Raw genomic sequence first — 72,089 nt, forward strand, 5'->3', positions numbered from 1 at the left:
CAATCTGTTTCTTTACTTCTGCAGGTTGGTATTGTAGTTGTAAGAAAGCTTGACAGAGATCTTGTAGGTGTTTGTCTCTGTCTGAGGGGTTGGAGCAAATGCGGTTGTATCGCAGAGCTTGGCTGTAGACAATGGATCGTGTGGTGTGGTCAGGGTGAAAGCTGGAGGCATGCAGGTAGGAATAGCGGTCAGTAGGTTTCCGGTATAGGGTGGTGTTTATGTGACCATTGTTTTTTAGCACTGTAGTGTCCAGGAAGTGGATCTCTTGTGTGGACTGGACCAGGCTGAGGTTGGTGGTGGGATGGAAATTGTTGAAATCATGGTGGAATTCCTCAAGGGCTTCTTTTCCATGGGTCCAGATGATGAAGATGTCATCAATATAGCGCAAGTAGAGTAGGGGCTTTAGGGGACGAGAGCTGAGGAAGAGTTGTTCTAAATCAGCCATAAAAATGTTGGCATACTGTGGGGCCATGCGGGTACCCATAGCAGTGCCGCTGATCTGAAGGTATCCATTGTCCCCAAATGTGAAATAGTTATGGGTAAGGACAAAGTCACAAAGTTCAGCCACCAGGTTAGCCATGACATTATCGGGGATTGTGTTCCTGACGACTTGTAGTCCATCTTTGTGTGGAATGTTGGTGTAGAGGGCTTCTACATCCATAGTGGCCAGGATGGTGTTATCAGGAAGATCACCGATGGATTGAAGTTTCCTCAGGAAGTCAGTGGTGTCTCGAAGGTAGCTGGGAGTGCTGGTAGCGTAGGGCCTGAGGAGGGAGTCTACATAGCCAGACAATCCTGCTGTCAGGGTGCCAATGCCTGAAATGATGGGGCACCCAGGATTTGTAGGTTTATGGATCTTGGGTAGTAGATAGAATATCCCAGGTCGGGGTTCCAGGGGTGTGTCTGTGCGGATTTGATCTTGTGCTTTTTCAGGAAGTTTCTTGAGCAAATGCTGTAGTTGCTTTTGGTAACTCTCAGTGGGATCAGAGAGTAATGGCTTGTAGAAAGTGGTGTTGGAGAGCTGCCGAGCAGCCTCTTATTCATATTCCGACCTATTCATGATGACAACAGCACCTCCTTTGTCAGCCTTTTTGATTATGATGTCAGAGTTGTTTCTGAGGCTGTGGATGGCATTGCGTTCCGCATGGCTGAGGTTATGGGGCAAGTGATGCTGCTTTTCCACAATTTCAGCCCGTGCACGTCGGCGGAAGCACTCTATGTAGAAGTCCAGTCTGCTGTTTCGACCTTCAGGAGGAGTCCACCTAGAATCCTTCTTTCTGTGGGATATTCTATCTACTACCCAAGATCCATAAACCTGGAAATCCTGGGCGCCCCATCATTTCAGGCATTGGCACCCTGACAGCAGGATTGTCTGGCTATGTAGACTCCCTCCTCAGGCCCTACGCTACCAGCACTCCCAGCTACCTTCGAGACACCACTGACTTCCTGAGGAAACTACAATCCATCAGTGATCTTCCTGATAACACCATCCTGGCCACTATGGATGTAGAAGCCCTCTACACCAACATTCCACACAAAGATGGACTACAAGCCGTCAGGAATACTATCCCCGATAATGTCACGGCTAACCTGGTGGCTGAACTTTGTGACTTTGTCCTTACCCATAACTATTTCACATTTGGGGACAATGGATACCTTCAGATCAGCGGCACTGCTATGGGTACCCGCATGGCCCCACAGTATGCCAACATTTTTATGGCTGATTTAGAACAACTCTTCCTCAGCTCTCGTCCCCTAAAGCCCCTACTCTACTTGCGCTATATTGATGACATCTTCATCATCTGGACCCATGGAAAAAAAGCCCTTGAGGAATTCCACCATGATTTCAACAATTTCCATCCCACCACCAACCTCAGCCTGGTCCAGTCCACACAAGAGATCCACTTCCTGGACACTACAGTGCTAATAAACAATGGTCACATAAACACCACCCTATACCGGAAACCTACTGACTGCTATTCCTACCTGCATGCCTCCAGCTTTCACCCTGACCACACCACACGATCCATCGTCTACAGCCAAGCTCTGCGATACAACCGCATTTGCTCCAACCCCTCAGACAGAGACAAACACCTACAAGATCTCTGTCAAGCTTTCTTACAACTACAATACCCACCTGCAGAAGTAAAGAAACAGATTGATAGAGCCAGAAGAGTTCCCAGAAGTTACCTACTACAGGACAGGCCTAACAAAGAAAATAACAGAACGCCACTAGCCGTCACCTTCAGCCCCCAACTAAAACCCCTCCAACGCATTATTAAGGATCTACAACCTATCCTAAAGGATGACCCAACACTCTCACAAATCTTGGGAGACAGGCCAGTCCTTGCCTACAGACAGCCCCGCAACCTGAAGCAACTACTCACCAACAACCACATACCACACAACAGAACCACTAACCCAGGAACTTATCCTTGCAACAAAGCCCGTTGCCAATTGTGCCCACATATCTATTCAGGGGACACCATCACAGGGCCTAATAACATCAGCCACACTATCAGAGGCTCGTTCACCTGCACATCCACCAATGTGATATATGCCATCATGTGCCAGCAATGCCCCTCTGCCATGTACATTGGTCAAACTGGACAGTCTCTACGTAAAAGAATAAATGGACACAAATCAGATGTCAAGAATTATAACATTCATAAACCAGTCGGAGAACACTTCAATCTCTCTGGTCACGCAATCACAGACATGAAGGTCGCTATCTTAAAACAAAAAAACTTCAAATCCAGACTCCAGCGAGAAACTGCTGAATTGGAATTCATTTGCAAATTGGATACTATTAATTTAGGCTTAAATAGAGACTGGGAGTGGCTAAGTCATTATGCAAGGTAGCCTATTTCCTCTTGTTTTTTCCTACCCCCCCCCCAGATGTTCTGTTTTAACTTGGATTTAAACTTGGAGAGTGGTCAGTTTGGATGAGCTATTACCAGCAGGAGAGTGAGTTTGTGTGTGTATGGGGGTGGGTTTTTGGAGGGGGGTGAGGGAGTGAGAGAACCTGGATTTGTGCAGGAAATGGCCTAACTTGATTATCATGCACATTGTGTAAAGAGTTGTCACTTTGGATGGGCTATCACCAGCAGGAGAGTGAATTTGTGTGGGGGGGTGGAGGGTGAGAAAACCTGGATTTGTGCTGGAAATGGCCTAACCTGATGATCACTTTAGATAAGCTATTACCAGCAGGACAGTGGGGTGGGAGGAGGTATTGTTTCATATTCTCTGTGTATATATAAAGTCTGCTGCAGTTTCCACGGTATGCATCCGATGAAGTGAGCTGTAGCTCACGAAAGCTCATGCTCAAATAAATTGGTTAGTCTCTAAGGTGCCACAAGTACTCCTTTTCTTTTTGCGAATGCAGACTAACACGGCTGTTACTCTGAAACCTAATTGTTTTGAAGTTTCCTTGACAATACAGGCTGCGATTCTTAGGATGATTCTGAACCAGGCTGCCCAGTCAATCCAGAGAACTCACCAAACATCAGATCCCTTCACGGGTGGAGTGGTATTGCAGCAATTCTGCCTCAGTTTCCCCTCCCAGACAGATGTTTAGTCCAATGGTGATCAGACTCTTCTCCTGATTCCAGCTCTCTGGCCAGGTCCTTCATAATCTGGCCCTTCCTGGGGTAATAAAGGGTCTCACAGGTCAAAAGTTCATCAGCCCCAGCCTGGGCTCTACAGTTTTTTACCTTATTCCTCAGGGAGGCTTTCCTATTCCCCTTTCTGGGGATGGTAGGGGAGTCTAAACCTGCCCTCTACTCTGCATTCCAGCCCAGGGAGCCCTGTGTCTAAGCAGCTAAGGCAGGGTAGGGCAAGCTACGGCTTGCAGGCCGAATCCAGCCCATAAGCTGTTTGAATCCAGCCCTCAATCTGCCTCTGGGATCGGGGTCTGGGGCTTGCCCTGCTCTGACATTACAGCTGGAGAGCAGGATCGGGGGCTGCTCCACGCTGCTCCTGGAAGCAGCGGTATGGTCCCCCACTCCAACTCCTTTGCGTAGGGGCAGCCAGGGGGCTCCGCTCTGCATGCTATATCTGCCCCAAGCACTGCCCCCCACTGCTCCCATTGGCTGAGGTTCCCAGCCAATGGGAGCTACAGCGGTGGTGCCTGTGGACGAGGCAGCGTGTAGGGATGTCTGGCTGCGTCTCCACATAGGAGCTGGAGAAGAACATGCTACTGCTTCTGGGAGCCACTTGAGGTAAGCGCCCCCTGGAGCCTGCACCCTTGAGCCTCCCACCACGCCCCAATCCCCTGCTCCAGCCCTGATCCCCTCCTGCTCTCCAAACCCCTCAATTCCAGCCTGGAGCACCCTCCTGCACCCCAAATCCCTCACCCCCAGCTGAACCACTACTGGGTGACTAAAGGGCGATATGATTATCTATACTGCATGGGCCAGGCACAGAATACAGCCCCAATCTGGAGCAGGGAAGGAATCCTGTTAAGCACTAGAGTTTGTCATAAACTGGGATTTCCATGGCAGGGAAAATGTTGGCATTTATTTATGTATTTTGGTTCTGAATCAGAACCAAGAGTCAACATTACAAAGTTTTTCGCAGAATAAAAGTTTTAAAAAAAATTCAGGACCATTGAACAATTTCGTTTTGATAATGTCATAGCATGAGAATGTAATACTACATATATATATATATATATATATATATATATAGTATATGTTGTTTATACAGTAAAACTTTGTTATCTTGCATATCGGGGAAATGGAGTGTGCCAGTTAGTCAAAAATTCCAATTAACTAAGAGTTATACTTACTAATGGAATACCAATTTTCAAAGAATTGGAATACAATAAAATGAATAAATATTCCTATTCTTTCTCTTTTCAAGATGTGTACAAATCTATTTTCTGTTTTTATGCCAACACAACTCTCTTGAACTTCTTTCCTTTGCTTTTCGCTGGTATTTTGGATGCCATAATAGTCAGTTGGCGTTTGATTTTTACGATAAACACAGGACAATACACTGAATAATAAGCCGACTGATCATAACGGCGGATACAAACAGAAAGAACAGCATTCGGCTCTTCTTGGCTAACTCGAGCATAGTTGGGACCCGAATAGCTTCAGCACTGATTCCAGTTAGCTTCGGCATCGGTCCTGGTTACTAGATTGAAGATTTGAATTGGGAGATATCAGAAATGCCAGTTTCTAGAGCTTTCCGGTTGGTAAAGTGCCGCGTAACAGAGTTTTTACTGTATAAAGCTGTTTGGCAGGACCCATCTTTTTGTTCTGTGTTGTATAATGCCTAGCACACTAGGGTCCTGGTCCATGACTGGGGCTCCTAGGAGCTATGGTAATACAAATATAAAACAAAAAAATAATATTTTAATATAAGAGTCAAATTAAATGAATCGATGTAAGAATGTTGAATCAAAAAAACTGATGTTCTGAAAACAAAATTGAAATCATTTTAAAAAATATCAGAATTGACATATTCCTGCTAAATGTTTAGATTTTGCTAAAACTGCATTGTCTGACAGAAAATTGTTTCATGGAAAAAATTTTGACTGGCTCTCCTATGCACCACCCCGGGTTTGGAGAGATTTTTTTTGACCAGTAGAGCCATCAACTTTCGCTTTGTAGGAAGTGGTAGAAAGAGAAGAGGCAGAAAGGAAATAGGATTTCAACCACACGTCATACCTGAATAGTCAAGGTCAAGTCAAAGACAGTACTAAAAACAGTGAGTGAAAGCTGTGCGCTGTAGCTTTCACTGTTGTAGCTTAGCCTGTGCGTTCTCTGTCAGAGACACGTGTCTTAATCTGTGTTGTATTGTCATGTCAATACAATTATATGAGACACAAGAGGTGGCTTACACACTATGAAAGAAATGTCAACAGACCTTTCCTGGCAGCATTCAAGTTTAAAAGGGGACCAACTCTAGTCTGTATCAGTGAGAATTGGACATAATCCCAGAAATACATAGTTTTGCACCAACAAGTCGTGAGAAGGAGAATGGCAAGTTGTCTACATTCATTGATGCTGTGTTTTGCTTTAGCAAAGATAAATTAGAAGAATTATTGGAAGTACTTTTCTTTTAGTAAGTCACCATGTAACTATGCTACCTCAGGCATTTATCTCTTTAGCACTAGCAAGCTAGGCAAGGTTTTGACTGGTTCAGTACTTCCCAGACCTCCAATGACACCTAGGTGATAGAGGAGGTAGTGGTAATAATACAGGTAGCTGAAGAAATACATAAGCAATAATGCTTTAAATATATAAAAGCACTGTAAAACAATAATCTAAACTCAAGTATAGCATAAACGGTGTTGTAATGCTGGCAGTTCTGGGGGGTTTTGTTTGTTTGTTTGTTTTGATGGGACATAAAAGAGCTACTGAAAATCTGTGGTTATTACAAATACTGTGGCACATTTTTGCAAGTATAGAAGTGTAAATGGGTAATTATATTCATCTTACATTTCCCCTGCAGTTTTGTTTAGATACAAGTATTTTTACTTCTTCCCTTCCCAATAACATTGTTGTGGGCTGTCAAACCATTGCTACAGCTTAGCCGTGAGATGGCTGCATTTCAGTAACGGATAAATAAGCCCTCATGTATGTTATACTTGGAAATTGCTTTGTGATTAAAGATGCTATAAACAGAATTTCCAATCAATATCACTAAGTTTGCCTATTTAGAGCTGTTATTTGGGAAGTGCTAACAGTGCATCATTGAAGTAGCCTTTCATGTCTAAAGACTTTGGGACAAATTCAGTGTGCGGTGTAAGCAAAGGTGAATTTGGGCTGATGGGTTTAAATTCTAGATGGTCATTTCCAAAGGTATTTGGTGTTTTGGTGGGCACAAGTCCACATCACAGACCTATGCCCCAGGCTGACATGATCTCAGTAACCTTGAAGAGGAATAGCATGAATGCTTAGGTCAGAAGTGAGGTGCAAACCTGGAAACGCCTGCTTGAATTATGCTTGGCTCTAGTAAGTAGTATTATTTCTTCATTTTCCTGAGCACTAAATTTACATAAATTGTTTTAATTATTATTTTAACATTTCAAAATGAAGGCATGATGTAAGAGCCCATTTCTAGAATCTGCCAGACTGAAACTATACCCACTTGGCTTTAAAATAAGATTCCAAGAAACCTCAAAATCTACTCCAGTTTAGCCCTAAAAGTGGATGCAATTTATCTTACCCTTTTCCTTTCCCTTACAGCATGAAATATGAATCATGGGTTTCATTGTATTACACTTGGAAAGGAAAAGCTGTTGCAAGATTGACAAAATCATTATGTAAATAACTGTCGGTTTCAAAGAAAGAGTAATAGTGGAAATGCTGCATAACATTAGAAAGTTGATATATTTAATGTTAACCTCTGCAGATTTATGTAATATTTCACATATAACAGAATGGTTGTGGAAAGCATCCTAATAGCAGAACAAATATGGCCAAAAATGTGTGTAGTTGAGTCTTTTTCAAAAAATGGTAACCAACTAGTAGGTGTGTCCACTGCATCAACTTCTCTGGTGCTGTAAATCAGAGCAACCAATGACCTAAAAGGAGTTGTACAAATGTACAGCAGCGGAGTATTTGACCCCATCTTTCTTTGGCAGACTATCTAAATTGTGCGGCAAAGCAGCCACTTTTCAAATTTGCATAGATTTTAAGAGAAGCACAAATGTCTGATCTTGCCCACACCCCCACATTATTTTCTCTTAGTTTCCCCATTCTTCCAGTGGGGCAAATGACCTTTTGTTGTCCTGTGGAACACAACCTTTCTCTTTCCCTTGGCAACCAAGTGGCTCAATGTTCCTAGCTATCTGACTGACAGAATTGGGAATAAGCATTCTGCTACTTCTGCCTGAGTTTACCCAGAGCCGGTGGAAGAAAAGGAGAGTGCGCTAAACAGCTGTCAGTATGTTTTCTCCCAATCTACACAGTGAGAAGAGGAGGGAAATAATATATAGGACTATGATGGAGTGTCTGCCATGCACAAGGCGAGACTAGGTAAAAGGGTCAATTAACCCTGTGACAGGGTGAGTCAGGGCTGATAAGGCCTAATAGCTGATGGAGGCCAGGTGTGGGAGGAGCTGGAATAGGCAGACTGTGAAGAGCTACAAAGGGATCTCACAAAATTGGGTGACTGGGCAACAAAATGGCAGATGAAATTCAATGTCGATAAATGCAAAGTAATTCACATGAGAAAACATAAGCCCAACTATACATATATAAAAAATGATGAGGTCTAAATTAGCTGTTACCGCTCGAGAGAGATCTTGGAGTCACTGTGGATAGTTCTCTGAAAACATCCACTCAATGTGCAGCAGCAGTCAAAAAAGCTAACTTTGTTGGGACTCAGTAGGAAAGGGCTAGATAATAAGACTATCATATTGCCTCTAAATAAATCCTTGGCACACCCATATTTTAAATACTGCATACAGATGTGGTCGCCCCATCTAAAAAAAGATTTTTTGGAATTGGAAAAGGTTCAGAAAAGGGTAACAAAAATTATTAGGGATATGGAGCAGCTTCCATCAGAGGACAGATTAATAAGATTGGGACTTTTCAACTTGGAAAAAGGGGGCATATGATAGAGGTCTATAAAATCATGACTGGTGTGGAGAAAGTAAATAAGGAAGTATAATTTATTCCTTCTCATAACACAAGAACTAGGGGGTCACCAAATGAAATTAATAGGCAGCATGTTTAAAACAAACAAATGGGGGCATCAGACCGTTTGATAGCTAATCCCAGATGAGCCACAATATAAATTTAGGTTGCTAGTATCAGCAGTTAAGGCCTCACAACATAAGAAGGCCTAGAAGAGAAAACCACAGGAATGATGAAGTAGAAGATGTGGACCATTGGACTGGAGCTGATTAAGGTGACAGCCAATAGACCTGGATAACACCAGTGGAGTGGGACCTATTGCACTTATGTATTTCTACCGTGCTGCCAGTGTACCAAGCACTTTTCAGACCGGTACTGTCTGAAGACAGGACTAGAGATCCAGAGAGCTATAAGGGGACACAAACCATGTTAGAGTTTTTAAAATAACCCAGAAAGTACTTCTATTCCTCACCCAGATCACCTTGCTATATTTGTGCTGGCTCAGTCTGTTTCAATATGAATTACTGCTGAGATTTTTGTTCCTTTTCAAAGTGACTCAGAAATTAACATCCACTGCAACATGTTCACCTCCCAGCATAAAAAAGAGAAGTCAGTGTATTTTTTTACATTGCATTTATTCTGTATTAAAGAATGGATTCACAATAAATGGACTGTAACTAGAACAAAGGATCTCCTTCTTCTGTAATTTTATTTACAGTTATCTAGTAATGAAGATGATGTCATGCAAACCAAAAGCCCCAGGACAACTAAAATGATGACTAGCAAAAATATATATTGAGATAGTAGCCCAAATTCTGACCACAGGACACCTGTTGTAATCACACTTTTATAAAATGCTGCCAGTCGAGGAGGATGGAATTGACAATTAACACCTTCAAAGGACAAACACCTCCAAAATAACTCCAATGTTGTGATACCCTAATTATATATTCAGAGGTGTGTCCTATCCTCAGAGTAACTCACTGCTGTTTAGTTTTAGTAGATTACCAAAGCAAGTAACCAGGCATGCATTTTTGTATCCCTTAGCTCCCTGACATCATAGGTGCTGGAACTAGAGCTGCTGGGGATGCTCCCACAATGCCTGCCTTGAAGTGGTTTCCATCATATTAGAAGGTTTACAGTTTGGTTCAATGGTGCTCAGCACCCCCACTATACAAATTGTTCCAGCACCCATGTCTGACATAATAAACAAATGCCAATTGTTATCGTCCTGAATGCACTGGGCAAAGGGAGCCAGGAAACAGTTCTGCTCCCACAGTACCATCTCAGAAGTTGACTATAGAAGAAATGTCTGAGTCCCTAATGTGTCAATGTTAGGGAATCTCCATGATTTTTCCAGTTACCAACACTATAGTGATCAACCCACCCTACTCAGTTACAGGTCAGTGAAGCCAGGACAAGTTGGCATGGAGCAGGTCCTCAAGGAATCAATTCTGAAGCACTTACAGGAGAGGAAAGTGATCAGGAACAGTCAGCATGGATTCACCAAGGCCAAGTCATGCATGACTAATCTAATTGCCTTCTATGATGAAATAACTAGCTCTGTGGATGAGGGGAAAGCAGTGGACATGTTGTTCCTTGACTTTAGCAAAGCTTTTGACATGGTCTCCCAGAGTATTCTTGCCAGCAAGTTAAAGAAGTATGGGCTGGATGAATGAACTATAAGGTGGATAGAAAGTTGGCTAGATTGTCGGGCTCAATGGGTAGTGATCAATGGCTCCATGTCTAGTTGGCCCCCGGTATCAAGTGGAGTGCCGCAAAGGTCAGTCCTCGGGCCGGTTTTGTTCAATATCTTCATAAATGATCTGGAGGATGGTGTGGATTGCACCCTCAGCAAGTTTGCAGATGTCACTAAACTGGGAGGAGAGGTAGATACACTGGAGGGTAGGGATAGGATATAGAGGGCCCTAGACAAATGAGAGGATTGGGCCAAAAGAAATCTGATGAGGTTCAACAAGGACAAGTGCAGAGTCCTGCACTTAGGACGAAAGAATCCCATGCACCGCTACAGACTAAGGACCGAATGGCTAGGCAGCAGTTCTGCAGAAAAGGACCTAGGGGTCACAGTGGACGAGAAGCTGTATATGAGTCAACAGTGTGCCCTTGTTGCCAAGAAGGCCAATGGCATTTTAGGATGTATATGCAGGGGCATTGCAAGCAGATCAGGGACATGATCGTTCCGCTCTATTCGACATTGGTGAAGCCTCATCTGGAGTACTGTGTCCAGTTTTGGGCCCCACACTACAAGAAGGATGTGGAAAAATTGGAAAGAGTCCAGCGGAGGGAAACAAAAATGATTAGGGGGCTGGAACACATGACTTATGAGGAGAGGCTGAGGGAACTGGGATTGTTTAGTCTGTGGAAGAGAAGAATGAGGGGGGATTTGATAGCTGCTTTCAACTACCTGAAAGGGGGCTCCAAAGAGGGTGGATCTAGACTATTCTCAGTGGTAGCCGATGACAGAACAAGGAGTAATGGTCTCAAGTTGCAGTGGGGGAGCTTTAGGTTGGATATTAGGAAAAACTTTTTCACGAGGAGGGTGGTGAAACACTGGTATGTGTTACCTAGGGAGGTGGTGGAATCTCCTTCCTTAGAAGTTTTTAAGGTCAGGCTTGACAAAGCCCTGTCTGGGATGATTTAGTTGGGGATTGGTCCTGCTTTGAGCAGGGGGTTGCACTAGATGACCTCCTGAGGTCCCTTCCAACCCTGATATTCTATGACTCTATGATAAGTTCTGGTGCACTGACTGGGATATGGGTATTTCCTGTCCTGAGAGGAAGTGGCTCTTCTTGATGACCTCTGGAGGACTTGCAGAGGGGAAGGAGAAACAACCATGCCAAAGGTGAGCATCTTGCTTTGAAAAAGATAGAAGTTTCCTGGAGAAAGACCTAGGGTAACATTTTCAAAGATACCTAAGTAATTTAGGAGCTTAAGTATTGTCTGCATGAACAATTAGATCTTGGCAAGCTGGGGTGTGAGTCTACCATACGCTAGCCTGCTACTGTCTAATTGTCTATGTACACCGTGCTGACACTCTTTAACAATTCATTAATGCGCTTTGAACGGTTTCAAAGAGGACTCAATCAAAGTGCTCTATCTAACTGTTAACATGCATCAGCAGGATGTACATGGACAATAGATCTCTGGGATAGATTCAGACCCCGTTTACCATGATCTAATTATTCATGTAGACAAGTCCCGAGTCTCATTGAAAATCAATGGCGCTTAGACTCCAAAGTGCCTAAGTAGTTTTTAAAAATGGGACTTAGACACATGTAAAAAGATTACCCTTATCTGCAAAAATAGCATCAGCCTGTTATTCCTTATTACATTAAAGGAAAAGCCCTCTGATTTATATCTAAACTTTGAACAGGTGAATGTATACTCAGTGTATAACAGACCATGTGAAAACTTTGGTTAAAAAGAAATAAATCAATGGGTTCGATAGTTTATATTTTCCTATTTATAAAGACCTGGATAACTTCCCCAAGGCCAGCTGTCTTTCTCTTGCTGCAAATTTTCTGTTGTTTGGGAGCTCAGCAAGACTGCGATTGGACCCTGATCTAAAACCTAGCAAAGTCAATGGAAAGCCTCCCATTGATTTCAGTGGGCTTTGAATCAAGCAATAGCAGATATTGGGAGTTCCACAGGAGTAGAATTGTATCAGTGCAACCCCAGGTTGAGAAATGACAGCCTTGTGTTTAAAGTGTTGGACTGACACTCAGGAGATCTGCTCAGATTCCCATCTCTTCCATAGACTTCCTATATGTCCCTGAGTGTGTCGCTTTAATCTCTCTGTGCTGCAGTTTCCCCATCTGTAAAATGGGGATAACATTTCTTTTCTCCCACCCTTTGTCTGTCTTGTCTATTTAGACTGTAAATTCTGGGTAAGAGACAGTGCATGTGTTTACATGGTGCCTAGTACCATTTTCACTTCAAGCGTCTAGTTGTTACTATAATATGAATAACTACTAACAGGAGAGAGAACCAACCTTCAGTTGGAGTTTTGGGAGTTTTTGACAATGAGGGAATTTGGAATGCTGGGGTTTCAATGTATTCTAAAATAGATTTTCTTTTGTAGAATACACAAATAGTAAAGATATTTTGAGAAATACCTATAGCAATTTTATTATTTATGTAGTACCCAAGGCTCTGACCTTACTCCATCAAGGCTACTATTTCATGCAAAATATGTCAATGGCTATTTCTGCTAACAAACAAGATATAAATAGAACATGAAAGCTAAGATTAAAGTTCTATCATGTCAGACTAGTTCCCAAAAAACATTTGTTACCATACATACCCTTCCTTAATCCTAAGAAAACACTCTTATTCCTCCTTGGAATAGAATGTACGTGCCTTAAATTATAAATATTTGCCTGACAGACGTGCTTTTTTGTTTTGTCTTATAAACAGTACAAACCTCACAATAGTTTTGTTTTTGACTCTTACATTGATAACATTACACCGAAAGTGCCGCAACAGTTAACATTTAAATAGAATGGAGCAGGTATTTCTTCCAATGGTTTCCATGAAAATAGACGTACCCTGATATATTCTTACCCTGAGTTTATATCAGGTTTTAGGTTTTCTTCATGTTTCTATTTGTGGGCTTTCAAAGAATACAGGATGAATAGCAGAAGAGTACTTTATTGTATTCACAGAATAGATACAGCACAGACAGTAGCAATGGAAGCTTTCCAACACTATTAATATGCCTGAAGCCTGACACTGAAGGAAGCACCTCTCAGGTAGTCCAGAAACTTATTTTGTGGCCCAGACATATGCAGAGTAGCTATTTTATAGGATTTAATTTTATTTTTGTGTACCTCTGAGAGTTCTAATTTTGCTAAAGAGGACAGTAACCATTTAAGTTGTCAGTTGAGATCAGGGCTACAGTGCATGCATGTCAGTGGGGTAATTATGTTGCAAACAGTGAGTTACTCTGTATGAAGTTGCCAGTACAGAATACGCTCACACGTAGCTTAAGCTGCTGCATTGTCAGTCACTAGAATGATTGGAAATATAGACATTTACCATACAAGATACATTTGAGAGACTCCAGTTAAATAAGAGTTGTTCTGTATTCTTGCAGCATATATTAGATAAATTATGGAAAATATCAACAATGTACATTTCTGACATGAGAGCCATACTTACTCTTGGTCTTTTATTGCCAGGCCTGTGACTGTAACAAAGATATTTAAAGTGGTGAAGAGAAATAGGGAGTCTTGAGAAAGAACCGTGGGGGAAGGAAGCAATTCTTGAAAATAAAAGTGAGCAAGAAGGTAGCAAGGTCTCGTTAGATTCCCAGTTCTTCATTTTTTCTGTTGGAATGAGACTATGGTGGGGGGAAAAACAGTTTTTCTCTCAGTATTTCTCCTTTCAATACCATCCAAAAGGATGTGAGAGGGAATAACTTCCCTCTTCACTTGCATCAAACTATTTTTCTCTCCACCTCAAAATCCCTTTTCAGACTCATTACCAAGATTTTCAACAGGGACTAGTGATTTTGGATGACTCACTGACCCCTTAAAGGAGCCTGATTTCTCAAAGGGCAGGTACTCATCTCTTTCTGAAAATCAATCCCTTTTAAAATGCTCATATTGGGCACCCCAAAATCATTTGTCCTTTTGACTTCTACTTCCAGCAGGACTCTTTGTGTGTTATTTGTTTGCACAGCGGGGAGGGTGGTCCAGGAGATGGGCTTCTGGACTCTAACACACATTAATATACAATAAAAATTAGTCACTTATGAAAACATGGCCAATTAATTTAGTTAGCTTTTCATCACTGACCTCAGCTCTAGTGTTGTGTCTCTCTTTCCCTTCAACGCAAACAAAATTAATGAATACTTTTAAATATATAAATAAAAATAAATTATCTGACTTTGTAAAAAAAAGTCTCTTCCAACAGTATTTTCCCATTCCTTTTGTTTACTGTAGCTCTCCTACTTCCCACAATTTTCCGTTATGTTTTCTGTCTTCTTTGGATTTTAAGCTCTTCCTAACAGGGAAATGTGTCTTCCTGGCTCCCAGTGGTGCCATATAAATAATATTACCTAGCTCTTTTCATCAGCAGAATTATCCCTGTTTTACACATGGGGAAGCCGAAGCACGGAGTAGGGAAGTGATTTGTCCAAGATCATCCAGCAGGCCAGCAGCAAAGACAGGATCATAACCCATGTCACCCAATGCCCAGTCTAGTGCTCAACGTACTAGACCATACTGTCTCTCAGCGATGGTGTTCATAGGTAAAATTACCATGTGCATAAGAAACAAGAGGTTGAAAAGGCAATGCAGGTTCACCACTTAACAGTGAGGAAGAGCAAATTACAGATGACACGAAGGCAGTATTATTTAATAACTGTTTTGCATCATTTTAATGCAATAATAGTTAACAAGGAGAGGAGAGGTTACAAGACAATAGCAGGAAAGAAGAAAGTAAACTGAAAATATAGGCATATTCAAGCCCAATGAAATTCACATACGAGTCTTAAAGAAATGAACAGAAGTAGTATCAGAACCACTGGCAACTATTTCTGCATACTTATGGAGTGCAAGTGCTGAGGGCCTCAAAGACTGGAGAGTGACGAACTGTGCCAATTTTTGAGAAGAAGAAACATAAGTGCTTCATATTTACAAGCTAGTCCATTTAATTTCAATATCTAGTACAGGGATCGGCAACCTTTGGCATGCACCCCGTCAGGGAAATCCGCTGGTGGCTGCGAGGGTTTATTTACCTGCAGCATCCACAAGTTCAGCCGATCACAGCTCCCACTGGCTGCAGTTATGCCGTTCCAGGACAATGGAGGCTGCAGGAAGTGGTGGCCAGCACATCCCTTGGCCCGCGCTGCTTCCCACAGCCCCCACTGGTCTGGAAAGGCAAACCGCGGCCAAGGGGAGCTGCGATAGGCCGAACCTGTGGACGCTGCAGGTAAACAAACCTTCCCAGCCCACCAGCAGATTTCCCTGACAGGCCACGTGCCAAAGGTTGCCGATTCCTGATGTGGTACATTGCTATAGCAATTAGTTAAGTAGCCAATTTATAAGCAGCTACACAAGAATACAGTGTTAAAAAAGTTTTAACAAATCCACTTTGCCTTCTAACACAGAGCTAGATTATCATCTACTTACTTTTGTTTGATAACACCTAACTCCACAGATTACTTGTGGAGTAAAGGGCTATTCAAAATGCATTGGTATCAGAATCAGGCTCTTAATATTTTTTCATTCACAGAGGTGAAACAACAAGTTTAGTGCATAAAGAGAATATAACAAGACCTTCATTCTTAAGACTGGTCTACATTACAACTTAAGTCGATGTTACTGTATGTAAGCAGAGTAAGGATGAGCTCCACCCTGATATCTGGTGGTGAGGTGTGGCAAGTTGTGGAAAAGAACTTCAGGGGCTGGTCTCATTTGCATAGGCACACCCACCCCGCCTAGAATGAGGCCATAGCTGCCCAAATGGTCACTTTGTCTGCTGTGGGATCCCCAGTGTCTCTGTTATTGGGGCAGAAAGAATAAATTGGTATTATCCTGATTATGGGAATCAGTGACAGTGGAACTGTACTTGGCCTTTTGTTATGATGGAGGGACTTGCCATCAACTAAGTAGCACTTGTTAGGCAAGGGACATGGGTTCCAAAAGTCTGTGAACTGAGAGAGACTGGGGACAGGTATTAGTACCTGGTGGTGTGGGTCCCTTTGTGAGGACCTGAAACCTCAATTGCACCTCTGTCTCTCTCCACTGTGGAACATCAGAGCTAATTTTGGGTCTATTAGGAGTCTAGCTACAGGTGCTGAGTTGAATTCACTTTGGCCTTATGGTGTACCAGCACTGAGGCTCCCACTGCTACAAGCTGAAATCACTAAAGAGCTAAAATTACTGAGAGCTGAAATCACTGAGCACTGTGTTAAGTAGTGGGGAGCCTGAAGATCTATTGTAGAGTGGAGCGGAGCAGTTTGCGGGACGGCTGGAGCGGCTTGTGGATGGGCTGGTGGAGCAGTTCGTAGGACGGCGGGAGTGGCTTGCGCAGCGGAGTGGTTTATGGGACGGATCGGAGTGAAGATGGCTGTGGGGCAGTCAGCTTCAGATCATGTAAGGTGCCCCTTACCTCTTCCGCCCCACACACAGGCACATTTTTAGCCAGACTGGGGAGTAACACTCTGCAGATGAACTCTTGAACTCTGGGGCTGGACTTTTGGGTTGTTGGACTTTTTGGACTTTGGGTGATTTTTGGGTTGCTGGACTCAAGAGACGTTTGAGTTGTTGGACTCAAGAACCTGAGGGAAAGGACATGGCCCAATTTGCTGGGGTGGGTCTTTGCTCATGGTTTGGTTGATGAACCCTAGTTGTGGAGTTTTCCCAATTTAATGCTGATGTCGTTTACCTCATGTTATTAAAGATTCTCTGCTACACTGAGACTCTGTGCTTGCGAGAGGGGAAGTATTGCCTCTTTGAGGCGCCCAGGGGTGTGTGTAAGATTTTCCCAGGTCACTGGGTGGGGGCTCGAGCCAGTTTTGCATTTGCTTTGATGAGAGGGAACCCTTGTGTACTGAACCTGGCCCTTGCTGCTATCAACTCGGCCTGGCAGAAGGGTTACATGTACATACTAAGGGGGCGCAGGTGGAAGGGACAGAATGGAACAGGGCCACAGGTGGAAGGGGTGGGTCAGGACCATGATTCCAGCCCTGGGGCCCCCCACTTACTCTGGCCCAGGGACTCAGGAGACCTTAATCCGTCTCAGGATAGGGGACAAGTAATTGGAAGCCCCAGGAATCATGCCTTGACTTCCTTTGTTGGGAACCACTGGTCTTCCACTTTCTACAGATCATAGGCAGGATTATTCTTCTCCCTCTGCTCTCCCTGCTCATGGAAGATAATGAGAGTGCAGCATTGCAGCTCAGGTCTGGTTTGGATTATGTGCAAATTTGTGGCTAGATTCTAACCAGTTTTCTCATCTCTGATCCTCACTGGCAAGCCTCAGAACCCAGCCAAATATATATTCCTGAAGATAATTAAAGCATCCGTACAAACAGTGAAGAAAAATCCTCCAAATAAACTAAATCACTTCTACACAAACCTCTAAACCTCCCTTGGTGTTTAACACTTGCAAAACTTCACTGCTGACAAACCAAAAATTAATCCTGCTCCCATTGCTTTTCAGTAAAGAAAATATTTGTAGACCCACAGCATCCTGACTGCAAATTAAAAAAAAAAAAAATCAGCCATGTCAGCAAGTCTGAGCTAGCTGAAGATTCACACTCCCAACTCTCCTCCTCCTCCCACCAGCCAATTGCACAGTAACAAACAAAACCATAAGTGATCAAAAGCCAAGTTTTTTCTCTCCCCCCACCGGCAATCATTTCTAAACACAAACATGAGATCAATGTGTAATACACTAAGAACTGACACTCATCCAAGCTGCTAAAAATTGTGGTATACAGAAAAAATACAGATTATCTTGTTACTTGCCCATTTGTGGGTGAAAAAGGTGGGGAGAGGCCACAAGGCGAATCACTCATTGTCTGCTAACTTTATCACGCTCCTCTCATGTCTTCATGCTCTCCGCTATCTTGAGCCTCCCAATTCCACTGCTGATATATAGGAGGGGGCCCTTGCAATCAGTACGGAAGACCCTGCCATCCCCACGGAGAGCTTGGAATCTTCACAGCTGTGATTTCTATCCTTTGTAATCACTGGCATCTGCAGAACTTGGAGGATATGCCCCATCCAATGCTGCACAGCTGTAAACTTTCTGGATGGGAACTTTTGGAGGAAACCGAAAAAGCTTTGCTGGATCAGAGAAGTGAGTGGTGGAGCAGCAGTCCAAGGTGGCTGTGAAATTATTGTTTTCCTATTAAAAACAAATATTGTCATCAATATTTTTCTTTTTTTTATTTGTGAAAAACTGTTCAGCTTTCAGTTCCCCAAAACTGGGGTAAAATCATTGTTTTCAATTAAAACCCAGCTAACATTCTATGTAAATGCATTTATTGCAGGGAGTGTGGGGGCAGATTCTGTTTCGCTGACAATCCATTTTTCATTGCAAAAAGTGTTCATGGATTTTTTTTTTAAGACTTTTAAATATGAGGCTGGGAGAAGGCACAATCCTGCACAGAATTGTTGGGGACAGTTAATAACAGTAGCTTGGAATGTAGGCCATAAACTTGTGCTGGAAATGGGAAGTTCATAACTTCAGGTGATGAAGTGACTATACTTTGCTTAACACAGGATGACTGGATATAAGTGGGGATACAAGAGGGAGGAGCAGTGAGAGAATTAGGAGCAGCAATGGTGTGGTTAAAGATATGACTGGGAAAGATGAAACATGACTGATCGTAGAACAGAAAGGAGCTCTGATAGATCAAGACCAGAGAGCAGGATAGATCAGGTGTTAACAGGCTGATGATGTTTCAGATTTGGGAGGTCCCCATGTATTTTAACAAACAACCAGTTGCCTAAACCACTGCCAACTATTGGGATGGACTATCAATTATTTTGATTATTGCTAGGAATAGTTAGTAGATCTTTGTAGTAACCTAGCTTAATGAAGGCAGAGCTAGAAGGGAGGAGGGGTGAACCTGACCTCTGTGCCCTTTTTCTTGGAGTGCGGGGGTGAAAGTCTGTGAAAAACAGGCAATCTGGAAATATGTACACATACCAGACTAAGGACCCAAAAACCACAAAACCACATCCTGGTTTTGACATGGCTTGTAACCTTTGCTTTTGCTCCATTTGATCTGCTATGTAATACCTTTGATTAACATGTCTCTGTAACTTTGGGGTTTAAAAGGGGAATTGGGTGTTTGGGTCAAGCGGATCACTTTGCGGACACATCAAGAAGATCTTCAGCTGCAGACGGACAGTTGGCCACTGGAACTCTATGGCTGAAATCACCCGAAGACTGCTCCAAACTCCTGAGGGATATTTTGCAGGTTGGGGTGATCTATAACCTATTGCATTTGTAAAAAGAAATGCATCCATTGAAGTGAGCTGTAGCTCACAAAAGCTTATGCTCAAATAAATTTGTTAGTCCCTAAGGTGCCACAAGTACTCCTTTTCTTTTTGCGGATACAAACTAACACGTCTGCTACTCTGAAACCTATTGCATTTGTGTATGATTGAGACTAAACAAAGCAGTGACTTTGAGTAAAGGTGTTCTAATGGGAATACTGGAGACAAATAAAGTACTGGCTTTAAGAGAAAGCAGGTGGTTTTGATTTGTTTGTGCCAGCCATATAGCAGATAGAGGTGCTGCGTCTTCCTTGGTCTGTCCTGATACCGACTCGCAAAGAGTAAAGTTACCGCGAGCTTGGGGTTTGGAGGAACCTTGGCTAACAAGGGTTACCAAGAGCTTTGGGTTCAAGGGGAACCCCGGGTAACACTCAGGCCAGTGTCAGTCAAGTCATAGAAGATGGACCAAAAAAAAAGTTAGTTTAGTCTGGAATTAAATGGCTTTTGTCCAAGTCATCACTGTCCAGGCAATTTATGGATATCTTAAGTGGATTTGACTGTATATAGTTTCAGCATGTTGAGTAAGAACCATGGTGTTGAGTGTTTTTCTTGGCTTCGATTGCTATGAAGACAATATTGAAGCCAAGAAAGATACTCAACAATACATTGTTTATGTATACACAAACATATACATTACACAGATGTACATGCGTGCGCACACACACACTACACACTTCTCCATGGTAAATAAAGAATTTCTAGTATTTTCCTGAAAACTGTGGTACGAAAGTGTACATTCCATAGCACGAGACACAGACACTTTCGTACTGCTAAAAACTCTCAGTCATTTCAAACACACATCAAAAGCATAACAGAGATAATACTAACTGGCAGCTTGTCTATGTTCCAAGGCTGTCATCTTACTAATACCTGCACAGGTTTCAGTCAGACCACTTTTGCAAACTGCATTCCTGGGAAACCTCATCAAATGAAAGTCCGTTCCCCGCCCCTTCTGCTCACACACTTTCTTATAAAAGAAAGTGCTACCAGAATTTTATAAAAAGAAAAACATACATTAAATTGCACAACCATGCACCTGTTAAATGGACATATAATACTAAACAGATATTATAGTAAATCAAAATATCACCAAAGTGAAACTATTCTGAGAAAAAAGAACAGAAAAGAAAAAAAGCTAGAGAAAGTATAGGAGAAGTAGGAGTTTTAAAATATATTGTTTGTTCGTTTCCTTGTATACCTTTTCTCTGACTCTCTACATAATTCGACTATCGTTGTCTTACAAACTTTCTCCTTCTGTAGTTTTACTTCAAAAAATTTTATAGTGGACGAGAGAGAGAGAATAATTCAGATTAGAATAAAATAGTTTATTGTCAAAATGGGAAGAGAAAAAGAAATTAAATGCAAATTTAAAATATTGAGCAAGGCATAAAATAGGTTTAGTGTAGTACAAACAGAATATTCTTATGCATGGGCAGTGAAAAGGAGTATACCACTGAATTCCACTAATTAGGAATATACTAGCAGAAATCACTCATAATTTTCCCACTCAACTGGTGGGTAATGATGCTGAACTTGTGCAGAAAGGGCATAATCACTGTGCATATGTTAAGTATCTTCTCTTTCCATGGTACATACAGAATTCTTTCCCTTCCCCCCATTCCCCAGATTAGCTGCCTTGCAAATGAGCAGCCAGGCAGAACTAGAGCTCTGATATATAGAGAGTGCTGATACAATATGGCATATGCATTTTCTCTGCAAATAAGAAGAAGTAAAAGCCTCTGAGGAACTTATTTTTTAAATAGCTGTTTAAAATGAATAGTATTGAAATTCCTACACATCTCTGGCCATATCCCTTTCCTACCAATCCAACTACATCACTGCACTGACTTCTCATTTTCTGTATAAAGTTCCAGCTTCTTCTTGCTTTTCAAGCAATATTGTACCTACACCCTCTGTATATCTCTGCTCCCATCTCCTCCTACATTTTCAAATATATTGATTTCAGTTACAACACACAATACAAAGTGTACAGCACTCACTTTATAGTATTATTTTTTATTATAATTTTTACAGTGCAAATATTTGTAAACAAAATAAATAGTATTTTTCAATTCACATCATACAAGTACTGTAGTGCAATCTCTTTATCGTGAAAGTGCAACTTACAAATATAGGGTTTTTTTGTTCCATAGCTGCACTCAAAAACAAAGCAATGTCAAACTTTAGCACTTACAAGTCCACTCAGTCCTACTTCTTGTTCAGCCAATTGCTAAGACAAACAAGTTTGTTTACATTTACGGGAGATAATGCTGCCTTCTTCTTATTTACAATGTCACCTGAAAGTGAGAACAGGCATTCATGTGGCACTTTTGTAGCTGGCATTGCTAGTTATTTACATACCAGAAAGGCACACTAACAGATAATCAAAATCATAATCCACATCATCAACAAAATCAGCAATGGAAGACCAGAGGCACACAAAATAACCAATCATAAACAAAATGAAAAATAAAATAAATCAAATCTAACTTCCCATCCCAGAAATTACAGACATGCTAGATTCTACAGGAAGCCCTAAATTTCAAGATAATCCATTGCTAGTTCTTCCTTCTAGAAGAGAAGATTCTTTCTCTGTCCTGAACCCCTTCCCTGCCAAGCTGTACAAGAGAAAATGAATCAAAAATTTGTTTTGTTCGAACTAATTTCTGTGTGACAGATTTTCCAAAATACTTTTGAAAGACATTATTGTATTTTGAAAGACATTATTGTATTCAGTTTATATATTATTGTGGTCCGGTCTTTTACATAACCTCTCAAGAGGGGAGATTTGACAGATGTGAGACCTGAGAATTCAGAAGACTATATTGATCATGTACCAGAGAAGCATGGACTTTTGGGACAATAAGTGGTTTTCCTGGGGAATCCCTAAGGAGAAGTTAATGCAAATTGCCCAACTCCAGTTGTGCAAAAACCCAGCCTTTTAAAGCTGCTCCCCGAGGAGAGGGTAATTGTTAGCTGATTACCTGTTACAGCAGGCCAAGATCAAAGGCCTGAGCTGTAAAAAGAAATGGCTGATCTTCCCACTCTTTGGTCTATATCTAAAGCAGATTAACACGTAACCCTGGGGAAAACCCAGTTGTGGGTTTTACAGGACAGATACCTACCAGAGCCCTAGCTGGAGGTGGGGGTGACCTCCAGTAAGCTTTTTTTAGTATGTGTGTAGGTTCTTTTTTTTAATATTTTGTCTGTAATGATTCTACCTTAAGAATAAATGTGCTTGCTTGGGAGGAGCTGAGAGGTAACTTATAACTGCAGGCAATACACACATCATAGCCTTTGGAGAGAAGGCAAAATACAGGTGCTGGACTTTTAGGCTGACTGAGTACATGTAAAGGCACACTCACCTCTTGAGCACCTCTGAGCAGCAGGGGGTAGTATCAGACCTCTGCTACCCTCTGCAGGCTGCTGGACAACTTCATCAGGTAGTCAGTGGCTTGACACTCTGACCACATCAAAAAGTCCAAATGAACACTTTCTAGGGTAGCAAAGAGTCCAATAACCAAATAGTCTTTTTGCCATCACTACGGTCTACAGTCCCAACTCTGAGTCTTTGAAATTCAGTGCTTTGTTTGGGCTCCCAAATAAGCTATGTCCCCTTTTGGGGCACCACTTTACCTGTAGCTGGTAGGGGAACCCAGGCCTGCCCACTACTCTGGAATGCAGCCTACAGACTACACACAGCAGCCACCTACTGCTCATTCAAACACTGTGCTGCTATTTCCCTGGGCCTCTTCCTACCAAGACCTTTTATTTCCAGCCCTATCTCAGGGCCAGCATCATCAGGTCCTTCTCTGTTGGCAATCCTAACTATACAAGTTCAGACAGCCATAAACTCTGTCTGAGTGTTGGGCTCCTGTAACCAGAGAGGAGCCCCCTTCTTCACTTTTCTGGTCCCAGTCTTGAACTGATCTGCTAACGCCTTGCAGCTCCTTTTACATGGACCAGCAGGAACCTGACTGGCTGTTGCTATCCCCTCTAGCCCTTGAAGAACCAGGTCTCTGGGGTTTCTAAAATGGTAGCCTCTCCAGGTCGGACCCACCTTTGGTGCTCCTTTATGGCAACATTGCTACTTCCTGGAGTAGGGTGTAGTAGGGACTGTAAGGCTCCCAGGGAGCCGGAAGCATAGTGTGGGTGCCCTTGGTGGACCACAGAGGGGGAACACAGATGCAGTTGCCCTTAAACTGTGGCTGACTGTATTCCATTGTAAGCAAACTTATTTTAAACGTAGTGGAAGTGATTTTTTTCAGATGATGGGGCACATTCTGTCCCCCATGCCAGCTACCATATGCCGCTCCAGGATTCAGAATTTATCCGAAATTGGCTGAAAGAGTATAGGTGCAAGGAAGGATTGCTGTAAGCAGTTACCCTCTGCCCGCCCCACCCCCACCCCGCACAATTTATGGGCTGCTCTGATTCATGCCAGGGGTAGTTCTGGAGCACACAGCAGCTCAGAATCTCAAGGGCACAAGGTTGATGTCCTGCCTCCCTACGTCCACCAGTGGTGTAAGTAAATGAATGTGCAGAATGTCAACCTACATGTTCTGATAGGAAAACAAACCTCAAAAAGTCAGAAGTTCAGAAAGCATCTGAAATCTAGATGAAGAATCCTCCCTCCCATTATGACCCCGGCCACTGCTGCAGACTGCTAGCCAGGTCGGGGTTACTTCTCCCAGCAAAGTCACTATGTAGCACAATTTGGAAGGCTGTCAGTGCAAAATATCACCAACAGAAACTATCCAACATAAGAAAAAATTATGACAATATATTTGTGTGTAACCTTCCTGGGTGTGGTGTTCTGTCCCATCTTGTGGCACCGAGGAGAGAGAGAGAGAGAGAGACACACACACACTGCTCTACAGCCTTAGCTAATAGCCAGTTTGCTCTTAGTTCATGCTGTAGAGCAGGGATCGGCAACCTTTGGTACGCAGCCCATCAGGGAAATCCGCTGGTGGGCTGGGATGGTTTGTTTACCTGCAGCATCCGCAGGTTCGGCCGATCGCAGTTCCCACTGGCCATGGTTCACCATTCCAGGCCAATGGGGGCTGCAGGAAGAGGCGTGGGCCAAGGAATGTGCTGCCCATGTGCCAAAGGTTGCCGATCCCTGCTGTAGAAGCTTATGAGGTCCCAGTTTCAATCCCACCCAATGGCTGGGGTCTGTCGGTGTTACAAGTGGGATTTCAACTGGGAAGTCTTTGAAGCTTGGGACGTTCTTCTCCAGCTAGGATAAGTATGTACCCCACACACCTTCTAGGTGTCGTGTTCTGTCCTGTCTAGTGACACTGAGACCACTTAGAGAGAGAGAAAGAGATTAATGAGTCCGCTCTACAGCCTTAGCTAAGAGCCAGCTGGCTTTTAGCTCATGCAGTAGAAGCTCAGGCACTAAACTCCAGAGGCCGTAGGTTCAATCCCACCCGCTGATGACTGGAGTCTGTCAGTGTTACATATGCACAATACGAAATCAGTTTTTTCCACCAGCACAACACACTAACATAGTAAATGATGCATTTGTAATTCAGTCTGAATATGTTAGTGCATGTTGAATACATCACACAAAAATAGCTAATATAAAAGTACCACAAAAATAGCTAATATAAAAGTACCAACTTGTGTCTACCACTTTTATGTTGTGCTAGCAAAATACAAATAAAATAAAGTCTAGACCTTGATTGTGTAAGTTGCTTCACACAGATTTCCATGGAAGCCATTCATCTACAGGAACATGGCCTTAGGCCAGGTCTACACTATACGCCTTTATCGATACAGTAATGTCAGTTAGGAGAAGTTTGGGATTTTTTGTTAATGACATTTCTATATCAACAAAGCCCTTATATAGATACAGTTATGCCAGCTAAAAAGTGCTTTTGCCAGGATAGCTTATTTTGTTAAGGGAACTAGTATAAATTATACAGGAAAGCACTCTCATCAGAATAAGCTGCATCTCCACTAGGAGGACAGACTAGGCCTATGAGTGTGCTACAGTTTGGACCCCGATCCTGCAAACACTCGTGCATACATATTTGCAAGATTGGGGCTTTAGTGATGTAAAAGAAATTAAACAATTTCACTTCCTCTATACATTTTAAGAGCTTCCCAAATTATGGAAAGAGAAGAGTCCAAGGCACAGCTCTCAATGTGAATTCTAATGGATAAAATAGTTGAATGTGCACATTAGTAAGGCCAAAAGAGATGTGCAGGAAGAAAAATACACAGCATCAAGAAATAACTCCATTTTTCTTTGTTTCTTTTCTTTTTTCTCTTTCTCCATTAGTATGAATAAAAGAGAGAACATAAATTCTCAGAGCAGACTACTCTGCTCTTTACTTCTAGAAGTAACTAATTATATCACAATTTGTCTTCTTGGCAAAATAAGTTCTGAGATCGAGCTCTTCAACAGCGTAATTGCAGGGGTCAGTTCATGTCACCATGGCTGTTCGATGTCTATATATGTAGAGCTGGTAATATAACAAGCTGTTCTGTAACTATTTATTCAAACATAAATTTAATTCCTGTTGCCCTTACCATGTGGTTCACCTCTTTGAAACTGTTCTGACAATTCCAATTAATACATGGATAGACTCTAGATGGTGTCTCCTTACAAGAGCTGGTCAACTTATTTGTTGCTTGTTATATTCATTACAAATGTAGATCCCCTTTTTGCTTAGTTAGTTATTTTCAAACAGGTTTCCATGCTGAATACTCTAGACATATCTTTTTCAGACCGTAGGGTATTTGTGAACTGTTTTCTTTATCTAATTGCTATTTGTTATTTTTGCCAGGTGCTTGGCCATCTAAATCACATGGTATTGTTTCTGCTCCCTGACTGATGACAACCATTCGAAGCAGGGGGATCATGAATAACAATTAGTAAGTAGCCAACTTCCCATATGATGTTTTCAGATGAGCAATTATTCACGCTGAAATTGGCAAATATTTTCTCAAATAACTAGTAGCTGTCCAATTATACTCATAAACAAGTAATTAGATGATAATAGCAAATTAGCCTTGAGGATTGGATTCACAAATCAGGTTATTCACTTTCAACCACTCTTGTCTGTACTTTCAAACTACGTATAGTTGTCCAAGAGATGAAGCAAGGGACAGAAGCTACAGAAGGTCTATTAACCAGCAGAGAAGAAACTGACCATGAAAAGATCTGTGCAGAGAGATCAACTACTGTATATTAATCTGAGTTGCATCAATTATTAAATAGTATTATGGTGCTTAAGGCAGATTTTCTTGAAGTTTGATCTTCTGGTACAGTTGACATATATTATTGGAGGAACTTATCCATGACTCCAGAAGATGCAGGATATCATTTTGTAAAAAAGAATTTGTGCCAAATACATGTGGAGAGTTCTATTTTCCTTGTTTCTTATATATGGTTTCCTTTTTGTGGCAATTTTTCTGCTCTCTTTCTTGTGATTTCCTTGTTGCTGCGACTCGTTTGCTAGCTAGGAAAATACAATTAATTTGCTTTTACCTGAAAGGCCCTGATAATTTCTGATGTGCATTTTTCCCCTTGATCCCACAATATACTGGCATTGCAGCAGTCTATAACTGAAATTAAACGAACTGCTGAGAGAGCTGAGTCAAGAAATTTCAGAAGGGATTCTGAAAGGAATGCCATCGACAACATCTTAAATTCACACAGAGAAACCTCAGCAATAACATGAATATATAGGCAATTTTAATCACTTTATAATAACTACACTGCAACTTTTTTAAAACCATTGATGTACTAGATAATTACCTTATAGAATAATCAGTCCCGTTGTGCTTGGCTAAGTCTGTACAGTGCTTCACATTTATTTTTGCACAGCAGTGTTTTACTCGGTATACATTAAGAAAATACTCACATTCTCTATTTGACGAGGTAAGTTGGTTTTGCCTGAGGTTTTTCATTGCAGTCTGCTCAAAAGTCAAGAATGTTCAGTTTTAGAAAACAAATCAACAGCATTGTTCAAAGCATGCTTGTATGTGACTAACGGGGCTCTAGCTGTTATCAGCCCCCTTTGTAGCCCTACCACTTTTAAAGACTCTATAGCATAGAGCTTTACTAGTCCTCAGTGACTTGGGTTCGCTTTCCACTATGCAAAGTGGATTAACCAGTGTCAAGGTTCCTTCCCCACTCTGAACTCTAGGGTACAGATGTGGGGATCTGTGTGAAAGACCCCCTAAGCTTATTCCTACCAGCTTAGGTTAAAAACTTCCCCAAGGTACAAACTTTGCCTTGTCCTTGAACAGTATGCTGCCACCACCAAGCGTTTTAAACAAAGAACAGGGAAAGAGCCAACTTGGAGATGTCTTCCCCCAAAATATCCCCCCAAGCCCTACACCCCCTTTCCTGGGGAAGGCTTGATAAAAATCCTCACCAGTTGGTACAGGTGAACACAGACCCAAACCCTTGGATTTTAAGAACAATTAAAAACCAATCAGGTTCTTAAAAGAAGAATTTTAATTAAAGAAAAGGTAAAAGAATCACCTCTGTAAAATCAGGATGGTAAATACCTTACAGGGTAATCAGATTCAAAACATAGAGAATCCCTCTAGGCAAAACCTTAAGTTACAAAAAGACACAAAAACAGGAATATACATTCCCTCCAGCACAGCTTATTTTACCAGCCATTAAACAAAAGAATTTCTAGCTAGATTACTTACTAACTTAACAGGAGTTGGAAGGCTTGCATCTCTGATCTGTTCCCGGCAAAAGCATCACACAGACAGACCGAACCCTTTGTTCTCCCCCACCCTCCAGATCTGAAAGTATCTTGTCCCCTCATTGGTCACTTTGGATCAGGTGCCAGCGAGGTTACCTTAGCTTCTTAACCCTTTACAGGTTAAAGGGTTTTGCCTCTGGGCGGGAGGGATTTTATAGCACTGTATACAGAAAGGTGGTTACCCTTCCCTTTATATTTATGACCCAGCAATACAAGACAGACTATGGATCATATGAAATCTGAACCTTGTGCCAGGGCCACCAAATGGCTCTTTATGGTTCACAGTCATTTCAACCAACGTTGGCCAAGTTTCAAGGAATCTGAGGATTAATTTCAAGTAAATTTAACCTGACTCATGGTTTCTGGTGGAACATCTAAAATAAAGCAAAATCTAGTTGAAGTTTAGCTGATTTGGGAAGTACATTTGAACACATTAATTCAAAGCAGAACTCCAGGAAAGCATCTGCTTTAGCTTTTGTAGAACTGTCAAGGTTCCTTCCCCACTCTGAACGCTAGGGTACAGATGTGGGGACCTGCATGAAAACCTCCTAAGCTTACTTTTACCAGCTTAGGTTAAAACTTCCTCAAGGTACAAACTATTTTACCTTTTGCCCTTGGACTTTATCACTGCCACCACCAAATGTCTAACCGGTATATTACTGGGAAAGAGTCCATTTGGAAATGTCTTTCCCCCAAAAAATATCCCCCCATGCCCTACACCCCCTTTCCTGGGGAAGGCTTGATAAGAATCCTCACCAAGCTGCATAGGTGAACACAGACCCAAACCCTTGGATCTTAAGAACAATGAAAAAGCAATCAGGTTCTTAAAAGAAGAATTTTAATAGAAGAAAAAGTAAAAAGAATCACCTCTGTAAAATTAGGATGGTAAATACCTTACAGGGTAATTAGATTCAAAACATAGAGAATCCCTGTAGGCAAAACCTTAAGTTACAAAAAGACACAAAAACAGGAATCTACATTCCATTCAGAACAACTTATTTTCTCAGCCATTTAAAGAAATCAGAATCTAATGCATATCTAGCTAGATTACTTACTAAGTTCTAAGACTCCATTCCTTTTCTCTTCCCGGCAAAAGCATCACACAGACTGAGAGAGAGAAAGGCTTTGTTTCTCCCTCCCCCCAGCTTTTGAAAGTATCTTGTCTCCTCATTGGTCATTTTGGTCAGGTGCCAGCGAGGTTATCCTATCTTCTTAACCCTTTACAAGTGAAAGGGTTTTTCCTCTGGCCAGGAGGGATTTTAAAGGTGTTTACCCTTCCCTTTATATTTATGACAAGAACTTGATGCAAATTAAGAGGTGTGGGATCTCTGGCAGCTTCTCTGTAACTTACATAGTACATCTCAATGTAAGAGAGTTTGGCAAATAAGCAGGTCAGGCTTGCTTGTCATTTATTTAAGTAATGTATAATGCATCTATCAAAGACAGACATGTACCATACACAGATCACAGTACTTTAAATATCTGAAAGAAAAGCCAAGCAAACTAGATACATAAACTGACAACATCAAATATCTAGCAAATGACCTAACCTAACATTAGACAAGCCATCCCACCTCAGCTAGGATACTCAATAAGTATATCAACAACTTCCTTGATCTGCTATCTATCTCTCATCTGAAATAACTTCCTTATAGCAAGGAATCTTCAACTGACTCTTTGGGGGATTAAAAGGTTAGATTAAAGTGGGAAGAAGGGGGCAGGGAAGGAGAAAAGAAAAGTTTCCCAACTTTGGATACCTCCTAACTTTAGATATCCCCATCCATTTTATCTTATGTCTCTCTTCTAAGTTGCAAGATCTCCAGGACAAAGATTATCTTGATATTTGGGTATTATATAGGACCAAGCATATTTTCAGTGCTAACCCAAATGATAACAAATATATAATAAATCCTTTGGATCTGAAATAAATGCTTTTGCCCATCGAGTATAGTTATCTGAGAGTATCTTGGGATTTTACTGCTACATGATCATGTGATGTTTAATATGGCTTCTAGGACTCTACAGAAAAAATATGCTGTGTGATTGTTTTTCCATTGACTTTTTCATTTGTGATTTTAATGCTGTCTGCACAATCATCATAGCAAGAGTGTGACACAGAAGAGTTTAACATTGTAGATAGTTTCTGCAAATTTAGATGTGTTTACACTGGCATTTTATGAAGATCAAATATTTGAATCCGTTATTGTAGGTCTCATTTTATTTTAGACAGAAGTTAAGAAGGATTCTGTGAAAGATATCTAATACAATAACAGAAAGCAGAAGATAAAACAGACGAGTGACTGACTCCTCCCAATGTCAGTTTATGCAGGCTTTTCATAACTCAGAACAATCTACTTTATTGGAACGCACTGACAATCTTTGTTTTCAGCTAAATCTACACACTGCCTTCAAACAACACATTTACTCTTTCCCAGAGGCATCTGGATTCCAAAGCTTTCTTGGGTCAAGGACACCAGAGTCCAAGGTCTAAAATTATCCAAAGACCAGGTATAGTGGAGGCAGACACAATGCAGATTTTCATTAACTGCTCTTGTCTGTGTACCTCAGCCCTCCAGTGGGGTGAAAGTGTATTTTTCTGTTCAGGCTCAGGCTCATTTAGGTTTGTGTTTCTTCTGAGCAAAGCCTGCCAACTCATAACTTGTGCCAAACCTCAGTATAGTTCTAGGAGGTACAGTAGTCTTTAGCCCTCTAAGAAATGGAGCCAACTAACTTTGCATGTATTACATCTCTTTGATTAGAATAATTGTCGTCGACCTCACCAAGCACTGATTTGTAGTCTCAGAGGTGTAAAGTCAGGGACTAAAAGATAATTATACCCAACTCCCGGGTGAATCGTTACATTAAACGAATGTAATGAATTAAATTACTGATGTGTTGAAAGAACATTAATATTATACAGCTATTCAGAGCTAGTTTCAGCTTCCATTCATGCAAAATAATATCTTAAACATTTACTCCATGGAATAACATGTCCATAAAACCAAGTGTCACCAAAAGCTAAAGCAGATTGTCAGCAGAAGTTAAATATGAAACATTCCACAACATTCATTTTTAGACCACTTTTGAAATTTTAAGTTAACCCATAAAAAAGACTCCATAATTTCCTGATGATGCTCCTTTTCAACAGTGAAAATGCCTTACCTATCACTTCACCTGTTCTGATCCTCTAGGTGGCCTTTAGGGGGAATCCTGCCCACCTTGCTGAGAGTCACTGCAGGTTTTTATGTTTTTATTGCTACATTGCACAGCCTAAAGCTTAGTTCAAGGAATATGATGACAGATTCCTTAATCAGTTTATGATGAATCAATGTGTATTGGAATGGGACCACCAGAATACTTATTTTACCAGCATGGTGAAAGAAGTTTTTTACTTTTTTAACCTAGGGCAAGATAGTAGTCAGTCTTCTGCTGGCAGATAGGTCACTAAAAAAGTCACTTAAAAGTTCCTCCCCATATGTATAGGTGGGCAATTTGCAGGAGGAGATAGGAATGGGCAGAGCCTTTGCAGCTCTACCAGTTATGCCCAGTATTGGTCAGACACAGATTGTCATTCATAAATCAGTGAGGTGGAACCAGGAGGCAGACTCTGATTCTGCTTCCTACTCTGCTCCTCGGGCAGTATAATAACTCACTGCCCCATAGGGCAGGGCTTTTGGCAAAGCCACAATTCAGCCAATATGCACTTATTTTGACAGCATTTTCTGTTCTACTTTGGTCTCCTACACTTTTATTTGCCATTAACTTCCTCACGGTCTTTCCGCCATCTACCTCTCTTTTTTCCATTTGATTCTGCCTAGCTCTTGCTCCTCTCTCTCTTTTTTTTTTAATCCTGATGCCAGTAGCTCTACTTATTGACATTCGTTTCACTTCAGAATTAGTGAATGGCCGGTCACCTTTAAAAACATTTCTGTAATATAACACATCATTATGTGTCCCTGATTCACTGTCTCCTTTTGTCTTCCTGTTCACAATGGGAAGTCCTGGGTCCTCACACTTCCCAGGTGGAGTCTTTCTTGTATCATCTGATTCACTCAAAAGGGAATAGCAATAGCTGCCTGAAGAGGCTGCAGCATCTAAGGACCAAAAAAAATCTGGTGCAGTTTCAGAGGAATTAAAGAGGAGATAACAGATGGTCTGGGTAAGAGCTTCAGCCTTTAGGAATGAAGAAAAGGGAAAGGGTCAGTTGAGGAGGGGGAGCTACAAATATTTATTTTAACTTTTTTTTTTAAAAGATTCAGTTTTAACACCTTTGTAAATCATAGCTGTTTACTAGCACTAGCCATCTCCTTTAGGGAAAGCAATCAGGTGTTTTAGAAAGAGGCAAGAGCCACTGAAAAGGGAACCCAGCTGTTGTCCTTCCAAGCCCCTCAAAATATATTCTCAAGTGTTTACTCTTTGCTGGTAAAGCCTTGCAAAGCGTGTAAATCTGTGCATGTCAGCCAGCTCATACCCAGCACCAGGCCTATTTTTATAATAACTTTAGCTCACTCTGGAAAACAGTTGAGTGCATTTTCATAAAGTCTTCTAGTTTCCATGGCAAATGGGTCAATTATTTCTGCTGAAACTGACGGCTTTTACTTACACTTTCAAAATGCTTTTCATATTATGCTGATATTATGGTCCAGAAACAAATGCACTAAAGGTCTATTGTTCACAGCAATTCTCAAACTGAAAGGTATAGTAGGTCAATATGACCTTGCATTTAGGTCCATGGAAAATAGTGCATGACGTATTGAAGTCAAATGACAGACATTCTTCTTAGTTTGAAACAATGGCAAAGAGCTGGATTATTAATCACTAAGAAAAGGAAAACCTGAAACAGGAAAGCTGGGGATTTAACTTTGATTTTTTTGAGACCCAGTCCAGTGCCTTAACCACAAGGCCATGTTCTCTAATATAATGAAACCATAATTATAACATTCAAAAAAAATACATAAGGACCTATGAGTGCACAGGTGCTGACTTTCCAAAGTGCTGGAGGGTGCTTGACCCATGGCTCTGCCCCAAACCCTACCCCCACTCCACCACTTCCCCCAAGGCCCACCCTGCCCCACTTCTTCCCACCCCTGCCCCACCTCTTTCTGCCCCTGCTCCACCCCCCCTTCCCTCCCAGTTCTGCCCCCTCCCCTGAGCATGCCACATCCCCAAGTGCCCCATCTTCCCCGCCGCTTCCTGCCCCTGCTCCACCCCACCCCCTCTTCCCTCCCAGTTCTGCTCCCTCCCCTAAGCATGCCACGTCCCCAAATGCCCACCCTGCCCCACCTCTTCCCACCCCTGCTCCACTCCCGCCCTGCCTCTTCCTGCCCCTGCTCCACCCACACCCCACTTCTTCCCACGCAGTTCCACCCCCTCCTCCGAGTGCACCACATCCCTCCATTTAAAGCCATGAATAGTCCTTGACTAGAATAAAATTCTCCCACCAACTTTGAGGGGCACTGGGATCACCTGATCATTGCAAATGGACCTGTAGCCCCTTCTCTTGGTTTGGCTGACCCTACTGTGGCCTTTTGCACCAGCTTATTTAAGGTCAGTTTTGGGATCCTTTCCCTGGCCTAAAGGGGCAGGCAACACCCCCATAGTGGTCACTCCACCAGCAGACACCCCCATGCAGCCCAAAGTAGAGCTTAACCATGTGGAAGAGCCACAGGTGAATTTCTCCCATGAAAGAACTCAAAACTGCATTTGTGACTTATGATTTCTTTTTTTGTGTAGTGGATTTATTATCCCATGGAACAATTAAGGAAGCTTCATCTCCTGAATGTGTCAAGAGACCTGGCAGTGGCTCGGTGCTTCCACCCTACTTCCTGGGTGATTCTAGCACCCTTGCTAGCATGTTGGAAAGTTATTGGAAGTTATATGGAATGTAAGGGAAAATAAATGGATTTCTAAAAGGAATTGCTCAAAAAACATTTAGAATTCAATAGACAATGAAATCTCTGCTGTACAATTTTGTAGGTTTGTTTAAAAATTCTACAGAACATTTATCATTCTTCACTAAATTATATAGGACTTTGCCATGAGCCACATGAGCAAATCGGTTTTATGGCTGCGGTCTCCAAAACCCCATGCATGGGAGTGGGTGGTTATACTCTGCGGTGAGGGAATCAGCATAAGTTAGCATTAACCATTACAATCTCTGTCCATCTGACCCTAGTAAAAGAGCCTGTTATTCACCCAGGGTGACTTTTGAAATGGGCAGCAGGTCCCAATGAAACAAAACAGAAAATAGATGTAGCAAACCATTTGTCCAAAGTGGGAAAATAACTTTTCTAGATTTCCAAATGTGGGTCATCAAACTTGTCTTCCTTCCTGTCCCCAGTCTGTTTCTGCTAAACAGTGTGGGGTGGAACACTACCGGGAGCCAAAAAAATATTATGTATCGCTATGAAGAAGAGAAGAATGTGTGTCAGGAGCATTCCTTGTGTCTCAACCATCCAAAACACAAATATGGGACTTGGTGTGAGCAAAGATCCACCATGAGCAGAAAGTGGCAGCAAACTTATGATGACCGGGGTCAGTTTCTATAACATAAATACAAATATTATCTAAGGCCTCCATTTCACCATTCATCATTCATGATTTAAATAATCTACATTAATCACAATGAAGAAACAGGTGTAGGATGGAAGTATATTTTGGTCTAAAATGGCAGGTGACCTTCCTAATTAATGCCAGTTGAAAAGTATATTCAAGAATATAGGTATTTTGTCTTTCAGACTCTTTGTATTTTTATCTCTCTGTCTCTTTCATTGTTGACAGGCAATAGAGGCAGAAAAGACATTTTAAACAAATATGGTTTTATCTGAGCTTCTGATATACATACATACATATACATACATACATGATATAAATTACTACTTTAATTGTTTTAGATTTTTTTTACCTTATTTTATGTTACATGGAAAGGACTTAATCTTGCTACTATATAAAGTCCCTTTTTCAGGCAAATTCTCTTTAAAGACTAGTGTGGAATTTTGCCTGAGTAAGGACTGAAATCCATATTCCACCCTCTAGTGCAAGTCTATGTTTGATTTCATTGGAAGCACTGCACACTGAACAACGGTAAAATGCGACCTGAGCAAAGACTGTAGGAATTGACCCAAACCATGTAAAGACAAAACGGAATATTATCATTCCATCTACTGAATAGCAACATGCCCCTCACACTCTCTGTAGAAGACAAATGCAATTCAATCTCAGTGTTGTTATAATAAGACTATATTCTTGCCTCAGTCATCGTGTTGAACATTTATTGTTGTGGATGGAAGTACGCTGTAGAGCTGAAGAAAAAATATTGCCATATAAGCCAAATTCTCCTTTCAGTAGCACTAGATGCAATATCACTGACATCAATGGCATTACACAAGGGTAACTGGAGAAGAGAATTTAGTCAGATAGATAGATAGATCTTTTCTTAAATAGGTATTATCAAGCATGACAGAACTATAGTTCTAAAATGTCTCTCTTATGAGAAAATCTAATGTATAATGTCATTCATTAGAATGTAATAGGGCGTAAACCAAAAGGTTCTATAGAAATTTAATTACTATACAAACTCAAAGCATTTAATAGAGAATGATGTCCTTTCCATAGTTTTTATTTTGTTGTTAAACCGTTATATATCAGGGATATAATTTCCTATTCACTTCTATACGATGGCTCCACAAGCCAATAGAAAATGTTCAACTTCACTGAAATTCTTCAGCCTTTTCCGTAAGGGACTCCAGACTGGCATCTGTTAGGAACCAAGATCACCAAACCTGCCTCTCTTCCGATTCCTCGTTCAAACTTAAAACATGGGAAAAAAGCCAAAAACTGGAGTATGCACTGAGATTCACTTATTGTTACCTCCTGATCTCTTACTTTATATATGTTTGAGGAGACCAATATGTTCTGTAATGTAACTAGTATAGACCTGACCCTAAAGAAGTCCTTATGCAGCCAAAACTCCCACTTCATTTTTAGCTTTCCCTGAGTGTGAAACAAGTGAAAACTGCAGGAGTTGGCTCCAAAAAGTTGAGGAGATTTTCTTCTTCATTTTGATTAAGACTCTTGCACCATATGTTCCAAACCCTGCAAAGTACAGCACAGCTCATAAAGTCAATTTATTTAATGACAGGTTTCAGAGTAGAGAGCCGTGTTAGTCTGTATCCGCAAAAAGAAAAGGATTACTTGTGGCACCTTGGAGACTGCTGGAAATGGCCCACCTTGATTATCACAGCAAAAGGTTCCCCCCTCCCCCGCTCTCCTGCTGGTATTAGCTCACCTTACCTGATCACTCTCCTTACAGTGTGTATGGTAAGACCTATTGTTTCATGTTCTCTGTGCATATAAAATCTCCCCACTGTATTTTCCACTGAATGCATCCGATGAAGTGAGCTGTAGCTCACGAAAGCTTATGCTCAAATAAATTGGTTAGTCTCTAAGGTGCCACAAGTACTCCTTTTCTTTTTTTAATTTATTTAATGATTCTACTTTAGATAAAAGGACCAAATTAACATCAATTGAGCAATTTGCAATAATTTTAAATAGGACCCTAAAAAGCAAACTGAAAACTTACTCAGGATACCTAAACTGACGCCACTTACTAATTTGGTCACGTTATTGAGTTACACATTATAATCTAAAAAGCCAATTAATACAGCTGTCATGCAAAAATAAAATATTGAAGTTTCACACATACTTTACTTTCAGCTTAATAATAAATTGTATTAATATTTCCTCTCAATAAATCTAATAGAAATAAAAAAATACTTAAGTTTAAGAAAATTTTATTTCTCTGTTATCAGCTAAAGCAGTCTTACTTCAGGTTTCCGCTTTCCAGTTTTACTAACAGTGGGAGGGAATTTCCTCCAACTCCTTATCAGCTTGAACCACAACCCCTGCACTGATTTCTGGTTCTCTGACAAATTACACTCCCTTAATCCCCATGCAGGAAAGTTTTAATGAGTGCACTTTTTTATTTTGTACTCAGGACTTTGAAATGATACTGCATATGACAATGTTTACATTTATCCAGAAAGTGAAGCACAAACTTGCAGCCACAGACTGAACTTCTTGCTAAAACTCAGGGGACACCTGCAGCTTAATATCTGTCAGTAGCATCTGAACTTCTTTTCCTTTCACATATCCAGTCTGGCTTTACTATTATTATTTATGTAATAGCACAAAAATATTATCTCAGTAAATTATTCTGTAGTTCTCAGCGGCGTTTAACTAACTCCTAAGAAGGCTAGACAGGTATTCAGCTTAAGAAGCAAAATTAAAGAAACTATGTATTAAATATACCTGAGGGAACATTACAATCTGGTAATTTTACTGAGGGGTTCAAAATTGCAAGGCCAAAGGAGAAGTGGTTTGATTCTATAATAGGAGTCTATGACATGAAAGCCTTCGTTAAGTTGCACTTTGATATCCTGTCCCTATATATAGTTCTTTCTCACTGCTGTCAGAGGCAAGAAATGCTGTAAACCATATTTTTAATGATTTGTTATTTTACGCAGCTGACCTGCATATCTGGTCATTTAATAATGTTGATTTGCAGGATTTAAATGTCCATCAAGTATATTTCAATTAACTGTCAGCATACCACGACTCAACAACCTTCCTTACCAGACTCAAAAATAAAAATAATTTAATGGCCTACACTGTTAAGTAAAAGCTACTACTAATATGCTAATATTATGTTGTATATTTCATGAATTAACATCATTCCCTCCCCATATTCATAAAAAATATATCATTTGGTTTCCATGCCCAGCACAGGCAGTATTCATGTAAGTCCCAACTTCAAATGGCACTGTTTGTCCAGCTGTGTATGACTTCCTACAAGGCCTACAGCCTCTTCAATTCACAGTGTATTAGACACTTTACCATGTCTTACACAAAGATACAATATTCACCACTCTTGACTGTACCATGGTTCCATTCCTTTAAGCCGTCCAAGTGCACACTCCTACTACCATCACAAACCTGCTGAATTTGTCTGCATTTGCATTGTCAGGGTATGGCTTCATAAAATGGAGGAAGAGTGAGTAAAACTCACCAAAAACTATGGGAGGAATGCAGAATCCATTAATCTCAATATTGTGGGCTGGGAAGAATTTGTTTTTCTGTCCCCTCCATTTTTGAAAAATTCTTGCATTATGCCTTTGCCTGGACAGCCAGGGACAACATCTCAGAATTGTCCATGATGAGACACAGAGTCTTGCATCACTGTGGAATGATAGTGTTTTCTGTTAATAAACAAGTAGAGTCCTGGGCTTTTATGATGTGAGAACAGAATGGCCATAGAAGTTTTTGGAAAGTGTAGGGGACAATTTCCTGGTGCAAGTGCTGGAGGAACCAACTAGGGGCAGAGCTCTTCTTGACCTGCTGCTCACAAACCGGGAAGAATTAGTAGGGGAAGCTAAAGTGGATGGGAACCTGGGAGGCAGTGACCATGAGATGGTCGAGTTCAGGATCCTGACACAGGAAAGAAAGGAGAGCAGCAGAATACGGACCCTGGACTTCAGAAAAGCAGACTTTAACAACCTCAGGGAACTGATGGGCAGGATCCCCTGGGAGAATAACATGAGGGGGAAAGGAGTCCAGGAGAGCTGGCTGTATTTTAAAGAATCCTTATTGAGGTTACAGGAACAAACCATCCCAATGTGTAGAAAGAATAGTAAATATGGCAGGCGACCAGCTTGGCTTAACAGTGAAACCCTTGCTGATCTTAAACACAAAAAAGAAGCTTACAAGAAGTGGAAGATGGGACAAATGCCCAGGGAGGAGTATAAAAATATTGCTCAGGCATGCAGGAGTGAAATCAGGAAGGCCAAATCACATCTGGAGTTGCAGCTAGCAAGAGATGTTAAGAGTAACAAGAAGGGTTTCTTCAGGTATGTTAGCAACAAGAAGAAAGTCAAGGAAAGTGTGGGCCCTTACTGAATGAGGGAGGCAACCTAGTGACAGAGGATGTGGAAAAAGCTAATGTACTCAATGTTTTTTTGCCTCTGTCTTCACGAACAAGGTCAGCTCCCGGACTACTGCACTGGACAGCACAGCATGGGGAGGAGGTGACCAGCCCTCTGTGGAGAAAGAAGTGGTTCGGGACTATTTAGAAAAGCTGGATGAGCACAAGTCCATGGGGCCGGATGCGCTGCATCCGAGAGTGCTAAAGGAGTTGGCAGATGTGATTGCAGAGCCATTGGCCATTATCTTTGAAAACTCATGGTGATCGGGGGGAGTCCCGGACAACTGGAAAAAGGCTAATGTAGTGCCAATCTTTAAAAAAGGGAAGAGGGAGGTTCCTGAGAACTACAGGCCAGTCAGCCTCACCTCAGTCCCTGGAAAAATCATGGAGTAGGTCCTCAAGGAATCAATTCTGAAGCACTTAGAGGAGACGAAAGTGATCAGGAACAGTCATCATGGATTCACCAAGGCCAAGTCATGCCTGACTAATCTAACTGCCTTCTTTGATGAGATAACTGGCTCTGTGGATGAGGGGAAAGTGGTGGACATGTTGTTCCTTGACTTTAGCAAAGCTTTTGACACGGTCTCCCACAGTACTCTTGCCAGCAAGTTAAAGAAGTATGGGCTGGATGAATGGACTATAAGGTGGATAGAAAGCTGACTAGATTGTCGGGCTCAACGGGTAGTGATCAATGGCTCCATGTCTAGTTGGCAGCCGGTATCAAGTGGAGTGCCCCCAGGGTCAGTCCTCGGGCCAGTTTTGTTCAATATCGTCATTAATGATCTGGAGGATGGTGTGGATTGCACCCTCAGCAAGTTTGGAGATGACACTAAACTGGGAGGAGAGGTAGATACGCTGGAGGGTAGGGATAGGATAAAGAGGGACTTAGACAAATTAGAGGATTGGGCCAAAAGAAATCTGATGAGGTTCAACAAGGACAAGTGCAGAGTCCTGCACATAGGATGGAAGAATCCCATGCACCGCTACAGACTAGGGACCGAATGGCTAGGCAGAAGTTCTGCAGAAAAGGACCTAGGGGTTACAGTGGATGAGAAGCTGTATATGAGTCAACAGTGTGCCCTTGTTGCCAAGAAGGCCAATGGCATTTTGGGATGTATAAGTAGGGGCAATGCCAGCAGATTGAGGGACGTGATCATTCCCCCTCTATTTGACATTGGTGAGGCCTCATCTGGCGTACTGTGTCCAGTTTCTGGCCCCACGCTACAAGAAAGATGTGGAAAAATTGGAAAGCGTCCAGCGGAGGACAACAAAAATGATTAGGGGACTGGAAAACATGACTTATGAGGAGAGGCTGAGGGAACTGGGATTGTTTAGTCTGTGTAAGAGAAGAATGAGGGGGGATTTGAGAGCTGCTTTCAACTACCTGAAGGGGAGTTCCAAAGAGGATGGATCTAGACTGTCCTCAGTGGTAGCAGATGGCAGAACGAGGAGTAATGGTATCATAGACTATCAGGGCTGGAAGAGACCTCAGGAGGTCATCTATTCCAACCCCCTGCTCAAAGCAGGACCAATCCCCAATTTTTGCCCCAGATCCCTAAATGGCCCCCTCAAGGATTGAACTCACGACCCTGGGTTTAGCGGGCCAATGCTCAAACCACTGAGCTCTTCCTCCCCCCTCAAGTTGCAGTAGGGGAGATTTAGGTTGGATATTAGGAAAAACCTTTTCACTAGGAGGGTGGTGAAGCACTGGAATGCGTTACCTAGGGAGGTGGTGGAATCTCCTTCCTTAGAGGTTTTCAAGGTGAGGCTTGACAAAGCCCTGTCTGGGATGATTTAGTTGGGGATTGGTCCTGCTTTGAGCAGGGGGTTGGACTAGATGACTTCCTGAGGTCCCTTCCAACCCTGATATTCTATAAATCTATGATTTCTGTTCCTTAAACTGAATTGATTAAACATCCAACCTAACCTCCCCCACTGCAACTTGAGACCAATACTCCTTGTTCTGTCATCAACTACCACTGAGAATAGTCTAGATCCATCCTCTTTGGACCCCCTTTCAGGTAGTTGAAAGCAGCTATCAAATCCCCACTTATTCTTCTCTTCTGCAGACTAAACAATCCCAGTTCCCTCAGCCTCTCCTCATCAGTTGTGGGCCCGAGCCCCCTAATCATTTTTGTTGCCCTCCACTGGATGCTTTCCAAGTTTTCACATCCTTCTTGTAGTGTGGGGTCCAAAACTGGACACAGTACTTCAGATGAGGCCTCACCAATGTCGAATAGAAGGGAAGGATCACGTCCCTCGATCTGCTGGCAATGCACCTACTTATACAGCCGAAAATGCCATTGGCCTTCTTGGCAACAAGTACTCACTGTTGACTCATATCCAGCTTCTCGTCCACTGTAACCCCTAGGTTCTTTTCTGCAGAACAGCTGCTTAGCCATTCGGTCCCTAGGTTAAGGATTGACTTCATTACAATCTAAAAGTAGCTACTTGGGGAACACATATTTAATAATGGCTCTTCAATCTAGCAGAGAAAGATATGACACGCTCCAATGGCTGGAATTTGCAGCTAGAAAATTCAAACTGTAAGTAAGGTGTACATTTTTAATTGTGAGAGTAATTAACCATTGGAACAATTTACCAAGGGTCATAGTTGATTCTCCTTTTTTAAATCAATAGTGGATTTTTTTAAAAGATATGTTATAGGAATTATTTGGGGGAAGGTTCTATGGCCTGTGTTATACAGGAGGTCAGACTAGATGATCACAATGATGCCTTCTAGCATGGGAATCCATGAATCTATAAAATCCCTAAGTAACCTTGCACATATTTTCTACCTTAATCATGTCATATTTCACCTGTGCTTATCTCATCACAAGGAAATTCTGAAGGTGGCAGGGAATTTGTTACTGATTTAAAGAACCATAACAAGTAACAGAGATAAACAGCACTACATGCCATAAAAGCAGGAACACATGGATTCTGTCACCAATTCCAATTATTATATACACAACAAAGAACAGTTGCTTCCAAAAGCAGCAGAACAACTAAATTGCCTATAAAAGTGCTAATAAATATATTTCCACGTAGAAAAAATAAATATTAAAAATATTCCCTGCCTCCTAAAAACATTCAAAAGAAAAGTCTTATGTTAGCTGTAACTACAGCATCCAACTCACCTGTTACCAGCTCTTCAGAAAGGAATAATACAAAGTTCTGCATTGCCGGATAATACAGTTCAACACTGCCAGGTGACAGTTACTTGATAGTCAAAGATACAGTATCCTTTGACACCAGAGTTTAGGATTTCCTGCTGGTCAGCACAAGCTGATACAGTCAATTTCCTCTCTTCCCGACTCCACCTCCTTAAATAAGCTTGGTCTTTCAAGAAAGACGTAAAAAACAGATTACTGGGAAATGTGTAATGAATGCTTTGTAAGGGCTAGAAAGGGTAGTTAGGTACTCTACCTGGAACCCCCTTGCTGTTTTTAGGTAATGAACTTTTCATCAGAGGTGGAGTGAGCAATACACATGTCCTAAGAGAAATGGGTACTAAAGTTATTGCGGCTTTGTAGTTTGTAGTTTAACCCTTGTATAAAGAACAGGCAATCTACATTACTTTGGATATTTTCCAGGAGAGTTTATTCTTGTAGGGTAAAAGGTAACAGGTTCCCTCAGCACACTGTCTACCTAAATTGTTGGAATTAAGAATAAGGAAAACTACTGTGTGGAAATCCATCTCAGTCTTTTTCTTTGCTTTAATTATTACAGGTAGACTGAGCATGTGGTGGCCAGATTTACATGTGAATTAGATTTTGCACTTGTGAGTCCAAATCACAGTTAGGATTCAGATTGGATTTGACAGAACTGAAGTCTTCCGAGCTGTTCTTGTGAAATCTCCACCATTGGGAGTTGAAATCTTGCAAGATTATTCTCACAAGATTAGAGCTACATTTGAACTAGAACAAGGCAATCGGGTCCGTCTGGTTTTGGATCTGACCTAGAGACAGAAGTGTAGTAGTGAGTGAGCTCAGGTGAAGGTTTGAGTCCTTCTCTGTTGCTGATCATAACCTAGAAACCATCAAAGGAGTGAAGAACTTTAAAAACATTGATACAATTTGGAAGACAGCGACAGGGAAAGCAAATAAGAAAAAACTTATGGGTGGCATAGACAGAAAACAATACATAAACTTGCAATGTGATGCACTATGTAAAATGAAACTAATGATATTCCTGGATATACATCCCATGTACAAGAGTAATGGAAACTTTACACATCCCAAGTTTTGACTGGCCTGGAAGAGGATTTGAGGACATAACATGTTTTATGAAAATTGGAGTAAATTAAATGTATATCATAATAAAGAGGGGGACATGATCACATTATACTTTCATGGTAACAATACAAATAAAGGAACTGAGTCTTGCACAGTCTGAGAAAACTATATGACAAGCACTGGAATGGGTTACCTAGGGAGGCGGTGGAATCTCCTTCCTTAGAGGTTTTTAAGGTCAGGCTTGACAAAGCCCTGGCTGGGATGATTTAGTTGGGGATTGGTCCTGCTTTGAGCAGGGGGTTGGACTAGATGACTTCCTGAGGTCCCTTCCAACCTTGATATTCTATGATTCTATGATTCTAAGGAACAATGACCAGAAGCTAAGGAGGGAACACTGTGTTGTAAATGAAAGAGAAAAGTGCTTAACAATTAAAGCAAATGAGCATTGGACATAATCACCAAGGGACAATTTTGCCCACCCTTAGAGTAATATTTTAACTCAACATAAATAAAAATGGCAGAATATACTCTTAAAGGAGGTGGCTGAGATACCATTATTGAAAAATAGAGTTTGTTGAAAAACTGTACAACATTTTGCAAAAATGTTACTTTTTGTTTAAAATTTCTAAAAATGTGAAGATTTTACAATGTTGTAAACTGTTTGTTGTCAACATTTTTTTACCAGCTCAATAGATAGATGAAAAATTTTGATAAAAATTTTCTGGAGTTTATTTTCATTGAAAAGTCCTTTTCTTAAAATACCTCCCCACACACACACAAAATCAGGAAATTTTGACCCAATTCTATCAATGTCAAAGAGCAGGCTAAATAGGCTATTCAAGAAAAGTAGCCTTGTAAAATGCAGGGGATCTGACTGTCTGACTTAAGTGGTCTCTTCTGGCTCTACCACCTATGATATATCTCAGAAAAGGAGAGGATATACTCCTTGTATCAAGGTTGGTGTGGAAACTGTACTGGAGAATTTCCAGACTATTTTGTTTTTAAATTCTAAACCTTAACTTTAAATCAAAAATTTTCCATTGTTGCTTACCTTGTTTTGTTTTAAGATCATGCTGCACCATGCCAGGTACATAAAGAAAGAACACTTTCATGTGCTTGTGTAGTACAGTGGTTGTATTACAGTGAGGCTTTGCTCCACAGACTCAGTGATACATTTGCAGTACTCTTTGACACTCTTGCCAAAGTGCACTGTGTTATTGCAGATTCAGCAGTGAAGATCTACTTCTCTTACATGGTAGTTCTACTGCATAGCCAGTAATTATTCAGGCTCACTGTCACATACAATGACCTTTTCATTTTTGCTGAACCATAAACATTTCTCTGGAGAATGGATGGCAAACAGCCTGTTTGTTATGTGTAACTAATCGGTTTGCAGTGAAACTTTCATTAAATACTTTGTGATTGTCTAGCACCTCTCGTCCAAGGAGCACACCATACATTACAGAAATGTGTGTTTATTCACCCCACTTCACAGATAGGGAAGTCAAGATACAAAGAGGTTACAAGGCCACACTGTTGAACCCATCTCAGGGTTCAGCATAGGGCAAACTCAAAATGGAGTTTTGCCTTTTTTATACCTGGGTCCAGAATTTCATGCCAAATCTCCTGTTTGCCAGTGCTTTGTTCCAACTAAATCAATATTGCCTCTCACTTATACTGGAACAATAACCTGGTTCAGCAAATCACATCCTAGATTTTTATTTCCAGCAGCACATTCTGCGGATTCATTTCTAATACTAGAATCAATAAATCCCTGAAGTTGTTTTAATGTATCCATTTTATTGATATGAAAAATAATTATATTTGTTGAATGCTTATCCTTTAAAAAAGCTGGATCTCACAATGATTCAAATCCAGTTTATCCAAATAACTTATTTCTAGTCAAATTTAAATAAGCCTTATTTATTTTTTAATCTAAATCTGCTTCTGAAGAAGGAAATAAGCACATAAGAACATAAAAACGGTCATATTGGGTCAGACCATCTAGCTAAGTGTCTTGTCTTCTGACAGTGGCCAATGCTAGGGACCCCAGAGGGAATGAACAGAACAGGTAATCATCAAGTGATCCATCCCCTGCCACCCATTCCTAGCTTCTGCCAAACAGAGGCTAGGGACACCATCCCTGCCCATCCTGGCTAATAGCCATTGATGGACCTATCGTCCATGAATTATCTAGTTCTTTTTTGAATGCTGTTATACTCTTGGCCGTCACAACATCCTCTGGCAAGGAGTTCCACAGATTGATTGTGTGTTGTGTAAAGAAATACTTACTTTTGTTTGTTTTAAACCTGCTGCCTATTAATTTCATTTGGTGACCCCTAGTTCTTGTGTTATGAGAAGGAGTAAATAACACTTCCTTATTTACTTTCTCCACACCAGTCATGAATTTATAGATCTCTATCATATCCCCACTTAGTCATCTCTTTTCCAAACTGAAAAGTCCCAATCTTATTAATCTCTCTTCATATGGCAGCCATTCCATACCCCTAATCATTTTTGTTGCTCTTTTCTGAACCTTTTCCAATTCCAATATATCTTTTTTGAGATGGGACGACCACATTTGCATGCAGTATTCAAGATGCGGGCGTACCATGGATTTCTATAGAGGAAATATTATATTTTCTGTCTTATTAGCTCTTTTTTGTCCGCTGCTGCATGCTAAGTGGATATTTTCAGAGAACTATCCACAATGACTCCAAGATCTCTTTCTTGAGTGGAGCAGCTAATTTATAGCCCATCATTTTATATGTATAGTTGGGATTATGTTTTCCAATGTGAATTATTTTGCATTTATCAACACTGAATTTCATCTGCCATTTTGTTGCCCAGTAACCCAGTTTTGTGAGATCCTTTTGTACCTCTTGGCAGTCTGCTTGGGACTTAATTTGTGAAATGTGAAATTTTAATAGCCAGCTGATTTTAAGATGTGACATAAAAAGTAGGCTTTTTTTCAACCTCTCCCCCCCCCAAAAAAAATTCATTGTTCAGACCCATTCAGTGTAATTCAGAAATGGCTTGGCTTGTTTACTTTGCTCTAATTTGAGACATACCTTGCTCATCTTCAGGCTACAAAGGGATCAGAAATGGTCTTAGAATGACATGGGTCTTTCAACCTTAACTATGCAGTGAACATGACAGTGACTCCATTATCTATGCTTTTATGAGAAATGGGTGCAAACAGATATTGTTTGATCCAATAAATGCCTCAGAATTATAGAGGATCTTGGAACCTTTTCAAAGTTGTATTTATTCCTGGATAGAATTAAAGAAAACAAGTTTTTTGTCACCGGCTGACAGCTCCAAGACAACCAAATGCAAACCAGTTGTATTTGGTGTTTGACCTGTCTTTTTACTGAGAACTCTTATTTTATTATCACATCCAAAGTTAACAGAAGCTGCATATGCACTTCAGTGCACACAGGCTTGGAAGAGATTCGGGACTCACATTTGTCAGTCTGGTGGATACTGCAGCCCGTGTGACATTTAAAGAGTTCACTCTGTGGGAGGGAAGGGATTGTTTGGATTGCTTAGAACATGCTCTTGCTGGCTTATTCTCAGCACAGTGTTTGTATAGCTGGAGGTGGGGCAATTATTTCTCCTGGCAAACAAAGGCAGTCTATATTTATTTGGTTTCTTTCTTCTTTAGACTGAAAACTACAATTGCCACTGGCTAGAAGACTAGCGATCTCTCTCTCACTCCCTTCCTGTCATTCTCACGTGTCTTCATAGTAGAGTTAAGAACCATAACTAAATCAGTCTTCTCACTGTTTGGTGAGTGCTTATAAAGACTAACGCTGAAAAATGTACCTCTTTTCCTCCATGCTTCACTCACCCACAAATACCGATACATTTTATTCTCTCCCTTTCCGCAAGGTGTCTACTGAAGTATAACATACGAGTCATTACCAGTAATCACATTGCCCCTATTAGATAGTTGCAGACGTTATTGTCTGGTAATCCATTTGTCTCTATTGCAGTATGGTAGGAGTAGGTGTAATATTATTTGCCACTACTCAGTGATAGTTGGAGTGCAACAAATATAATGGAGACAAGAGGCTAGATATTGCTTGAAAACTGATTGACTGGGTATCTTTTTGTACTTTTTTTTTAACCTGGCTTTCATCTGCTGCCATACAATACATGTCCCTGTAGAACCTTTTTAAATGCTATGAACTAATCATCTTAGAATCTCCCATAACTATTCTCTGTGCCCTTTTTTCCTCCTGTTATTAATCTCTTTATACATATAATGTTGTTCTTCCCTTCCCAGATCATCTTTCATCAGGGAAATGTTCTTTACTATTCAATCTCTATGGATATATCAGGTAGCAAACACTCCTATTCCTACAGTTCCCTTCTCTGCTTTTTAATTTAAAAAGACACCTGTGTTTCTTTGTGATGCATAACATCATATGTCAAGTTACTTTGTCAGCGATCATAGATGTAATCAGTGCATATCAGCTGTAAAAGCAGATGTGACAAATACAGCAATTTCCTGCAATATATTCGGGAGATGTTACTGAATTAGTTTTAAGGAGTCCATTGTATTAAATGAAAAGTTTATGTATTATTTTGGGCCTAGATGAACAAAGACTATACTGAACAACGTGGCAAACAAGAATGAACTTTTGGGACAATATGTGTGAAGTGGTTTCCTGGGAAATATCTAGGGGGATATGTAGATTCCCCATGCCCTATCACCTCCTATTATGCAACAGCCCAGCCCCTTGAAGCTATGCCCTGAGGAGAGGGTAATTGTCTGCTGATTACCTGTTCCCAAGCTCAAAGGTCCAAACTGTATAAAGGATGGACTCACAGATTCATGGGGTGCTTGTTCTGAGCTACAGCTGTTATGAACTTGTAACCACAGAAAAAACCCTTTGTGCCATTTGAAGGACTGATCACCCCCAGAACCCTTGTAGAAGCTGGGGGGTGATCTCTGGTAAGCTTATTAGCATGTATGTAATGCTTTTACCTTAAAAATAAATGTGCTGGCTGAGAATGGGCTGTCTGGTAACTTAACTGGGGAGTTAAATTTTGTAGCTTTTTGAGCAGAGAGAAAAGCTAACCTGCTTAGGCAGTCTGACTTGCTGGGAAACTCACAGTATAGGCAGGGAATTGTGCAGCCTGAAAAACCCCTGGTCAGAAGGGAGAGAGACGTGGGTCTTCTCCCAAGCAAGGTGATGGCTGAGGAGCTGAGAGACTAAAAGTGGATGCCATTTCTGGACAGCTGCAGTTGACCTGAACTGTGAAAGCAGATATCTATTTTCACCTAAGGATATGCTATATTATCTGTCTGTCTGTGGCCTCAGTCCAGCAAAGCACTTAAACATAACTTTATGCATGTGAGTAGGCTCGCTGAAGACAATAGGCCTACTCATGTGCTTAAAGTTATGCACATGCTTTAATGTGCTGCTGGATAACAGGATATTCCCGGAACATGACACATTCTATTATTGATTTTGCTGGGTATATTTAAAAGCAGTTTTAGTTTTTCTAAAGTACTTCTAAAATAACCAACATATTTTCTTGTCAGCATCTAGCATTATTTAGCATGTGCATTTCTTTTTATTAAAAAAGCCACTGCTTGAAATGCAACAAGTCTGGTCTGAAAACAATCCAGTGAAAGTCTTTTTTAAAAAAAACAAAACAACCATGGATACAAATTGTTAATGTCAGTCATAACTTCATGCTGCTGGTTGCTTTGCAAAACAAAGAAGTTTAATACAAAGGACCCCTGAGGCTGTTGAAATGCCAACTCTAAAATATGGTAATATTGTCTATATTTTGATGTTGGTTTGCTAGGCAAATCCCTTTTAGATTATGGCTTTGGCAGAACAATGATACAATAATTTGTAGCAAGCTATCTCCTGGTATGAGGAAAAATGAATGTCTGTGTAACAGGTAATGAGATTAACCAAGAACACAGGGACTTCCTTGAAACAAAAAATCAAAATGTCACCAAGAAGTGTCAGAAGAAATTCAGGGAGTACAGATTTACAGTGGATTTCATGTCAAAAAGCAGCTTTTAAATTTAAACAGCTTGAGGATTAATAAAGTCTGGGACAACAAGTTGTGACTATATCCATATAGTTTATATTCTGACAGATTTTTAAAGCTGACAGTAATGCCTTTGGGCTAGGGTGGGGAACTCTGAGCAGATAAAACTAAATCATACTTGTTAAATGAGTTGATAAATCACCCAGCTAGGACAACTGAGCTGAAGGTTTCATTTACATTGTAGCTCTCTCTCTCTCCCCCACCTTCCCCCATTCATACATTCAAAGGCAAAAAATCCCTGACCATTAAAAAATATGAGGTTCTGCCATTTCTAACAAAAATACCTATATCTATCTTTATATATTATGGCACTAGAAGATTAAACCACACATTAATAATTAAAAACATATACTGATAAAAACACTACTGATCATGTGACAATCATATCTATAGACCAGGGGTTCTCAAACTGGGGGTCGTGACCCCTCAGGGTGGTCACAAGATTATTACTGGGATTTGAGAACAACTGTTATACCTGCTATACACTGCTATAGACAACTATTCCAGTTCCCACTGTTGTTCAACTGACCACAACTAGAGTCAAAGGAAGATAAAATATTATATTGTGCGATGGCATAATGGTTTTGCTCTGACAGTGTTTGAATCAATCAATTGAGTTTAAAGGAAAACTAATTTGCTCCTTTCTTTCTTTATTCAGGTTTTTTTTTTTTACAGAACTTCAATAATAATTATTATAGAAAAACACCATAAATGTAATACCATATGCAATATCTCCCCTCTCCCCTCAAAACAGGTGATGGGATTTTTTTTAAATAAATCAATTATTTAGGCTTATGTACTGTCAGCCAATATATAAAAGGAAAATAAAACAGCTTTATTTTCTTAAAAACAATACTCCGTGCATTAAGCCAACCCCTACAAAACCCCTACAAAACTTTCTTAGACAAAATTCCCACTAAGTAAAAGCATGCAAGTTTAAAATTTGAAAGAGAGACATTACCTGTACAATACAGTACAGATGAAGATATGAATTTTGACAGGTTTCAGAGTAGCAGCCGTGTTAGTCTGTATTTGCAAAAGGAAAAGGAGTACTTGTGGCACCTTAGAGACTAACCAATTTATTTGAGCATAAGCTTTCGTGAGCTACAGCTCACTTCATCGGATGCAATCCTTGTATAGTTAGGAAATTATATATCCATTCTTAGTTAGAGGAGTATTTGCATTACTGGAACTTCCACTTAATGGGAAAGTTTAAAAAGCACTTCCAATTTTTTTGCATCCACAATACAGAGCACACAGTTTGAATATGTTTTTCACATAACCACAAGTACCCAAGTTGCATATGATAAATGGGTAACTATATACCTAACTTCCTTATTTGCCTATGCTAGTAATCCTTTTGGCACAAAAATATGAGTTTTGCACATGTAAACGGATACATGCATCCTAAATCAGAGGCTCTCTATATCTTAAGTTATATATCAAGTTATTTGAGAATGTGTAGGCTAAGTATAGTGGTGAATCAGATATTTAAAAGACCTCATATCACATTTCACTGATCCTGTACATAATCAGGGAACTTTTAGTATGCAGTTTTTCCTAAGCAGTCATTAAATATTAGGTTTCAGAGTAGCAGCCGGATTTTCAAAGGCACTTGAGGACATCAGATGTCCACCTTGCACTGAGTTTCAATGCGGCTTGAATGTCTAACTCTGAACATCCCAGCCTACGCACAGAAATCCAGATACATTTCTGGCTTTCAGTTCTTTTACTGCTTTTCATTTCTGTTAATGATGATGGAATTGCCTGATGAATATCAAGAAGTCAAGTAATGCAATGGAGTTCCATGTCTGGACACCATTTATAATATGAGATGATATGAAGCATTAAAAAAAGAAGCATATGAATATTACTTATCTTGGAATGCTCTCCTAGGAAGTTAGCCAGATGTCTGTTGTTACAGTAGATTGGAATTCTGGCCTTAGGAAAGAAGGGAAGGTAATTATCTCTTAAAGCAGTAGCTCTAACTGATTCTGTCTTGACTTTACTTTTTGAGACTGGCACTGAGCCAGTCTGTCTGTCTATCTCTGAATGCATCCGATGAAGTGAGCTGTAGCTCACGAAAGCTTATGCTCAAATAAATGTGTTAGTCTCTAAGGTGCCACAAGTACTCCTTTCTTTTTGTCTCTGTCATGTGTTTTACTTTAGTCAGTGGATAATCTTGACTGTGTTATGAAAATCTAGCTATCAGTAGGAAGCATAGAATTTTTTCCCATCATTGATTTCAACAATTTCACGGGAGCTCATTGTGGGGACTTTTTTTTTTTTTTAACTGAGCGCTTCTGTGAAGTAAGAACTGCAGCTTCTTGGACTCTGCATACCAGGATGAGCCACATTAAATCCCTTCTTTTCAAGGCAATAACTTAGTACAGTTTATAAAAATTCTCTGCTATTCACTGATATATGAGAGAGAAAATGTTTTGCCTCAGAAACAAATATGTTTGTGTTTTGAAGCTTTCTAAATTACAGAGGGAATGACATTCTCAGATTCTTTCCTGAAATCCAAGCAGAGAAGAAAACTGTGGGTTGATAGTCTTCTCTGATATAATATGAAATATACACATCTATAGAACTCCAAGCACCTGAGCTGTAGTAAGAAAAATTATGTGCACTGTCAGAATGTACGTGTGGCAACCTGACTTTCAAAAGTCATGGAAATCTGGAAATCTCTTGGATTCAATCACCATTTCACTCCCATAACAAAGTTTCCCTTTAATCTTAGACTCTCCTTACCTTCGGCTTCAATGTTTTTGCTTTGTTCAATTTTATGCTCCTCTTCTGTTTGGTACATATGGAAACCAACACCTGGAATAAAATAAATGCAATGATTTACGAAACATATACATTCAAACACACAAGAGGCATATTTCAGGCTTTTATGCCCACTCTATGAAAGCTTAGCACAGACATATATTTTGATTTATAACTTAGAAACAGCCTGCAGAGCTAACCAGTCCAGTATAATTGGATGTTATACTTAAAGTATGTTTGACAAGTGGGAGCAATGATGGGGAAGTTGTCTTATTCATGGAAATATGCATCTCCTGAGCAGGCAGTTTCCTTCTGGAGACACACAAATTCCAGAAGCCCAGGTAGGTGATCACATGGGATTTTTTTGTCTTCCCCCCCCCCCCAAAATGTTTTTTTTTTTTACATGGGCATCATCAGTCACGTCTTAGATAGAAAATGACCAAATTAGCTTAGACATCTGATTTAAGAAATATAGTTTCATTCAATATAAACATGTATGGAAATAGCCTCTTTTTGTTTCTAATTGTGATTCACTGTGTTAAGAAGGTAAAGTTGAAATACTGGATCAGCTCCTCATCGGTGAAAATAAGCACAGCTTCACTGAAGAGATGAAAGTTCAGGGAATTATGCCATACAGTGCAGCTAATGGGGGCCATATAAATATCTATGATGTTACACCAGATGAGGATTTGGCCCTTTATCTTTATAATACTTTATAATATAATATTTCTAATATTATAAAGATACATTTAATGGACTTCTATATAGATAAATTTAGTAGATATCAAAGTAGTTAACACAGTAGCTTTTGATCTGATACAGACTGAAGTTCTGAGCATGTTGTAAAAGATATTTATTTGATAGGTTCTTTGGGGAAAGTTGAGGATATGTTTCTGAAGAGGGGGATTTAAGGGGCTGTTTTGCTGCTTTGATGTATTGGCTGGTTAAGTCAATTCATTTTTTGATTACTTTTTGGTGTTGGGTGGTGCTTACGTTTGCACTTGTAAATTCAATTGATTGTTAGGGCACCTGAAGCTTTTAAACATTATTTTAAATCTAAATAGGTAAATAAATATAAGAGAGAAAATTCCGTACAGTTTCCTTTTGAAAGTAGTAGACAATACTGATTTAAATCTCCCTCCAAACTTGGTAGTGTGACTCTCATTCCAACCACTCCTTGTATCGAAATTATTATTCTGAAAGGTTTGTGTGCTAGCTCCCTTTGCCACTGCAATCCATAGTTGTCTCTTTGTAAATTACTTGCTAAATTCCAGGGCAGAGATTTTCAAAGGGATCTAAGAGAGTTAAGTGCCAAACTACCACTGAAAGTCAATAAACATTGCGGGTTAGCTTTTCAAATGCCTCTAAGCAATTTAGGAGCACAAGGTCCCATTGATTTTCACAGAGATTTGTGCTCCTAAATTACTTAGGCACTTTTGGGTGCCTAAATTTCTTCTGCACCTTTGAAAATCTCATTTCATTTGTGATGTAGATTACGTTCCTGTGTAAAAGAGTAAGAACCAGCCATTGGTAAACGGCCTGCCCAGATTTTGAGTCTGGTGTGACTATTCACTGATGTTCATTGTGGCAATTCATAGTCATTCATAATAACAGTGAATAGTAACTGGGTCAGGGAAAGATGGACTCTATAGTCTGGTATTTAGGCACTCATCATCTGGGATGTGAGTTCAAGTCCCTTCTTCAATGAATGTTTAATTATGTAAAGAGAGACCTGCTCCAAAATAACCCATAGCCCAGTGGCCATGCAATCTTCTGCAATGTGGGAAACCCATGTTTAAATCCCTCCTCCACATCAGGAAAATTGAACTCTGGTCTCCTACCTGCCAGGAGAGTGCCCTACTGGGTTAAAGGTTATAAGGGAGGCCCTGTCTCCCTCCTCTGCCATAGCAACATTTAATGTCAAACTAAACATGTTTTCTTCAACCAGAAACAGATCTTCTCAGTTCTCTTCTCTTACCCCCTCCCCCCACAATTTTTGAATTTAAGAACATATGAACAGACAAACTGGGTCAGACCAATGTTCCATCTAGCCCAGTATCCTGCTTTCCTACAGTGCCCAGTGCCAGGTGTTTCAGAGGAAGTTAACAGAATAGGTCAATTTATTGAGTGATCCACCCCTGTCACCCAGTCCCAGCTTCTAGCAGTCAGAGGTTTAGGGACACTCAAGAGCATAGGCACCAACACTCAAGAGCATAGGCAGCCCCCGCCGATCAACTCCTTCCCCCCTTCCCAGTGCCTCCTGCATGCCGCGGAACAGATGTTCCACGGTGTGCAAGGGGTGCTGGGAGGCAGGGGGAAGAGCAGGAATGGGGTGCACTCCGAGGAGGGGGCAGAAAGAGGTGGGGCAAGGCAGAGATGGGAAGAGGAAGAGCAGGGTGCAGTCTTGGGGGAAGGGTTGGAGTTGGGGCAGGGCCTGGGAATGAGCAGGGGTTGAGCACCTCCAGAGAAAATTAGAAGCCAGCACCTGTGCTCAAGAGCATGGGATTGCATCCCTGACCATCTTGGCTAATATGTCCTTCAATGGCTATCCTCCATGAACTTATCTAATTCTTTTTTTAACCCAGTTATTCTTTTGGCATTCACAATAACCTCTGGCAAAGATTTCCACAGTTTGACTCTGCATTAAGTGAAGTAGTACTTCCTTTTGTTTGTTTTAAACCTGCTGCCTATTAATTTCATTGGGTGGTTCCTGATTCATGTGTTAAGTGAAGAAGTAAAAAAACACTTCCTTATTCACTTTCTGTACAACACTCATGATTTTATAGACTTCTATCATATCCTCCCTTAGTCATCTCTTTTCCAGGTCAAACAGTCCCAGTTTTTTTAATCTCCCCTTATACGGTAGTTGTTCCATCCCCCTACTCATTTTTGTTATCCTTCTCTGTACTTTTTCCAATTCTAATATATCTTTTTTGAGATGGGGTGATCAGAACTGCACCCAGTATTCAAGGTGTGGGTGTACCATGGATTTATATAGTAGCATTATGATATTTTCTGTCATGTTATCTAGCCCTTTCCTAATAGTTCCTAGCATTCTGTTAGCTTTTTTGACTGCTTCTGCTGCACATAGAGCAGATGTTTTCAGAGAATTGTCCATGATGACTCTAAGATCTCTTTCTTGAGGGGTAACAGCTAATTTAGACCCCGACATTTTGTATGTGTAGTTGGGATTAAGTTTTCCAATGTGCCTTACTTTGCATTTACCAACATTGAATTTCATCTGCCATTTTGTTGTCCGGTTGCTCAATTTAATGTTCTGAGATCCCTTTGTAACTCTCACAGTCTGCTTGGACTTAACTGTCTTGAGTAATTTTATATTATCTGCTAACTTTGCCACCTCACTGTTTACTCCTTTTCCCTTATCATTTATGAATATGTTGAACAGGATTGGCCCCAGTTCAGATCCTTGGAGGATCCCACTATTTACTTCTTTCCTCTGTGAAAACTGATAATTTATTTCTATCCTTTGTTTCCTTTCTTTTAACCATGAGATCCATGAGAGGACCTTCCCTCTTATCCCATGACTATTTACTCTGCTTAAGAGCATTTGGTCAGAGACCTTGTCAAAGGCATTCTGAAAGACCAAGTACACTATGTCCCTCATCCACATGGTTGTTGATCCCCTTAAAGAATTCTAATAGACTGGTGAGACATGATTTCCCTTTACAAAAGCCGTGTTAATTCTTCCACAAAGAAATCATGTTCTTCTGGATGTCTGATAATTCTGTTACTTATTATAGTTTCAACTGTTTTGCTTTGTACTGAATTTAGGCTTACCGGCCTGTAATTGCCAAGATTACCTCTGGAGCCTTTCTTAAAAATTGGAATCTCATTAGCTATCCTCTAGTCATCAGGTATAGAGCCTGATTTAAATGATAGGTTACATACCAAAGTTAGTAGTTCTGCCATTTCATTTTTGAGTTCCTTCAGAACACTTGGCTGAATATCATCCAATACCATTTGGATCAACCTGAACTAATTTTTTTCTGGGACTGCCAGCAAATGAGAAAAAAATAAGTCATTCACCGAGCTCTAATTGAGTGATCCACTGGATATCCATATTTGCATCCAAACCCTCTTTGAATCTTGCTAAATTCTTGCTCTTAATAGCAACCTATTCCAATGAGTTGTGGTTGTCTAAACACTCACTGTGTAAAGAAGTACTTCTTTTTAGCAGTTTTGAATTTGCTCCCTGTCAATTTCATTGACTCTTCCTTATTCTTATGTTGTGATGCAGGGAGAACAAAAGCTCTGAACTTCCTTCTTTGTAATGCTTGTCATTTCGTACACTTTTATCATGAGGATATAACCTGGTTTCTTTGTGAAACCTGTTTCAGGCCAGACCCTCGGTGAGATTTCAAACTCATCTTCCCTGAGAATAAAATGTAAAGGACATTTCAGTTTCCAATAGCCTTTGTTCTCTCCCATTGGCATTTCCTGCAGTTAGTCCATGTCTGACTAAATTTGCTTGGCCACTCAAAGGCTACATCTCCCCAAATTGTTTTCTACAGCATTTCAGTTTAAACAATGGCTTCCTTATAATGTTAATTCACACTTTTTTCTTGTCAGGGCCAGAAAGCCTTTTGTCTGCTATACAATACTCCATACCTACCTTGTTCTACACTTCCACGGCCTGATTCTGACCGCACTAACACCAGAGCAAAACTAATGCAATTCAACTGATTTCAGAGGAATTACTCAGATTCAGGGCTGCAGTGTCTCTAGATTAGAAAGCGCTCTGTAATACTCTGCAGTTTTGGTTCACAACAGGTTCTCAGGAGCTGCTTTTTTTTTTTAATCTAAATGGATTTGCAGAGCCCCTGGAGTTTGCTTTGTTCTTGAATGGATTCAAAAATCTCAAAATGAGATACAATCAAAGATTCACTGTGATTCCACATCAAAATTGAAGTTCATGGTATTTTACTTCAAATTGATGAACTGGACTTATATTATTTGAAATTGGGTCAGGGTTCACTCAAAAGGGCCAATATTTGTCCAAAGCTTTGTGAATTTTAGTGATTATTTTTAACATGACCCAAGTTAGTACTGAAACATGAAACCAGGCACATTTTACAAGATTTTGAGTTACATGTTGAACATTTCTAACAGCTATAACTAATTCCATTTAAGCTGTTCTACCATTCTTATACAAATTATTTAGAAATTCACGTTATTTTATTCTGGGGAAGACCAAGAGGCTCCTGAAGCCTCACTTGTATGGAGTTCTGCTGACTTCTCTTCTGTAATTCCTGCTATTCAATGTATTATATGTGAGGCTGGATGAAGTGAAGTGAAGTGCTATCACTGTCTCTTCTGACCTAAATTGTGTAGTCACTCTATTTTCCCTGTTCCTGGCCAAGATTGCAGCTGGGATGAGAGCTAAATGGATGAAGCTCAATCTAAACTTATCTATCATAATACTGGAAGATTAGAAGAAACATACAAAGCAAATAGCAGGGGTGCTATTGTTACTTACCTTCACACTCTCTGGTTAAGCTGGCTTCTTGGAAGCGTCTTCATGTTTAAATAGCAGCAATGGCCAAGACTGCTTTTTAAGAACATTTTTGTAGAGCTACGATCTTTCCTACCACATTTTGAGCTCACTACTGATAGCCAAACATTTGCCACCTCCAGAGAGGGTTGTTACTATGTTGTCTATACAGAACAACCCTTAAGGGCCATTTGGGAACTTTATGCGTTTGCAGAATGCAGCTGCCCTCTTACACAAGCTGTAATTCACACACAGAGAATGCTAAGCCTGTGTTCTAGAAAACACACTGACTCCCAGGTTGATTCCAGGTGCAGTTTAAAGTTTTATCTATAAAGCTGCTTAGTGGTTTTGGGCCCTGCTTATCTTAGAGACTGCCACCTCTGTCTGTGTGTGTTAGTTTTAACTGGGATGCTCAAAACTAGAGCTTGACGGAACATTTTTTGAATCTTGGGAAAAAATGAAAAGTTTGAGATTTTTTCCATCCAATTTCTTTCCCAATATTCAAAAGCTATACTCAAGCTGACAGCTCTTAGTCATGTACATGTCTGGAACCAGGTTATTCTCATGGAAGATCACTTTTCTCTTGCATGTTCTTCTCCCCATCTAGGATTGACCGAGTCCCAGTTTCTTGGACTGCTGAACATTTTGGTTTTAAGGTTTTACTTAACTTAAAGTTTTACTTAGGCAGTGGAGTGGATGGGGAGGACCTTAGTGGATTTGGATATTTTTACTGTATTACATTAAATTTATATTATTAACATTGGCCAAGATCTTTTTTAATGGGTGCCTAACTTTAGGAGTCTAAGTGTATATTTAGCCATCTAAATAAGTGGCTTGATGTTCAAGCGTAAAAAGCATCCAGCTTAGTTTCCTATTTTTGAAAAAAAATACCTATAATTTCTTAGCTTGTTTTATGTCCACTTAGAGAAATGGGATAAGTGCACCACAAATCAGAAAAAGAAAGTCAGGTCCAATTCCATTTCTAGGCACTTCCGTACTGTGAAATAATCCTTCTCATCCCCCTACCCCCAGAAAAAATGGAGTTCTAAAAATATATGTGTTGAAGCAATAACAAATGCATTTTTTCTGCTACAGAATAAAATGAATAATGACGGATTCAGTTGCATGTTGGGTTTTCAATGAGGTTACTTCAAGATTGTAGGAAAACTCTAGAGCTATGAAAAAGCTTTTTCTTTTTATTTATAAATTAGACTAGCTATGGTTATAGCTGGCACGTCATTTTCTTTGAAATAGAAATATATGTATGCATATGTTGTACCATTTTACAAACTGTTTCCAATGAATTGCATTGCTGAAAAATACACATTCTTGAAGAAAAGGGAAATAACTTTAGTTTAAAAAACACATTAAGGGAAATCAGAATCATTATCTTTATGGAAAAAAGAAAAGGAGGACTTGTGGCACCTTAGAGACTAACAAATTTATGCAATGCAATTCGATGAAGTGAGCTGTAGCTCACGAAAGCTTATGCTCAGATAAATTTGTTAGTCTCTAAGGTGCCACTAGTACTCCTTTTCTTTTTGCGAATACAGACTAACACGGCTGCTACTCTGAAACCTACCTTTATAGAGCAGTTATCTCTGGTACTTGCAAAAAGAGGCATTGATCCTGAACTCTTGTGATGCGCCACAATTGAAAGTTATGTCTTAACAACAAGAACAGGATTGGACCAATACACACCAAGGAGAAGGTTTGAACTCCAGATTTCCAGGTCATGTTGTCCCATGTCTATTTAGGTAGAATTCATGCTTGCTTTCAGTAAGATCCTCGGCTTAAATCTATCCTATACCACTTTATAACTATGCACACTTTTAAAAGATATTATTAACTGTCTTTGCAATATAGTACAGTGACTCATGTGAGAATGAGTACAAGATATCTAATTGTAGAAAGTACAGTGTAATGTATAGGTGGCATGGATTGTTCATTGTTCGGATTAATAGACAGCAGGGTGTGTATAGTCATGGTTCTGAGTCATATGTTTTCTTACCTGAGTCAGGCAAGATGATGATAGATGATCCACTAAGGTTTATTTTGGCAATGAACCACATGATTCTGAAGGTTATGTGCTGGAGAATGTAGCAGCTACAAATCCTGACTGCACTATCTGTGCCGAACTAAAATGCCCTACTTGGTACACTACCTTACTCATTTACAAAACAATAGCCCTTTTAGCAAACACTAAAAAGACAGTATGATCTAAGGTCAGGATAGGGAGGAGCCACATACCCTACTTTGGGAAAAAACATAAATTAGAAACAGAAAACTATATTCTGATGTGGGTGACTATATACTTTTCAGAGCGTGCTAAGTATAAAAGTCAAATTGCAAAAAGTTGGAAATGTGATCTTAATTTTAAACAGCAAGTAGTTTGGAAAGGCTCAATGTACATTTCCATGAACCATGGTACCCTAGTACAAATGTTGGGATAGGACTGTTTTATCTCCCACCATGGTACCTATAGATTTTTAAACACTTTCAATGAGTATTTATAACAATGTCCCTGACAATGTTTGTTTTCTCTTGAATCATCATAAATTGACTTATATTAACTTATACAGCTCAGTTCTATAATAAACATGAACAAATATCAACCTTTCTCAATACCTTATTTAATACAAACTGGATCGTACAGCTCTATTACTGAGAAAAAGTGATTCAAGTTACTGTAGAATAGATTTAAAACACCAAGAAATTAAAGACTCAAAAATCTAAGCTCTAGGGCAAAGGTGATCCACCTTGATTTGGACTGAGAGGTATATTCCCACCTGCTGTCAAGTATCTGAGCCACAAAGAGCCATTGATTTACTGTGATGTGAATGACACTTTCAAGGCAGAAATTGCTTGAAATTCTTATGGAAATCTAAAAGTTAGGGGAAAAGTAAAACCTCAAAATAAAGAGAAAAACTCAGAAATAGAAAATTTAAAAAAACACATAAAATACAAGTAATTTAATTTCTGCTTTAAGCCCATAACTTGCATTTGAGCTATACCTCAATCTTATACTATATGTGATCACTCTGTATTTTAGAAAGATATCAAGTCTTGATTTAAAGTGATGGAGAATACACTTAGAATCCAATTAATATACTACACTGAAAAAAGAGTCTGAAAAAATGGCACTATCTGGATCTTTTTTTACTGTGCCTCAATGTCTTCCAGACAAACTTTGCTCAGTTCACAGTGAAACAATATTCTATCTAAGTACAAAGTCTGTGAACTAATCTTGGAATTTTAAAGTCAAGCTGAATTCTCTTTTCCTCAATGTATCATCATCAGTAATAAAGTTCCTGCAGGACAAATTATATTCTCACTGATATCTATGCAGCCCCTAACTGGGATATTAAGATCTCTTTATTTACCTATGATTACATACATGGGTTCCCAAGATGCCATTTTTATAATTACATTTGAGATCTGAATCATAATTCAAGCTGTGGAATGTCAATTTCTGCTTTGGGTTTATTAGTTTCTGGGAAAGTATCTGATGGGGCAAAATAGCTTTGAAACCTGAATACATGACTTAAAAGGATCCTGGGGAGATACTGTTATAGGACACCAGAAAACACTGTGGACAGAAGCATGACAGGAGACAAGACATTGGAAGGTACTATTAGAGATAAAGGTGAATAATTCATTGATTGTATTTGAGGAGTGGAGTAGCAAAAGACAGCAAATTAGAGCTTGAACAAAGTTCAGTTTGATAAAGAAAAATGTTGTATTTAGATGGCCTATTTGGGCCCAAAGAGTCAAAAGTGTTAACAAGATCCTGTCACTGTCCAACATTAAACAGAGTTAAACAAGATTCAGGGTTTGCTGTACAGAGACCTAGTTAGTACCATGGCAAACACACCATTAAACATCATTTTAATATTTTATTAAAAATACAGAAAAGGAAAGATGGTTAAAGCATTTGAAGTGAAAATGCTATTAAGTAAGGCTTTCATTTTAACAACATCCCTTGTTCCCTTTTCCTTTAGCTTGAAAGTTTTTAGATGGAAAAGCCCTTTGACAGTCTCTGAGATGGTATTAAAGTTGTCCTTTTTGGGGAAAAGAGAAGAAGTTAGTTGAACTGGGCTGGAGCAGTTGCTGAAGTCTGATCCAATTTCCTAGAAGACAAAGCAACACAAACACACACACACACACACAAAGGAAGCGGGGTAACAAAGATAGAAAATGGACTTTCTGTCTATGGAGCTGACTCATGTGCAACCTCACTGCTGGAAAAATATAGGCAAAGCACATAGTATGATCAGCCACTTTGAGACCTGGCACACTTGTACCAGCATTGGGCAGTTTAGAGCACTGCTATTAGTTGCCTCATTCTGGTCACAGGCTTACAGCAGTATTGCCAAATAAATAGTCTTGGCTAGACAGAAGGAAAAAGAAGAGAGAGAAGAAATAAGGTAGTGAAGGATGGGGGGTAGACAGAGACAAAGTCTCATATCCCAAGTGGAGTTTGGGATATAGCCAAAACTGGTGGAGGTGCTAATGTCATCTGGCTCCTTCTCTCTGGCCTAATCTGGTCAAGACATCTTTCAGGATGATGATCATAAAGGCCTGGGATCTCGAGTGATGGAGGGGGTGGCAGCCATGATGGTGAAGCTCACTCCAGTAGTCACTGTTTCTCCCAAAGTCTTTTTCTTTAAGGACCCCAAAAGGGAACAATGGATGGAATAGCCTGTTCTCTCATTATTTAGTCCACAAATTAGGCCTAGTTTCCAACATGCCCATTTTGGTTCACTGATTTCTGGTTACACATTTCTCTTGTTTACCAAGCATGATCCTTGAGTTATACCAGTAGGCTTTTGTTTGTTTGTTTGTTTAGATTAATTCAGTCCCTTTCATACCTTTTCCCATCAACATTTGTTATTATAGGTTATTGTAACATCTTATGAATTTTCACTTACTTTGTACAGCTGAGCTTACAATTAGGGTAAATTTGTAGGCCAATGATCACAAAACATCTATCACCATCCTGTTTGGCAAAGATTTAAAGTTTCTCTTCTGAAAGTGTTTTGTGCCATTGAGGTATGGGGCAGAATATAGTCTTGTATTTGTTTACATCAGCTGAAGAGGAAGAAAACTTTTTTAGTGGAGATGTAGTGATAATACACAGTCAATGACAGATGCTTCCATCTGAGCAGAGCAGAAAGGACAGTTGGGAGGAATATTCAGATGCACACACTCTTGAGAAATGGAATAGAATTTTATTGTAATAGGACAGTCACTTATAGTAACTTCTGATGCTCTGTAAATATCCTGGGCAGAGTTCATCTTTCTATACAGAGATCTTCAGAGTTTGATTTTCCCTAAACTCCCTTTGGGTTATTACTTCTAGGTCAGTGTAACAGATTCCCCAGTAAAGCAGGAAAGTCCCACAGTTATTTTGAAAGGCTAGTCATCTCCCCACATCTTCACTAGCCTCTGTATATCCTTTTTTAATACCCAGGTTAGCTTTTCCTGCCTCCACCTCCTTACTTCTCAGAGAGGCACTAATGATCTGCCAGTTGGGAGCCACTTAAACAGCTCCCACAATATTCCAGGTTGAAACTATATCTCCCATTTTAACTTTCTCTTGGAACAAGACTCTCATTGTAACATTGTCTTAAATATGATCCTAGAAAATGAATAGCACTATAAATTACAATAAACACCATTACCAAAAATATTTCTTCATTCTTCCATGGCTGTACATCACAAAGATGAAGGTTTGCCTTATTATGCCACCTTGGTAAGGTTCTTAATTTATCACAGATTCCCTGGTCATTTAACCTCTCTGTGCTTTGGTCTTCCCATTTATAAAGTTAAGAAAATTTTTATCTTTTAGGAAATTTACAGGTTTATGCATTCCTATATGTACATATGCAAAATGGGAAACAGAGATCATAGTTTCCCTAGATTTAAAATTAATAGAAAATTAAAATTCAAGAGAAAAACATAAAATTAATCTATTAAAAGATAAACTTTTATGTAGAAGAAAGATCCGTAGGCAGTGGGGTGTCAATACATTTTGCATCACCCAACATATTGACGAGAATGTGTAGAATAGCTTGCTGAAGTAAAATTTTGGTTCTTGGCAAAAGTAATTGAAACCTTTAAAATAGGGTGATGGATTCTGAACACAAGAGCTAAAGAACAAGGCCTAGAAGTCACTGGTTGACTGGTTTGTTGTTGATTCTGTGTGTTGTTTGTTGTTGGTTTGTTGTTTGTTGTTGGTTTGTTGGTTTGTTGTTTGTCTGTGTGTTGTTTGTTGTTGGTTCTGTGTCCCTGCAGGTTCCTGTTCATGTAGCATAAACAAACCTGTAGGGTGCCTTCAGCTGTAACTATAATGTTATTATGCAATCACATCAGATTACTAGGTCCATTTTGGCCAATTAACCTCAAGTAAGATATATGGGAGAGTGAAAAGTTACAGGAAAAGGACGAGAAAGCCTGCAGCATAACAAGATTTACATGACTGCAAAAACTAAGGCTAATTAACATGGGATGGAGAAATGTTATAGGGGTTTTGGTTGAAGTGTTTTAAAATTCACATAATTAGTTATGACTAGTCCAATCTACTTAGCATATTTTTGGTCTTGTCAATTATGGGCAAAAAGACAATCCTTGTGAAAATGGAAAAATTGGGTTTGTACCTGTAGAGTCAATCATCTTTCTCCCCTACTGATAGATTGTCTCACATGTGTATGAAAGAAGTTAAATACTCTAGAAGCATATGCAGAAAGTTGCATACTCAGAAAGAGCAGCTAGGCTGAAATCCTTTGACATTTCCCCTTTCTAAGGTTGCTAAAGCTCTGTTGGGCCAAAGCTTTGAGAGGACCAATGGCAAAATTCTCCCAACATTCTCCCTCTGTCAAAAAAGGAGAGGAAGGGAAGCCTACATTTTTTTTAAAAAAAAATTCAAAGAATAATGAAAAGAATATTCCAGTGCAGGAAGCATTAATCATTTTATCCACAAGCAGATGTGACTTCATGTGCTGGGAGGAGCATGAAATTCTGCTAATGAGATGCCCAGATAGTGAAGGCTCATGACATATGAGCAAACTGTGTTTCAAAATCATTTTAGCATAAAGGGGTAGTTTCTTTCCTCCCCTGCCATGTATTCTTACTTACCCAGAAAATTTCTAGCAATATTCATGAAATGTAGTGTGAGCTGAATATAACCATTTTTTCATTAAATTCTGTGATGGGGAAAAAGTAAGGGTTTAAAATACCCAATTAAAAATAGAGAATGAAACATGTTAATGTTTCAGGTTTTGATTATGACTTCTCTCTCCAGAAGATCCATTTATCCCAATGTGATCTTCTGTTAAACGCTCCATCATAATTTCCAGTGGAAACCACGTCACTTTGTAATGAGCACAAACTAATGAGCTGTGATTTCTTTGCTAATCGACCTTAGACAATACTTAAACTTCAATATACAGTAGCATCCTGTTTCAAAGTTACAAATGTAATACATCAGGAAATGTCAGTTAATCTAATTTAAACAAATATTTAAGCCCTGATTCTACCCCAGCAAATTTAATGCTAGTCTAACTCTACTGACTTTAGAGTTATTCCTTACTTGCACTGGTGCAGGAACGAAAAATCAGGCCTAATTATTCCACAGTCCTAACATATGCACTCCAGACAGAACATCTCTATGTGTGCCTCTAATTATTAAAGAAAATTGCTAGCTACAGTAAAAGTGATTTAATATGCTCAGAGTTATATGGCAGTTCGAGTCTCAATTCACCACAAACTAATGAAACTTTTTGCAGTGTGGTTCATTTTGATTTTAAATCCAAGACAGCGCACATACATGCATATATAAATAGTGCTGAGAGTGACTCAATATATAAAAACATACTTTTAAATCTATGGGGAGTTGCATGTATACACAGTAGCTTTGCTTAGAATAGCTTGAGAACCTAGAAGGGACAATTTTAGGTTCTTGGTAACTAAACTAAATTGTGCATAGTAGAAAAATTGAATTCTAGACGTGAAGAATCAGCTGTTTCTAAACACAACATTTTAAGACATGACTTCATATACGAGTTTATAAATATAGAGAGAGGAGAAAAATTGGAGAACTGCAGCTGCCCCAGGAGAGTGGTCTCTTATATAAAAAGTTGTTGAAAACTTCCATTGGCATGAGAGCAATACAATTAAATTATTTTAAATTTCAAATGGTGCCCAGATCCACCATCTCCATATCCTACATTGTTTTCCCCAATCAAGTTACAAAATAGCTAAGTGGACTTTTAATAGCAATGCTCCTCTACCAATGCACATACATACAAACTCCTCATAACACAAACGTACTTAATTTCTATTAAGCTAAGCCAAATTTCTTTCTGCTAAAAGCTGAAACAAACATAAGTCCTAGATTGTCCTGAAGTTAATTAAACTTGGATTCTGGTGAACCATTGGCAGAAGGAAATTTTAGAGTGATAAGGCCTCTCCTGAGAACAACCACAGAAAGTTTAATTTAAAGAATCAACAAGATGAATGCCACAGTAGATCCTAATTCCCTTAGAAACATAGGGAGAAAGGTGATCTCCAAGCTAACTGTACAAACTCATAGCCTGTATAAACAGATAAAGAAAGGTACTGTGCTACCATGATATAGAAAAATCAAGGAATAGTGATGGATCCAATAGGACCGTCAGTTAACCAACCATATTGGCAAAGCTAGGTCATATAACAAGATATACACTCAACACCCTTATACAGATGTTTCCACCTTCCTATCAGACCATCTTATTTGTATTTACCCTGACTCAGTCTGCTCCCTTTCACTTTCCCTCTAGTGGAAAAGAGAAGTTGAATCACAGTATGGATACTGAGCAAACTGCAGCGCAGGATTTACAGATTGGAATTTGCTGTGATCATGGATCTCTATTCAGCTTGGAAAAAAGATGACAAGGGGGATATGATAAAGGTATATGAAATCATGAATGAGGTGGAGAAAGTGCATAAGAAGTGTTATTTACCCCTTCACACAACACAAGAATCAGGTGTCATAGAATCATAGACTATCAGGGTTGGAAGGGACCTTAGGAGGTCATCTAGTCCAACCCCCTGCTCAAAGCAGGACCAATCCCCAACTAAATCATCCAAATGAAAAATCATCCAAATGTCACCCAATGAAATTAATAGACAGCAGGTTTAAAACAAACAAAAGGTAATACTTCTTCACACAACACAGAGTCAACCTGTGGAACTCATTGCCACAGTATGTTGTAAAGCCCACAACTATAAATGGGTTAAAAAAAGAATTAGATACGTTCATGGAGGTTAGGTCCATCAATGGCTATGAGCCAAGATGGTCAGGGATGCAACCTCATGTTCTGGGTGTCCCTAAGCTTCTGACTGCCAGATTCTGGGACTAGACAACAGGTATGGATTGCTTGATGATTGCCTTGTTCTGTTGTTTCCATTTCAAACATCTGGCATTTGCCACTGTTGGAAGAAAGGATACTGGGCTAGATAGACCATTGTCTGATCCAGTATGGCCATCATTATATTCTTATGTTTATGTTCTTTTAATCATAAAATAATATAACCATAGGCTTAGCGGGGATCACAAGTGTCATCTAGTCTAACCCCTTGCCAAGATGCAGGATTTGTTGTGTCTAAACAGCCTCCTTTTGAAAACCGCCAGTGAAGGAGCTTCCATGGCCTCCCTAAACAGTCTGTTCCATTGTCCTATAGTTTTTACAGTTAGAAAGTTTGTCCTGAGATTTCATCTAAATCCGTTACGCTGTAGTTTGAATCCATTGCCTCTTGTCCTGCTCTCTGTGGCAAAAGAGAACAACTTTTCTTCATATTTTTATGGCAGACTTTCAAATATTTGAAGACTGCTATCATGTTCCCCCTTAATCTCCTCTTTTTCAAACTAAACCCCTTTACTTCAGCCTTTGCACATATGGCTTGAATTCCATCCCTTTGAACATCTTTGTCACTTGACGCTGGATGCTTTCCAGTTTCTCTACATCCTTTCTATACATTGGTGACCAAAACTGGATACAGTACACCAGCGCTGAGGCCTAACCAGTGCCGAGTAGAGCAGTACTATCACTTCCTGTGACTTGCATGCTATGCCTCTGTTAATGCAACTAAAATTGCATATTTTGTTTGCAACAGCATCACATTATTGACTCATTTTAATGTTGTGATCCACCACAGCTCCCAGCTCTATCTCAGCAGTGCTGCTGCCCCCATTCTGTATTTGTGCATTTGGTATTTCTTTCCTAAGTGTAGCCCCTTACATTTGTCTTTGTTGAATTTCATTTTGTTCTCCAATTGGATCCCAGTTCTCCAATTTATCAAAATCCCTTTGAATTTTAGGTCTATCCTCCAAAGTACTGGCAACCCCATCTAGCTTTGTGTCATCTTTGACCAGTATGCTCCCTATACCTACATTCAGGTCATTAATAAAGAGGTTAAACAACACCAGACCCAGAACAGATCCCTGTGGAACCCCACTTGAGATGGCCTTCCAATCTGACATCATTCCATTAACAGCTACTCTTTGTTTCAAGTTATTTATCTAATTATGTATCCACTTAATGGTAGTTCTGTCGAACCCTCATTTCTCCAGCTTACTTATCAGAATATCATGTGGGACTGTGTCAAAAGCCTTGCTAAAGTTCAGGTATATTATGTCCACCACACTCTCCCTATCCACCAAACCAACCTGTGTTGGCACAATTTGTTCTCAGTAAATCCTTGCTGGCACCAGGTATTTGCCAATTGATTATTTTATATCTTGCCCTAGTAGCTTCCCAGGTATTAAGGTCAGGCTGACTGGTCTATAGTTCCTCAGCTTCTCCATTTCCTCCTTTTTAAAGATGGGCACTATGTTAGCCTTTTTCCAGTCTTCTGGGACCTCTCCTGTAATCCATGAGTTCGCAATCTGGGAATGCAGAATGAGAGAAAAAGAGTCAATTTGAACTTGAATATTGCACAGCTTCCCTATCAGCCAGCAACCTACAAGTGTGCAGAAGATCAAAAAGTTGAGTGATCTCATCGGTAAACATAAGACTAATAAAACAATAGTGATGGTGGTTTCAGGGGGAAGATGTAGTACACAATTGATTTAAGGCCCAATACCAGGGCCTTTCAAAGTTTTGTCTTAGGGAGCTAGAGAGACTGAAAGATGCTTTTGGGGAGACAGTATTTTGGCAGTTACTGGATAGTCTGAGGGAAGGGGTGAAATCTTGGGTGGGGTCTAGCATATAAAGGCATGTGGTAGAGAAAGTGACTTTTTGAGGTGGAAAAGGTTGCAGTCATCTGGATCCTAGATGGTCAAAGCTTCTGTAATTATCTAGGAAAGTCTGACAAAAGTCACTGCTGATTAGGGAGACAACATTTCTTTTCCTTTCTACAATTTTTTTTTATTCATTAATTCTCATTTTCAGCTCTGTAATAGCTTAAGGGCAAATAAGAGTATCCTTTTTTCTAGAACTATTTATTTATGCAAATCCTTAATGTTTGGTTTGTCAGCTATTTCAGACACTGCACATAAATTTTACTCTAGCCCAAGATAATATAATCTCATCAAGTTGTACAAACAAATCATCAGTCAACCAAAGTGAATGTTATATTAAGTATAAATGGGGGAACATCCAAATTAGAGGGAGAAAGAGAGTGAGGAACTTAGAAAAAACGTTAATTCAGAGTACGATTGAGACTTTACATCTTGCCTTGAGAAAGGGGTTGAATGTAGGTATGCAGGGCCAGGAGCACAGGGAAAACATGTAACTGTGTATGTCCATATCCCTGCTTAAACTATATTCAGTACAAAATGTTGCTTATCTTTTTATATGTTATTATTGAAACCTGCACCTTGCATTAAAATGTACTAGGAGTAGCATTATGTGGTTCACTTTTCCAAAAATAGATTACTCACGGCTATGGTTTGAACAAATGAAACAAATTATTCATTTTAAAGTCAGTTTGCCATTGAGTTCTGATTGATGGATAGTGATACCATGGTAATGGGTGTAAGAACCTGAAAAGGAGAAAAGAAAAGATAAGGAATACATGTTTCTTTTAATAAAATTTTAAAACAAATGGATGAAGTCCTAAATCATTTAGGGGTCTTTATAGCAGAAAATATATACTGCCTTCTACACTGCAGAAGCCCCAGAAGGTTTCACACTCATTTTATCTATTCAACAAGAAATACAACCAGACCAAAACCAACTTTCACCAAGATTTACAGTATGGAGTTCCAAACAAGTCTTGTGATGGAGACTATGTTTTTGTTTTGTTTTCTTAATATTCTGCCCGGTCCACAAATTGCAAAAATTATCACTGACTGAGGAAAAACATATTACTTTATAACATTTAAATTCCAGATTAAAGGGGGAATATATTGAGGAGACACTTAAATATCCACTTCTGTATATCATTAGGAATAAACTGCATCAGTATTGAACTAGTAAAATTATTTCCTTGCCCTTAGGAGTCTTCTTCTATCAGACAGAGGACACCAACTTCCTTAGAAATTTTCCTGTAGATCTTAATTTTTTTCTTTTCTTCTTAAAGAAGGCTTTTATCAGATTAGCAATGGCTCTTGCTTTCAATCAATCATAAAGGGCTTCTTTCTAGGGTAGATGTCAGTGATAAATTTTATGTCAACCTCTTTAGTGATACTCATCTCACGTTACTGATAATGGTTAATAAGGGCTGATCCTATGAACACTGTCATGCATCGCGTGTATTACCAGAAATCAATGCTTACCTGCCAACTTCTTAAAATAAAACAGCAAAATTTAAATGTACATATTTTTAAGGCCCTCCTGATGGTGCAGTGGATTCTAACTCCTCTCCCTTGATGTGGGGGGAGGCTTCCCCTGCTCCTCGCCCACAAAAAAACCCACTATGTTATTTAGTTCTGTCTCCCCAGCACTTGAATTAGAACCTCCCACACCTCAAACACATAAATCAATTCTTGCCTTCCAACATGTCTCTTTGAAGGGTGGTATCTATTGATGATAGACATTTTGTTTTCTCCTGAGCCAGCACCATGGGCTCATCACACATATGTCCCATGCCTGAGAAAGACATCTCCATTTGGATCCTTGAAGGCATGGAAATGCAGGAGGGCAGCCAAGCAGGAAGGGGATTTCTCTGTGCACTAGCGTTTTCCCACCATAGACACCTAAAAGGGTTGCAAAGTCTGTAGTCTGTGCGGCAAACCTGTGGAGTTGTTAGGTTTTTGCCTGGTAGAAGGCACCACACCTGGCAGTGTTTTCAGGATCAGGCTCTTACATTGTAAGGAGCTATTCTCCTGCAAAACACAAATTTATGAATAAAACTGTTTGTTTCTATTCACTCTGACAAATATCTAGTGTTATTCTTTGTTATGACCATAGCCACAGGTGTGCATGGCACTTTACAGACAAAGATGACACAGCTGCTGTTTTAGTCCACATTCCATGACTGATTTCTTATTTATACTTCTTTTCCCTTACACAATTATTCACTTTTTAAACCTATCCTTTACTATTCAATCTGAATAGCTTTTGCCATTATCAAATGCCTAGTTTCACTGAGGCATTTAATTACCTGCAAAAGCCATTTATTGCCACATATATAATCCTGAGCCAGGAACATTATCCCTTAATTAAAGCGAACAACATCCGACATGTTGGCTGGCATATATACCACTCCTTAGGCACATGATTCACTACTCACTAGGATTGAAAATTTAAACTTTCAATGCCAACAAGAAATACATTTTTGTCACTTTCATCCAATCTTGCTATTACAGGAATTACTTCCCATTTTCTTTGTATTCACAACACGCCATCTTTGCCTAATTACAGCATTGTCTGTTTATAGGGAGAAGTCCTGTTCTACTATTCTGTGGCCAGACAAGACCCTGAAATACAGCAGAAGCTTAGTCAGGCTGTGCAGTAATGCAAACACCTGTTAACGATCAGCATGAATAGTAAAATTTCATTTTATTTTTTGGTTTTACAGATAATTTTAAAAAGAGCTGGATGTGATGTTGGAGTCTGAATATCTTAGGAAAAAACCACAAAATAAAAACTGCAATTGAATAAGCATTTCAACACAACTGAATATCAGTATTACGGCGTAAGGGAGAATC

The sequence above is a fragment of the Eretmochelys imbricata genome, chromosome 1 (assembly GCF_965152235.1).
Source record: "Eretmochelys imbricata isolate rEreImb1 chromosome 1, rEreImb1.hap1, whole genome shotgun sequence".
In the NCBI taxonomy this organism is placed as follows: Eukaryota; Metazoa; Chordata; order Testudines; family Cheloniidae; genus Eretmochelys; species Eretmochelys imbricata.